The 72,089-nt window shown below is 39.1% G+C and overlaps 2 protein-coding genes across 2 annotated transcripts; both read left to right on the top strand.

Moving 5' to 3' along the window:
- The first annotated feature begins 31,697 nt into the window (after window positions 1-31,697).
- On the top strand, window positions 31,698-33,044 carry LOC124144125 (putative ankyrin repeat protein RF_0381). Its single transcript, XM_046513380.2, has one exon. It carries the CDS (start codon window positions 31,698-31,700, stop codon window positions 33,042-33,044), a length of 1,347 nt encoding a protein of 448 aa, XP_046369336.2.
- Window positions 33,045-51,233: 18,189 nt separating this feature from the next.
- LOC124144083 lies at window positions 51,234-71,762 on the top strand. Its single transcript, XM_046513329.2, has 12 exons — window positions 51,234-51,573; window positions 61,655-61,775; window positions 62,104-62,270; window positions 62,998-63,288; window positions 63,886-64,158; window positions 65,086-65,349; window positions 66,352-66,570; window positions 66,800-67,078; window positions 68,065-68,178; window positions 69,132-69,156; window positions 69,441-69,475; window positions 69,752-71,762. Exons 1-12 carry the CDS (start codon window positions 51,456-51,458, stop codon window positions 69,790-69,792), a joined length of 1,947 nt encoding a protein of 648 aa, XP_046369285.2. The 5' UTR covers window positions 51,234-51,455; the 3' UTR covers window positions 69,793-71,762.
- The last annotated feature ends 327 nt before the right edge of the window (window positions 71,763-72,089 follow it).

Raw genomic sequence — 72,089 nt, 5'->3', positions numbered from 1 at the left:
TTCACTTCGGCGTTCGTGTTTTCGTTTTTTCCAAAACATTCTAAACGATTCTAGGGTTATCGGAGACGTTTTGGAATGATCATTGGTGATTTCATAAAAGACAGATACCCGTGATCACTAATATGCTATTTTTGAAATTCATTTCTCCGAGTAAATATCCGAAATTTAGATTTCAAAACATGCTGTAAATAACGCCGTGAGTAGTGATTTAGTAATGTGTAAAAAATGGCGACATTTACGATGTACCTAATTTTCAGAGGTCATGTTCAGTACTTTTGCTTGGCCTAAAATGCCAGTGGATGACATCACAGAACAGGGAATTTCCCACCTTATTCAAAACTGTAAAGTGTATTTGTGTGGGTGATGTATTTTGAATTTTATTCGACTTCAAAGTGAGGGCTGTAGAGGAGGGACATATATGTCCCTCTGGCATCCAGGGGGTTAAAGCTAAAATGGATAGAATTATCATCAAACCGCCCGCACGTTATCAGAAATTATAGCTAAAATGGATAGAATTATCATTAAACCGCCCGCACGTTATCAGAAATGAGCGGGCCACTGTAACTTGATAATGCCCTCATATTGCTTGACGACGGGCCATTATCAAGCCCGTTGTTAGGTGACGTCATAGAGTAGAGAAAATGACGTCACGTATTATAGTGACGTCATCTGGTTTGTTCTATGACGTTTCCATATTTGTAAAATGTGGTCAGTGACATTCGTGTTGATTGCAGTAAGTGTTTCAAAACCGATGTTGTTTCTTTTTATTTGATAACAAATTCCATCCATTTTAGCTATAATAACGGTAACGCTCCTTTTCAGGGCATTATCATTTGCAAAAGCCCTCGGTCTTTTCAACTGCCCTCCTTCGTCGGGCAGTTAATAGAAAACCTCGGGCTTCTGCAAATGATATAGCCCTGAAAAATAGCGTTACCCTTCTATGAGCGGGCCACTGTAACTTGATAATGCCCTCATATTACTTGACGACGGGCCATTATCAAGCCCGTTGTTCGGTGACGTCATAGGGTAGAGAAAATGACGTCACGTATTATAGTGACGTCATGTGGTTTGATCTATGACGTTTCCATATTTGTAAAATGTGGTCAGTGACATTCGTGTTGATTGCAGTAAATGTTTCAAAACCGATGTTGTTGTTTCTTTTTATTTGATATCAAATTCCATCCATTTTAGCTATAATAACGGTAACGCTCTTTTTTTAGGGCATTATCATTTGCAGAAGCCCTCGGTCTTTTCAACAGCCCTCCATTGTCGGGCAGTTAATGGAAGACCTCGGGCTTCTGAAAATGATAATGCCCTGAAAAACAGGGTTACCCTTATAATGTCCGTTATTCAGTTATGGCCTGATGAGACTCGTACGTTGCACGAGTTCAATCTTACTCCACTTAAATATATATATATATATATATATATATATATATATATATATATATATATATATATATATACACAAAAAGATTGATAGATAAAATACAAAAGTCAGAAGATGAGCTGTATAATTTACTCAACCGGTTTTACGCATGCGATTTTCAAGAGTTCAGTTACACCGTTACGCTGTTTTGACGTCACAGTGCACTGTAACATAGTATGACGCCATAGTGCAATCTAACTTTGTGACGTCATAAGACAGGCGTAAGGCCATAGGGCAGGCTTATGTTACATACATAAATAAATACTGTAGTGGCAGTGAAATTAGGAGATAAACCTACTGTGTTTTGAAAATTGATGTCGTCCCACTGTAGAATAGATACCTCTTTAATATAATTTTATATATAGAGGTTTCTATTCTACAGTGGGACGACATCACATTTCAAAACACAGTATAGATTTATCTCCATTCTACCATGACGGCAACAACGCTCTGAAAACGGTGCTCTATTGCAACGCGCAATAACACAGGTGCACAGGACCGCGATCTAAGAACATTCCGAAAAGTGGTCACAGGTAGTTAGTTATATATGTAAAAAATATTACTAAAGTTCAAGATTTAAAAACACCAAAGTCGTGAGTAGTTCATAATAAGTGTTCAAAACACATAGTTTTTCAAACGAAGTTGACAAATAACACTCCTAACTTAATCCAAAGAGAGATGTTTTAATTTCTATCAAACTGTTGCGCACTGTTGAACACTATGGACTGGCTATCGTTTCTCGGAAATTTGTGAGAGAGGTCATTTCTTGGAAATCGAACATGCCATCATTTCTAGTGTAGGGGTGACGGGTAATAGAAAAAGGTTTTAAAATGCTAAACGAATATATTTCTACAGCAAACTTTATGAATTAACATTCTACTATACATTTAACATGTCTAAGAGTTATTAGTTAGATAGCAATTACCTCCAGTAAACAATAATAACATCAAAGTAAATGCCTCTCCACCCCGAACTTGGATGTGGCCTAAAACTTGACCTAAATCACGGTTACTCACACCTCACAGCTGTCAATGGCTGACAACCATGTGTTTACATTAACTTGGTCTAGTTAAAAGAAGCAAGATGACAACTCCGATCTATGATATGGTTCAACATTTACCTGTAGATTTACTGGGATTGATCGAGCCTGCTGGTACATCCATATGATTACCAATGGAACTGAGTATGACTGAACAGCCGCTGTTTAGGCTGCAGACGAGCCGGATATTTTGAAACGAGGAATCTGCATGGTGTGACCTGTCAATTTTAAGATTTCACGGATCCAAAGCCAGATAGTGACAGAACTTAGACATTTCTGGTCCAGAAATAGTAGGTCGTGATTAATTTTCATAATTGTGCGTGTTCTGAAATGAATGTCATCAGGTTTGCAGTGATTTTGACCAAAAAAAGCTGTATACAGGTCAATGACTTGGACCCAAGAAATGTAATAGTGAGTGAGTATGGTTTGACGCCGCTTTTAGCCATATTCCAGCAATATCACGGCGGGGGGCACCAGAAATGGGCTTCACACATTGTACCCATGTCGGGAATCGAACCCGGGTCTTCGGCGTGACAAGCGAACGCTTTAACCACTAGGCTACCCGACCGCCCCAGAAATGTAATAAGTCAGTGGCAAAAGTCAATAAGTCACTTAAACAAAGATTCCGGATGCAGTAAAATTTCGAAGTTAAATCAGTACTTTTAAAAAATCGGGAATATCTTCCGCACACCCGGCTACCCGCCGGGTCTGGGAGCCATACCGTCATCAACTTCACCCCCCATCCCCCAGACACAAGGACAACTGTCACAAGCATGCAATGTCTGACCTTTCCCCATGTTGAAATATATATTTTTTTAAAATAGCCTTGTACTTACTTACCTTTTGTTGAAAAAAACATTGCAAACATAAGACATTATTTCAACACATATCCAGGGTTATGGGTTTTCGGACACTGAAGAAACAGTCATAGTTTTCTCGCTGATCACATGAACAACTGTTAGTGTAAAACTTCTCATTCACTTATTCATAAAGGACAACTTTATCTTAGAATCAAGCCATCATCTGAGTATTTATAATTTCTGTGTGACACCTACCGTTATAGTGCAAGTATTCGTGATTGAAAACGTATGATGTCCGAAAACCTATGATACGACGATAATAGTTATTGTGTCATGAATAATAATAAAGGCATAATTGATGCTGAATGTTCTGATCGAAAACAGGACAATCCGCGACGGTTCTCCGGAAACACGATATTTTCGGAGTATTTTTTTAAATCTTTGATTGTATTTTTACGAGGAAGATGACTCTTTCCGAGGACCACTGTTTTAACAAACGCGGTTTTCAGCGTTTTTGCGGAGATTTCACATTGCTAGATCTCATTATTTACGTATTGAACAAATTGACCAGTCACCGAAGGGACTTCCCGCGCTACATGTATTTCGATTGCGAAAGTGTTGACATTTAATTGTCAAATTGCCTCAAATATGACTTTAAATGAGTCAAGGTATGGCATTTCTGATATGTGTATCCATTCTCTTGCAAATAAAGTTCATTTCAAGGCGTCAATAGCGGTAATCTGACCGTGGTTGCTGTAAATAACGGTGAGTTGTGCGATCTACCGATCACTTCGCATACGATTTCGCTAAAATTATTTTAATTATTGAATGAAATTTTTAATAAAATTTATAAGATATATTGCAAACATAAGTCCAGATAAACAATGAACACCTTTTTATAACCAAATATTATAATAATAGGATTAAATTGCGTACTTCAGTTCAGATTTGTTGACTGGTATTTCCGGTGTTACGTGATCGCGGTGATCAGTTGATTATTTTTTTTTGAGATGGGGAGAAAACATCGTGTCATTGGAAAACTTGAGTTTATTATAAACGTAAGTAAATTTTGGGACCATGCTTTACCGCCCGCTATAACCGAGTTAGCGCTATTATTGACGGGCGCAATAGCGAGAGAACACACACTGTATATGATGCTGAAAGCTCGGATCGAAAACAGGACAATATGTGTACTGTACATTCTCTCGATTGGCACTAAACTTTATGAGAGCATTTCATCGGGCATTAAAATCGATACCCTGAGTGGAATAATCCCTACTATTTAATCATGAAATTATGACACGTGTGGCGGCTTGCTTAGCATTTCTATCGGTCAAAAGTCCAACAACTTAAACAAACCATCGGTCAAATAGAAATTTTATCGGTCTATGACCGGTGACCGACGGCCATCTGAAACCCTGGTTTGATAAGCTGTCACTTCAGTTGGGACATTTCTTTCGTGGACTTTCGAAAGGGAGTGTTTTCTGATGCACTTTCAAATCCCCTGCCAAATTCTAACGGTGTTGGTTGACGGAGATGGTAATGGAAATCGATCAGAAAAAGGTTCGTAAACACCATGTTGTCATGAATAAAATGTCTTCAAACACATTTTATAATGTTATATTTCACTTTCATTGTCGGTTGTTTCGATAATGAAATAACCTGTTCGTGGGTTTCAGAAAAAGTTACCAAAAAAATGAACAATTATTATTTTCTCAACAAACTTTATTAGATATCACTCTTTCACTAATTTTGAATGTGTGAATCTTTGAATTATACCTCCCCACCCTGAACTGAGAACCGTCCTAACGTGTTCCGGTTGTCACTTTATCTGCACTGCACTCTCAGTTATGGCTGCCAAAGAAATTGTTAACAGTAACAGTGCTGTTAAAGAATTGCAGGAAACCAGAAGACAACCCGGCCAGTACTGATGCACAGTGTGATGCTGTTCAACATTAACACGTTGACTAGTTATGCCTGCTGATGTGATGTTGTTTTTTCATACAATTTTTATAATGTTATATTTTACTTTCATTGTCGGTTGTTTCAATGAGGAAATGGCTTAAATTGTTCCGATTCTGGTCACCATAGAACATTTCTCTAACAGTTTCATAAACATTTCATTTGTATGCAAAGATATGCCGTCGTTAAATCTTTTAATGTCATCATGGAAGCAGTCAGGGTTGCGGCCTAGAACGCCCCAAACATCCGATATAAAACTACCGTATTTCCTCTATTAGACGCTAGGCCGTCTGTTAATTTCGCGAGAGCCCTTGACTCGGCGTATTAGAGACCTGTCTGGTATTAGAGACCCAGCGTGTATTAGAGGAAATATAGATATGTTTTACAGTTCATATGGGGGTGATCGATCGGCAGCCATTTTCTGTGAATCGATATGTAGGCTATCTATGTATTCATACGCACGTTTTGTTTTGTGAAAAGGCTTAATATATTTGAAAGGGGTTTCCGTAGCAAAAAGGAAACCTCTTTTTAACAAATCAGAATCAAGCATTCATAAATGTCATGGTAGAATGTACAATACATTGTAATTGTATAAAATAATTCAATTATTTCAGGCCATTTAATTTTGGTTTGAAAGTATTAATAAAATAATTTTCTATTATCTTTCTCAATGCATCATTGTCACATTTGTAAAACAGGAATATCACAAAATTTGGTGTTTTATTCCCGGCACACTGAGCAATGTGTTGACTGAGTGGGACACGGACAAGAGGGGTCCCTTATTTGTTGTCGGTGGACCCTCACTCTCGCTCTTAGGGTGTCCCCTGTTTGTCCAATGTATTCGGCCTTGCATCCAGCACATTGTTTGACATAAATCAAGTTTTTTGAAGCACAGTTCATATTTTCAAGGACATAGAAAGTTTTTCCGTCTTTGAATGTAAAGAACAACATCGTAAAACATGATACCACAATTTGGTCTGTGACACTTTTGTACTGTTTTAGATTCTTGTTTTCCATTTGAGAAAGAAGCCCTGGTAAGAATCTGTTTCAGATTTTGGCTCTGTCTTTTACTTTTAATTAGTTTACTTTGTGATATTTTTTTGTTTTAGTTCTTACACTTATTTAATGGATACAGTGTTTCCCGAACTTTTCCAAATATTTCCGGGTTTGGGGGATTAAAAGTCTTCCACTATTTTTCTAGGGTAGTTTCTTTCTAATAGTGATTCCCTCAGTTCATCGAGTCTATATTGTGCACCATCTGAATTAGATACTATCGCGCAGATTCTACGTGCTGATGAGTAAGGGACACTGTTTTTAGTATGACGGTGCTGACAGGAATTGTAATTGAGGTATTGCTTGGAATCGGTTGGTTTGTAATATACACCTGTTTCAATGTTATTGTTTGAAATTGTAACCATAACATCTAGAAACGATAGATTGTTATCGCTCATCTCTAAAATAAAGATTAAACTTGGATGGAGTGTCTGTAAAATATCTATCAAACACTGTAGATCGTTTTCATTTCTATTCCACAGAACAAAACAATCATCTAAAAATATCTTTTCCATTTATCTTGAAATCCCTGTCCAAATTCAATGCCGAATCTCTCTATATCTGTGTGTGTGTGTGTGTGTGTGTATTTAGATGATGTATTTTTTATGAACCTATCTAGATCCATAATTCATATTAAAATTTGAAAGTGACACTTTCATTCTCACAGGGAGTTAATTTAGGAGTTGTCAAGTTGTGGTGTCTCATGGAACACGCCACTGGTTAAGGTAAACATACATATAATATAGTCCTTTTCTATCCTTTTAAATTAAGTAGAGCTAACAAATTGATTTGTCTGATTTGATTTTATTCTGGCTGAGTAGCGAAATATGTACATTGTCAATGTGTAAAACCTATTACAGAACATAGTTCGATGACGCTTGGCTCAATTAATAGTATTTGTCGGGTGGCCCTATCCTTTACAATGATATTATTGTTTGAATGGTCTCATGTATCTATATTTTGTGAATATAAAAGGGGTAAATGAACACTTAAATTTTAAAAAGACCAACATTAATTATTATTTTAAAATTGGTCCATTGAATGCAAAATTCAAAGATTATTGTGATGAAAATGTCTAATTTATATTGATCAGTAAATTTCATTCAATAAACATATTCTGCGAAAATATATTGGAAAGAGAATTTTGGACAATGTTCAAATTATGTTACTTCTTTACGACATTTTAAACCCAAATGAGCATGGGAACCAATTTTTTACATGATTTTTCAAATCGCCATTCTCGAAAATAAGATACGAAAATATGTGCTTAACTTTTGCTCACAAAATATCAATAAATTGCTATATTTAATGGAATACATCTATGTCGTTAATCACCTGTTTTTAAAGAATGCAATTATTAAATAGACAATATTTAATCACTTGTCCAATATTTGTCTTTTAGTTATATAAATAACCTACGTGTTGTTTTGAAAACGAAACCAAACACAATTACTTTTGCTAGAAAAACATTAAATATAGAATACTCTTTATACAAATTTACTATACACATATTTGATGACATGTATTTCCTTGTTAAATCAATAAGATTAGCTGCCCCTGAGTTATCAATAAGGTCACGGTCATTACTATAGAGCCTGTCGACACCTTCCGCTTTAATCCTTCCCAAATTATCGAAAAGGAATGTTGTTGCACACTTGGAATGGAATCGGATAGAAATATATTGTAAGCTATCGACTCCATAGTTATGTGGATCGCTGTCGCAATTAAGAACACATTACTATCATGATATCTTCGATGCGTTTTACGTGTTTTTTCGAAGTGTAAATTTGAATCACACAGTTTAACAAAATGAAATGTCAAACTTTGAACGTAAAGCAGATTTTTGTTTGAAAAATATCTGTGGCAAAGTATGCCGCCATCTTGGATAAGGATAACATAAACTTACGACAGGTATGGGGCTATCTTAGATTTATGATAAACCTACGATATCCTAGGGCTACGATAGTTTCGAAAATAGGCTACGATAACCTACGATTTCCGTCCGATAACTTTACGATAATTTTAGGGCTACGATTGTTTCGTAATAAAAATCTAGCTCATTATTATAGACGTAATGCGTCGTAGCTGGAGCTAAAAGAGATACACTCACCATAATAAAAAATGGGGCGCCTCAACTGATACTGACACGTTAAAAGACCAATTCCATTCAATAACCAAAAAAGTGAAAATGATAATGTCTGTATCTGCATCGTCTAAGAGATCTATATGGATCTCAACTTGAGCTAAAACATTAAAAGTATAACTCATTATAATAGGAAGTGGTGCGTCTTAAATGGAACTAATACATTAAAAGACTAACTCGTTATTGAAGGAAGTGGGATGTCACAACTGAAGCTAAAATATACGAGACGAACCAATCATGATAGGGTTTCACGCATCTGAGCTGGAGCCAAAACATTAAAAGACGCACTCATTGTGATTCATTCATTCACATTATTTCATGGTATAATCGGCAGGCAACATCCCGTCATCAACATCAGCATAACGTCCGACTCGCCAGAAGCTTTCCACCCCCGCCAACTCTAAAACTCTTAAACTTAGCAAGAAGATCAAAACATTAAAATAAGATAACATCTAATTTCAAAACTTCAAAATTTGTATTCCAAATCGTGAATCTATATGGACATAAATCTCTTCACACTAAGAGTATTACTAAATGGCATATTCTTTCTGACTCGACCCATTTAGACAAAAAAAGTTCAGGAATTAACAGAGCTAAACTCTGCAACTTAACACCACAGTGATCAATAAACAAACTGCAAAACAACTGATGACCTTGACATCTGATCTTTATATCACGATCAGTAACAAGCTTCTGTTCGAGTTCTACACATCAAAATATAAAAATAATCCAGCTATACTCTTCAGACCATTTAATGCACCGACAGTATTCTCGGCAATTTCAAATTTCATTATAATATACAGCAAATATTTTAGATTAATCTTTGACAAAACAAAATTCCGAACAAACCAATTGCCATATATATTGAATCTAAATTAGTTTCTTTTAAATCTTTGTATGCATGTAGATGTCGGTCAATGGGTGCAGTTGTTTGGCAAAGTCTCACCTTGTGAAGATTTGTTGATAAAAATTCCGAAGGAAAAAGTGACACCTAACCTCACACCTCCCTATTAAGACACTGGTACTAAGTTTGCGGTTGCTGGCAGCGAACAGAAAACTACCCTCGTCTAGTTTTATTGATATTAAACCAACAGTTTGTAGGTTTCACAAAGAAAACAGCATGTATTAATGTTACAAGATACAGCTGCAATGAATGGTTAAAACGGTCATTTCGCAGCAAATATGTATGCATATGTTGTTGGCCAATGTGTGGAGGCATGGGACAGAATTGTGAAAAATTTTTGAAAAAAATAATTCGGCGTGTGTCTAGTGTGCACGCGCGGGTTCGAATCTCGACAATGGGTACAATGTGTGAAGCCCATTTCTGGCGTAAAAACCGTATTCGTTTATTCATTCATTCATTCATTCATTCATTCATTCTCTAAAAATAACTAATGTATTAACACTGCATAATTGTGTTGAGGAAGCCGTTATGACGGCAACGAAACTGTTTTCTCTTGTTTACATCACTGGAAAAATCATGTTAAAACGTTCGCTCCTGTGTCGAAAATCCGGGTCTTGTACTCAAATTGGGTAAAATGTGTGAAACCCATCCTTAGTCGTCCCGTTGTAATGCGGTTTAAATATAATTATAATTGTGTAATTGGTCAAGTTGAAAACACCAACGACATAGGTGTAAGAACATAAACAGAATTTAGAATCAATGTTTTATGTACATGCTGTATTCTTACATTAAATAATATGCTTCATTCATTGACGACATGGGACAATCTCCCCCACCCCCTCCACACACACGCAAGCACGCGCGCACACACACAGAAAGACAGAGAAACGCTCTTACCAGCCTGGTGCACTGGTGCTGTTTTGTACCGAATATAACATCACATCATGTGCGAACCGTTACAGCCACAGCGATTATTCGTTTACATAATTATATATTCACCAACAGAATGTTTAATTATATATTACTGCACTTACCCGTTCAACGTCCTCTCCAGAGTGCAAACATGCGGCAGAAATGTTTCTTCGTCAAAAGTCTTCATAATGCACATGAAGTTTTAAACGCAGCGTTCAAAGTAGCGCGCGAATGATATAAACATGAGAAATAGAGGTCTAAGCCAATTGTAATCTCGATTTTAAATGAATTCTAAACAGCTTGTTGAAAATAATTTAACATGCCCCGGTGCATTTTATAAAGTAAGTGTCGTCTGCTTCGATTCAGTCCGGATCACGCGCAGGATAAACGGAAGTGTTTCCCGATTGGCTAAACTCGTAACCATGACATCACGTGACTATTCTGGTGAACACCTGCATGAAATATACAACACTTCTAACCTGATTTGACATTTGTTTATACAAATAATCTTAACCGACAAAGCCATTGGCGGTGGGGTTTGTCTAAGCGAAGTTAAAGCGTTGACTCGACATGTAGAGCCGATTTTGACGACCTCTCCGTAATATGGCTTGGATTTTGTTCCAAATTTCGCAAATGATTTTGTAATAATAAATGATAATTTTTAGCGGTATTCATCATAATAGAATGGAGATGTATACAGTGGATGGTCAACCATGAGTTGCCAAGCGCCTTAACATTTTAATGTATTATAATTATAATCATGATTATGAAAGATTATCAAAGAATTATGAACAATATGTATGAAGTACCACACGAGCAAAATACGTATTAACTGAGGGTCCTAGGAGAGTATACCGAGTTTGTATTTATGTAATGGAAAATTATTGAAGAACTGTTGTTAAATTTGATTATGTCTATTTAACCATCACTCAATCAATCAATCAATCTTTATTCATGGTACTTATGAGGCCAAAGGCCTATAGTACAATGTGTGGGGCGTGTTACAAATTCATACATTTTCTTAGTTTCATGGCATGATAAATGGACATTGATAAATTTCTGATAGTTTCTGTACAATCACAAGTCATGAATTTACAGAATTTGTTACCGTTTGGGTTGCGGTAGAAATAGTTATTTAGATATTTTGCTCTTAAAACTTTATACACTGGACATACACATAAAAAGTGATATTCATCTTCAGTACAATCAGTTTTACAAATCCTACAAAGTCTGTGTTCTCTTGCAATACCTTCATATCTGCCTGTTTCAATAAATAGATCATGTGAGCCACAACGGAATCGAGAAAGAGCTGTTCTAAACTTATGTAAATTTACACTTGTTAGATAAGGTTCTAGTATAATAGTAGTCTTAAATGTAGTGTAATAGTTTGCTTTTCTAGAACTAAACAAAGAACAATGCCATTTTTGAATGTACATATCTTTTAAAGTCTGTGTCAAACGGGAGAAGAAATGTTGTGGCATATCTACATGTTGCTGTAACCAAATATAACCATATCCACATTCGTATAACATGTTTTTAACTTTTGATGCCCAATTTTGTTTCCCATGGCTGTCGTAGAGAAGCATCATATTATAACATTTTTTCGGGTATCTTGAAGATGGCATATTTAATAGCTTGACCCAGTATTTAATAACCTTTAAATAACTATTGATATACATGGGAAACCGCCCGCATTCACCATATACCCTTGCGTTTTCTGTGCTAGATTTTACCCCCAAGAACCGTTTACATGCATATAAATGTATTTTCTCAATAACATCCAAATGTTCTAGGCCCCAAATTTCGGATCCATACAATAGCATCGGGCTTATTTTTGTATCAAATAGAAACTTGTATATATCATATGTAACATTGTCCAGAACTCTAAGACTTTTTAATATGCCTACACAAATTTTCTTGGCTTGCAATGAAATGTTATGTGCATTCCTTGACCAAGTTAATCTACTTGTAAAACACAAGCCTAAGTATTTATAAAATGGAACAACTTCTACAGGCTTCCTTCTGTAAAACCATTTTTCTTTTCTGGATATGTTACCAACATTTTTAAAAACTACAACTTTGGTTTTATCCATATTTACAGTAAGTTTTGACTCGTCACAATAACTCTCTAATACATGTATTTGCTTTTGCAGGCCAGGTATTGTGCTCGAGAACATGACTATATCGTCTGCGAAAAGAAGCTGAAATAATTTAATAGTTTCGGGGTGCAGTTGTATTCCATCAGTGCAATTTGTTTATAGCGCCATTATTCCGTACACATACCTTCACATTTTTATATAGAGAGCATAATAACTTTCCAATTTTGCTACTTAGCCCATGTCTCATTCCTGCAACAGTTTGTGAAAAGTAATCTGCGGCTGAATAATTTTTTGTAAAAATATGTTGGTTCGATGAAGACTAGGGTAGGAAATGAACTTGCAACCACCTAAACCCTAACATATTTGGGGGGGGGGGGGGGGGGCAGGGGGGGGGGGAATTGTCATCCTTTTGAATGATCGGGCGGTCAGGCTCACTGACTTAGTTGATGCATGTCATCGTATCCAAATTGAAGAACCGGGGTAGGTCTTCAGCAACCCATGCTAGCCGTAAAAGGTGACTATGCTTGTCGTAAGAGGCGACTAACGGGTTCGGGTAGTCAGGCTCGCTGACTTGGTTGATGCATGTCATCGATTCCATTTGCGTGGATCGATGCTCATGATGTCAATCACTGGATCGTCTGGTCCAGACTAGATTATTTACAGACCGCGGTCATATCGCTGGAATATTGTTGAGTGCGGAGTTAAACAAAAAACAATCAAACAAATCTTAGGCGCCGCAATTCGCTGTGCAGAGTTGCGTCCATTGGGCACGCCAGAAACCTATGATCGTGGGTTCGAATCCCGGTTCCCCCCGATTATGTTTCTTGGTTTGTCAGCTCCTTACTCGTGGGTTTCACCAAAGTGGTAAACGTCTGAGTCCTGCAACGCTGGCGTGCCAAAGGGACGCTATTTTCCCCAGCGAATTGCGGCGTCTTAGACGACTGGGTTACCCGTGCCCTCTCATGAAATAGAAGAAAATATATGATGTGAATGATATACAATAGATAGCAGCATATGGGAAGTTTTTAGTTTAACTATAAAGGTGTTACAAGATATTCTGGAAAACTTATACAAAATCCACGAGGTGGTGATATATGTCACCTCGATATCTCCAGCGCTCGCATTTCGGTATACATGTACCTACGCTCACTGACATGCGATCACTGGAGATATAGAGGATGTGATATGTGTAAATAATATTGAAACCTTTCTCTTAAAAATAGCAATCTTGGCCACTTCTGGATATAGTGGTATATGTAATAATATAGTAAATCTTCTTTAAGAAAGCAAGAAATAAAATATTTCTATTCTCGGATTAATATTTCTTTAAAATGTTTTGCCATTTTTGGACGAGGATATATTGTATTAATTCGTAAAGATTCGTATAGTGTATATAAAATCTTAGGATGTTTGTGTTATGCTTTTTGTGAGAGTTAATAAAAGTAAGATATATGTCACGTCGTATGCATGATTATACATTAAAATGTCTGATATTCAGGAGTAACTTACATAGAAGTATACAATCATGGTATTGTAAGATACTGGATGATTTGCACAATGTATGTGGGAGGGTATATATATATATATATATTATTCGTTTTCGACCATATATATATATATATATTTATATATACAACAATTAAACACTTATTTTGAATATTACTGATTTTTGCATTAACAAACAAACAAAGAATACGATACGTTAAAATGTGTACAATTATGAATTTATGAATATTCATATGCGTTCATGAATGCGATTTACCCCCGTATTTTACTTTTAAAATGTCCTAAGGGGGGTAGGGGGGTACCCGATTGGATCCGCTGTGTTGGCCGTCGTTTTAGAAACAGAACCAACTTGCAATTGTATTTTAAAATGAGGGTTTACCTCCCTTGAACCCTCCTGTGTTGTAAGAATATACTGATCTGCAGACAGCGTTCGGTAAAAAAATGGTGGCCTACAAATCCTCGCGTTTCGACCATAAACAAAGAACTGCACATGCGTGGAACGTTTTTCATTCGACAACTAATATAAGGGTAACGCTATTTTATAGGGCATTATCATTTGCAGAAGCCCGAGGTCTTCCATTAACTGCCCGACGAAGGAGGGCAGTTGAAAAGACCAAGGGCTTCTGCAAATGATAATGCCCTGAAAAAGAGCGTTACCGTTATTATAGCTAAAATGGATGGAATTTGTTATCAAATAAAAAGAAACAAAAATATCGGTTTTGAAACATTTACTGCAATCAACACGAATGTCACTGACCCACTTTTACAAAATTTACAATATTTAATATGGAAACGTCATAGAACAAACCAGATGACGTCACTATAATACGTGACGTCACTTTCTCTACCCTATGACGTCACCTAACAACGGGCTTGATAATGGCCCGTCGTCAAGCAATATGAGGGCATTGTCAAGTTACAGTGACCCGCTCATTTATGATAACGTGCGGGCGGTTTAATGATAATTCTATCCATTTTAGCTATAAATAAAAATAATAAAAATAATCCATTTTTATTGCGATGTACTCCGCGCATTAGCATATTCTAAGTGCTTAGACATTTATTACCCTGGTCAATTATTCTCAGCTCCCTGGGACTCTAGAAGGTTAACAACCACATTGCCATCTCTTCCTACTGGTCAAGTTCACTGCTGGGTGAACAGAGGCACAATTCGAACAAAGGAGACACCACATATGCTGCATGTGCTTCAGGAACGGAGCCTTAGGAAATTTCAGGAAGCGGTCACCCATCCAAGGACTCTCCGCGACCGACGTTGCATAAAGGGCATGTTCACACGAAAATAAACCTTTTTTTTCACTAAGAAAGTGTTATCCGAAATACAACATTTGTAACAATTGCCCACTTTCTAAATGGCATTGTGAATTCATAGCTTTCGGCCATGGGAGCCGTGCCAATTTACACTTGTCAGAGGGGTACACGAAGTACCTGATCTAGATCTAGACTACCAGTTGTCGGACTTTCATTTTGTGGAAGCCTCGTTGGCTGAGTGGGTTAGATCGCTGGCTTTGTGTGCTGGCGATTAGGTGCCTCACTCTGGCAATGTGGGTTCGAATCCGGACGGGACTCAACCCTAAAAAGAACGAGAATCTGTACTTCACTCAGAAAGTGTTATCCCAAATATAACATTTGTTATTTTTTTCTTGTGTTTTTTCATCATAAAAAGTATTTAACTCGTAGTTTCAGAGGCAAAGCAATACAAGTATCACAAGTATCTTATTTATTTTATTCATTATATCGGTTCCTTTTTTTTCACATTTTCCGAGAGATCTTTTTCCATAATAAACACATCATGACTTGTGCCCTTTGCAATATGACGTCATTAGTACCAACTCAAAGGCGGATACAGCTTTTTAAAAAAAAGGGGGGGGGGGGGGGGGGGGGGGGGGGGGTTGCACAATTAAGTTCTGTATCACCTCTGTATCCGCCAATGCAATTGATAAAGGAATGATGTCATAAGACTTTATTAGACCCGTTTCACGTGGTGTGTGATTCTATCTTCTCAGATGCGCAGCCTATTGTTCTGTTCGGTGCCGTGCTGTTCAAAACACAACGTTGAGCACAATTTACATTCGTGATCAACTCGTGTTATTCCCGGACAAGCCGAATAGCGTCTTCTTGCAGGTTACGGAAAGGGGCGAGTGGTGACGAATGGTTCTGAATCTGATCGGATGCCGATGGTGCCGATGGTGTACGATCCTTATATGGAAACGGGCTAAAGGGAGAACACTCTCATCAAGCCCCTGAATTGGTTGTTTCTGTAAACAAATACCGTAAAGTTGAAGAAACTCAGGTAAGTTTGCTGTTTAGTTATTACTAGTGGTATTTAAGAATTGTGGTTTAGCAGGAGTAAGATGATATTTGTTCATAGTTTTACTTGATAATCATAGTATCCGCGATGTTGTATTGTTCACATACACGATCACTTCCTGCATGGTTATGTCGATACTCCGTCATCAGCTGATCATTGCAGTGGAGTTAGTTGTGTTACGTATGTTGTGGACCCGTGAAGATCCGGGGTAGAATAGGTCTACAGGGGTAGAAACTAACAGTTTTAGTCCACTAGTCCTTATAATGATAACAAATAGCAAAACCCTTAAAAATGGCAAATTTCTACTAGTCCTTATGAACTATTCAGTATTGGGCAGTTTGGCAAGGACTACAGGACTAGTGCCAATTTCTACCGCTGGGTCTACAGCAGATTGCAAACTACGTGCTTTTCGGCCATGGCACACGTTCCGAGTAATATTTTTACACATTTGAGCTTAAGGAATATTTTGACAAATGTTTAATATTTGTGAAACTTTCCCTTGACATCGAGAGGATATACCAAGAATAAGAAAATGCCCTTTATAGTTCAAATATTTATCAAACCAGTCATCTTCATTTTCTTTTGCATATAAGAACTAGAATAATAATAGTGAATAAAACAGATTTATTATATCAAACCAGCTTCCTTCTAAAACTTCTTTGACCTGTGAAGATTCCGGGGTAGAATAGGTCTTCAGCAACCCATGCTTGCCGTAAAAGGTGACTATGCTTGTCGTAAGGGCGACTGACGGGATCGGGTGGTCAGACTCGCTGACTTGGTTGATGCATGTCATCGATCCAAATTGTGTGGATCGATGCTCATGATGTCAATCACTTGATTGTCTGGTCCAGACTCGATAATTTACAGACAGTCGTCATATATATACCTGGAATATTGCTGAGTGAGGCATTTAACAACAAACCAAACCAAACCGTATGTTGTGCCCTAAACATACAATGGTCCTAAGTCTACAATATTCATGAGTGGGCGTGGCTTGTGTATGCACGTGACACAATCTTCCACACAGCAAGTTGACGTCTAACGAACGCATCACTGTATCGGCTGTCATTGCTAACAACAAACCAAACCAAACCGTATGTTGTGCCCTAAACATACAATGGTCCTAAGTCTACAATATTCATGAGTGGGCGTGGCTTGTGTATGCACGTGACACAATCTTCCACACAGCAAGTTGACGTCTAACGAACGCATCACTGTATCGGCTGTCATTGCTAACAACAAACCAAACCAAACCGTATGTTGTGCCCTAAACATACAATGGTCCTAAGTCTACAATATTCATGAGTGGGCGTGGCTTGTGTATGCACGTGACACAATCTTCCACACAGCAAGTTGACGTCTAACGAACGCATCACTGTATCGGCTGTCATTGCGTGGTACGATGTTTCACTCACAATCTGCACATCAGGTATATAACATGTAGTTTACCGTATTCGACTTAATAATAGTTTAAAGTGTCAATACTGTACCTGACAGCTTCACCTGTTATTACAGTACCGTATTCGACGTAATAAGCGCCCCGCTCTAATAAGCGCCGAAGGCGATATTTGCTAATATATTGGCTAGTGAACAATCCCAATTAGCACCCCTTCTGATTGATCAGTGTACACAAGACCTATAAATTCGTGTACACTACACACTCGTGTGTTATATGCACGCTTAATTGTGGGCAATTAAATTCTGGAAAAATATATCTGTTGTATATAAACATTTCAGGTTGTCAGCATAAACCCCGAAATGTATCTTTCAACTCTGTTTTTTCCACCAAAATAATATTCTAAAATGAGCCCCCTATTTCTAATTTTGAGAACGCCCTGGGCGCTTGTTACGTGGAATATGGTATATTTTTAATTTCAGAAACCCTGATAAGATTCCAGGGAGTAAATTAACATGGTGTCCCAGAAAAAGGGTTATCATGCTTGTAATATGAATATGTAAAATAAAATCCAAATGGCGCCTAGAACAATGTTTATTAATCAGGTCCAGTGCTCAGGCAATTAGGACTTGCCAAATCATTCTAGACTTGAGTTGGCTCGCTTTCTCCATTTATTCATATGTGTCTGAGAGACAGGTTCAGGAATGTGCAATCCTCTTTCTGGATTAAAGAAAGTTTATGAACAGAGATTCTGAGACACTTCATTCATTCTGTACTGCTTAGCTATGGTCTTCATACATGTAGAATATATAACAAAAATAAAATAAAAAGTATTACATACAATTCCAGGTGTTAAAGTGACACAACTTTTATCTCCAAACATATGATATGATGCCCTATTTGTATAAAACCATTTTGGATATTTTTCTTCAAATTCAATTTACACTTATAAAATAACCATTTGGCAAATAATAAAATGAGATGAAATACATGATCAGTAATGATATTTTCCCTTATTCCAGATAATACAAACTGAGCATCTAATTGGATATGAACACATGTGAGCAGTTGTCTGTTACCCAAGAGGGAAGAACTGTCCAAAAGTATGAACAACATGATATTAAAAAAAACAGGTAAAATAGTTTCTTATCTAGCAAGACATAAACTGCATTGATCATGATCGGACATTTTCATCAGACATAAAATCAGATTTGTCGGTATTATTCATTGCAGAAGACTTCACTGGAACTTGGAAGTCTCAAGTAATTTGAAATGCTTTGACATAAATTTGGTCCCAGTCAAGATTACTATTTTTTGTAAAGGTGCAATTTTTCCATCCAAGTTGTGATTATGACATTCACTCTCTCTCCAATTTCAGCAACAATGGGTGGCCTCCTGGGCTTCCTGAAGGTCTTAAGTCTACAATGATGGGGTGGCCCCTTCCTGGTCCCCCCAGGCAGTCATGGGCTGGTGCATAGGCCCCTCCTGATTCCTTTGACCATGCACAACCCCATCTAGACTGAATAATTTCATTCACTCTCTCTCCCATTTCAGCAGAAATAGGCGGCTTCCTCGGAGCATCAAGGCGACAGTCAGTGTGCACCTCAGAGGTTCTGCCAGCTTGCCAGGTGAGCTTCAAACGGCCCAAGGCACCCTAGGGAACTGGTCAAAAATCAAATCAACCTTCTTTTTCTCTGTCTTTTTTTAAAGGACTTGTGTAGACTTAAGACCTTCAGCTGAGGTTTAAGGCCTGCTTTAGGAGCCCTTAAACCTGCTGAAGTTCTTAAGTCTACAATGATGGGGAGGCCCCATCCTGGACCCTCCCGGCAGTCATGGGCTGGTGCATAGGCCCCTCCTGATCCCGTTGACCATGCACAACCCCATCTAGACTGAATAATTTCATTCACTCTCTCTCCCATTTCAGCAGAAATAGGCGGCTTCCTCGGAGCATCAAGGCGACAGTCAGTGTGCACCTCAGAGGTTCTGCCAGCTTGCCAGGTGAGCTTCAAACGGCCCAAGGCACCCTAGGGAACTGGTCAAAAATCAAATCAACCTTCTTTTTCTCTGTCTTTTTTTAAAGGACTTGTGTAGACTTAAGACCTTCAGCTGAGGTTTAAGGCCTGCTTTAGGAGCCCTTAAACCTGCTGAAGTTCTTAAGTCTACAATGATGGGGAGGCCCCATCCTGGACCCTCCCGGCAGTCATGGGCTGGTGCATAGGCCCCTCCTGATCCCGTTGACCATGCACAACCCCATCTAGACTGAATAATTTCATTCACTCTCTCTCCCATTTCAGCAGAAATAGGCGGCTTCCTCGGCGCGTCAAGGTGGACAGTCAGTGTGCACCTCAGAGGTTCTGCCAGCTTGCCAGGTGAGCTTCAAACGGCCCAAGGCACCCTAGGGAACTGGTCAAAAATCAAATCAACCTTCTTTTTCTCTGTCTTTTTTTAAAGGACTTGTGTAGACTTCAGACCTTCAGCTGAGGTTTAAGGCCTGCTATAGGAGCCCTTAAACCTGCTGAAGTTCTTAAGTCTACTATGATGGGGTGGCCCCTTCCAGGCAGTCATGGGCTGGTGCATAGGCCCCTCCTGATTCTGTTGACCATGCACAGCCCCATCTAGACTGAAAAATTTCATTCACTCTCTCTCCCATTTCAGCAAAAATGGGTGGCTTCCTCGGCGCATCAGGGCGACCGTCAGTGTGCACCTCAGAGGCTCTGCCAGCTTGCCAGGTGAGCTTCAAACGGCCCAAGGCACCCTAGGGAACTGGTCAAAAATCAAATCCACCTTCTTTTTCTCTGTCTTTTTTTTAAAGGACTTATGTAGACTTAAGACTTTCGGCAGGTTTAAGGGCTCTATCGGAACCCTTTCAGCAAAAAATGGGAGGCCTCCTCAGCATCAAGCCGGACAGTCATTGTGCATGTCTGTGTTGAGTTTTCCATGTGATGTGATTAAATCGAAGGAAAACTATAAAAACTAAAAGTTCAATGCTATTTATTACTGTGTTTGATTATGTATTTACTGCAGACTGAATGGATATTAAACGCAACTGTCCTTGTGCCTTAAAATGGTTCAGGTTAAAACTATACTTTATTAAACTACATATGAGGATAGAGCAACCTTTATTTCTTAAAGACATGCTCCATTTGCTTTATCTGCGTGGTTGAACCTTGGCTCTATTAATATCAAAACTTTATGTTTATTTTGTGTCAACTTGATGGCTTGTAGCAGATGCTGACATCAACCACATATTTGAATGTATCCCCTACTCTTTTACAATCCATCCAGTGGTTTAAACAGAGTTATAAGTTCGTAAATTTCGTGGTTTATGCTGACAGCCTGAAATGATACAAAAGAAAAGTGTATTATACACGACAGATATATTTATCCAGAATTTATTTGCCCATAATTAAGGGTGAATATAACACAAGTGCGTATTATACACGAATAAATAAGTCTTGTGTACATTGATCAATCTGAAGGGGTGCTGATTGGGAGTGTTCACTAGCCAATATATTAGCAAATATCGCCATGGGCGCTTATTAGAGCGGGGCCCTCATTACGTCGAATATGGTATTGATATTTTCATTCTTTTGTACTTTATCATTAATTTTATTCTCCAGTCTGATCATAAACAAGTGAAGGTGTTCTGAAGAGTCATTATTTCTTCATAAGCACAAAAAACAAAAATATATGGTCATTCTCAAAAAGCTATTACAAATTGCAAAATTAAAGGTTAATATAAGAATTCTATTGCAGCCAAATGTTATTGTGGTATTATATCTTTTATACAACATAACTAGTTTGGGGACATCAATTCAATTCAATTCAGTTCAATTGTATCAGTTAATTTTTTTAAACAAACCGTAAAAATATATTCGGGTATCTCAATATCGTGTATACCGTATTCAACGTAATAAGCGCCCAGGGCGCTCTCAAAATTAGAAATAGGGGGCGCTTATTAGAATATTATACCGAGTTGAAAGATCGTAAATTTCGTGGTTTATGCTAACAGCCTGAAATGTTTACATACGACACATATTTAATAATTAATTTAATTGCCGATAAATAAGGGTGCATATAACAAACAAGTGCATATTATATACAAATAAATAAGTCTTGTGTACATTGATCAATCTGGAGGTGTGCTCATTGGGATTGTTCACTAGCCAATATTTTAGCAAATATCGCTGTGGGCGCTTATTACGATGAATATGGTATGTTATTTGGAATTGTTTTTGTGGTCATCAAAAAAAGACTTATCAGTCTTTTAATAGTGCATCCAGTGTAACATTTTTTTCACAAGAATGTATGTGCATTAACTTCTGTCAGACAGCTTTCTTCTTTTTATTAGGTATTTGCCTACTTGCTTTTATAGTGAATATGCAATAAATGCCTTGTTGAATCGTTACAGCCATTTTGCAAAAGAAAATTTGTAAAAATGTCTTATTTCATTATGTGATTGTGGAAGTTGTCTCCGGTCGGTTGATTGCCGATCGAAAATATTTTCTTGAATTTTTTGCTTGTTGCCTAATGTCACACAGCAGCTGCTAATGAGCTGCCTGTGAATAGTGTAGTTGGGGACAGATAAAGCAGTATTTGATGTTACAGAGAGTGAGTGAGTTGGGTTCAACGCCGCTTTTAACAGTATTCCAGTTATATCGTGGTGTGTCAGCTTAATGTTGGAGGAAAGCCCGAAGTGATGCAGGTCTCGGACGTTTATCACTTCGGTCAAACCCACGAGCACGGGTATGGTGCTGACAAACCTAGAAACATAATCAGGGTGAACCGGGATTCGAAGCCACTATCATAGGATTCTGGTGTGCCCAAGGGACGCAACTCTGCACAGCGAATAGTGGCGCCTTAGACGACCGGGCCACCCGTGCCCCCTCAGATTAGTAATGTGATTGCTTTAGGCATATACATTTCAGCATACCTTTTTTAAGATAGACATATCTCAGGTAATTAGCAGTGATTATTGCCATGTATGTACTTTCTCCTATCAAATAATTCTTGTTTTGGGCATAATATATATTTTAAAAGTCTCGAAGAAAAGACCAGCAAACCTGAGTATTTCCAGCACCATGTTCATAGGATAGAAATATAATTCTGTTTCTCAATTTGGACCTGTATTCTTCATTTGTTAAAAAAATATGAAAGTATCATATTTGCCAATATTTAAAAAAATTTCTCTTTGAAGGATTTGTAGCACTACTTAGGGGGTCACATTATGTAGAGAAATAATTGTCTTTTATTGTAAAAAATTAGTTTAAAAAATGAAACTGTTCAAATACTAGCCCAAGTTTCTTTTGGTATGATCTGTGGATGAAGGGTTCTTTACTTCTGCTGTTGTTGGTCACATACATAGTGTTCAACTGGACACCTTTGGAATTTTCTTGACATACTTGCAAATCATGCGAAGTCAGATTCCCTCTTAAGCTTAGAACTAATGACTCTCATGTTCTTTGTGTAATGGACCTACCAGCTTTGATGCAGGAGATGTTTCTTGTGTGGCAAGTGCTTGCAAAGACTCTAGTTCACTTGCATTTAAATAGTCATAATGGCTTGTTGAGTAGGTAGGTAGGTAGGTAGGTAGGTAGGTAGGTAGGTAGGTAGGTAGGTAGGTAGGTAGGTAGGTACAGCCCAGACTTAGCCCCCAGAGACTATTTCCTGTTCCGGCAAATGAACTGCGCCCTATGTGGAGACGCTTCCAGGATGACGAGGACATAAAGGCTGCCACAGAGGCGTGGTTAGAGGGCCAATCTGCGGATTTCTGTAAAAGTGGTATTAAAAGCTTGAAGGACAAATGGAATAAGTGTATTTAGCTGAATGGAGATTATATTGAAAAATAAAAGTGCAAAAGATATTCCGCGACTTGGTCTTATATTGAAGTTGCAAAACTTATTGAACGCCCCTCATATCTTGGTACATCAAGATTGTATTAAGTTTACAGTACAGATTGGTTTTTTTATAAACGATTATTTATGTAAAGACGGAAAAGAGTAATATTACAAATCGTCACTGCTCACAGAAAATGCCTATTTCTACATGATGTATGCTGGTTGTACCCTTCAGCTTCTCTTGGAATAACCATGCATGAATACATGCATAAAGATGCAAGTCAGCATTATTATAAACAGATCCTGGAATACTACAATGAACATTCTTCATAGAAAAGGTATTACTTCTACAGTACATTAAAATTTCTGATTACCGTATTCGACGTAATAAGCGCCCATGGCGATATTTGCAAATATATTGGCAAGTGAAAAATCCCAATTAGCCCTCCTACCGATTTATCAATGTACACAAGACTTATTTATTCGTGTATAATACGCACTCGTGTGTTACATGCATCCTTAATTATGGGCAATTAAATCCTGGAAAAATGTATCTGTCGTATATAAACAGTTCAGACTGTCAGCATAAACCACGAAATTTATCTTTCAACTTGTTTTTTTAACCAAAGTGATATTCTAATAAGAGCCCCCTATTTGTAATTTTGAGAGCGCCCTGGGCGCTTATTACGTCGAATACGGTATACCAGATTTATATCTGAGGAAATAAATATATATATAATTAAATGAATATTGGTAAGTCAGCATAATTATGAACAGTGTCTCAAAATATCATTTCGGATTACGACGGAACATTTGTCATCGCAAATGCCACTTCCACACTACATTTGCTACTTAAACCACTTCTATTGGGTTTGGGGCGGTCGGGTAGCCTAGTGGTTAAAGCGTTCGCTCATTACGCTGAAGACCCGGGTTCGATTCCCGACATGGGTACAATGTGTGAAGCCCATTTCTGGTGTCCCCCGCCGTGATATTGCTGGAATATTGCTAAAAGCGGCGTAAAACCAAACTCACTCACTCTTTTGGTTTAAATATGCATGAACATGAATGTCTCTTTCATAACTCGAAAATACAAGTTCCAAGACCCAGTTTGTTTTGTGAGAGTTACTAAAAGGAAGTTTGGTGGTGTTTTGCTAACATTTATCACAAACCATAAGATGAAATTGGAAATAAATATAGACTGCCATGCAAAACCAGATTTTCCTCACATAAGTCTATGAACCTGAGTATTCTTAAAATAAACAACATCTTATAACAATATATTCAATATATTGTTTGTGGCAGACTAACACCCCATTTTTAAATCCCAAGACTACATCTGATGGAGGGTCCACATTGCCTCTAATAATAAACTGTTACCTTTTGTATCCCTTTGTATCAATAATCAGTATCATTGGGCAACTGTTAAAACCACGAACCCTAATGATATCATGTCAACATGGTGACACCAAATTGTTCTGATTACAATCCATTTACATACAGACATGATAAACACATGTGTGCACTTTTTACCTTTAGATTGTCTAATAAGGCATTTTTATGTGAAACTACCTAATCTGTTTATTATTTAGGTGTTAATTTGTTTCAGACTTAACGATCACACCGGTATTGGAAAAGCCATCTGGAATTTGATCACAGCAAACATGGTGAAGGAGAAAGCTTTATCTGGGTGGAAAAGTTGCCAGCATATGCTAGGATACACAACGGAAGCATTCATTCTGCTCTTGGTAAAGTTTGAACATATAGGTAGCTTTAATTTAATGTGGACATATGTCACACAGAGTGAAGCACACGATGTAAGCACACAGTGTGAAGCACACAATGTAAGCATATACTTTTCAGACTGTAAGCATCGTAATGTAGATGTGTGACATTGAAATTTTTTTAAGCAATGACCAACAAATAACCATCATGACACAGTGAAATGATAACAGCTCATTACAGAAGGTACAAATGTTTGATAGGATTTATGTCATTACGCATAACAATAGGACGAACTCATCTATATACCCCGCCCATTGTCTAGTCTTAAATACAATGATTTGGGCAATAAAATGTGATGTAAATTATCAGTTCGTCTCACCTCCTTGTGGAAGAAATTGAATACCGTATTTTCTTGAGTATAGTGCGCACCCATGTATAATGCGCACCCCCCTCTAGCGGGTTCAATATTTTGGAAAAAAAGAAATTTGAATATTATGCGCAGAAAATTTTTACACCGTAGCCTTTCAGCGAAGTCCGGCAAACGAACGGGTGCTGAGAAACTTCGTCAGTACAAATTCGAAATTTGAGATAAAAAATCACCAGACATGTTTATTTACCGTTTAAATAGTATTTATTGTTCTGCTAGGCATTGTTTTATATTTAGGGATTAAGATTACCTTGCGTATTTTCTCGTAAACTAAGCTGGAAACAGCAATCAGCTGTACACACGTTTTCTTGGAATCGACCGGTGATTCAGTCAAGACACACCCAATGATATAACTTTATAAGATTTTTAATGCAAGGATCGGCGACAATTGTATCTGAAACTATTTTATTTATCAGGAATAATATATTCCATTATTTTCTTAATTATATGCAACCTTTACTAAACATATATAACATCTCCCTAAATTTTGTACAAATATTTGCTTTTGTAAGTTATAAACACAGGTTATAATCATCTTCCATTTTGTGAAAGACCTGTGAAGATTCCGGGGTAGAATAGGTCTTCAGCAACCCATGCTTGCCGTCAAAGGTGACTATGCTTGTCAAAAAGGCGACTAACGGGATCTGGTGGTCAGGCTCGCTGACTTGGTTGATGCGTGGATGGATGCTCATGATGTTAATCACTGGATTGTCTGGTCCAGACTCGATAATTTACAGACAGCCGTCATATAGCTGGAATATTGCTGAGTGCGGCGTTAAACAACAAACCAACCAACCAACCAACCAAATGGACAAAATCTTAAATTTCTGTTCATATTGTACTGTCGACCTATTTCTATCATTAAAGTATGGCTAGAGCATCTAAATTTAGCTAAAGCTTTAAGAAAGGTCATATTGTGAATACAAAAAATATAATCTTCCAAACCATACTCTATTTTAACATGTCTGTAAAAGTCTAACTTTGGAGAAGATGTGATAGTATCATTCCATATCTGAACATCAATATCTTTACAACATTTTACAAATTGGTCAATAAATAAATCAACATAGCCAACCCCTTGATGAAACCAAACTTCTCCAAAACCATACTTATATAACAAGTTTTTAACATCATAAGCCCAGCATTTTCCCCTCATTTCGGCCCTACTGAACTCGAAGTAACTGCTGTGACTTCTACCATGGAATTTGATTTGGAAAATTTTAACCCCTTTTCAAGGGACCATTTATGAATTTTATTGAGACAGATTTGTAACTGCTTCTCTATTGTATGCATATTTTTTCCACGTCAAGAAACATTAAAATCATCCACGAAAAGTGATCTATCTATTGAATCACTTAAAACCTTTGAAAGAATTTTTTTTAACACTAGAGTTACAGACAAAATACTGCCTTGTGGGACACCCTGATCCTGAAGATAATGATCAGACAGGGTAGAAATTGTCTGTAAATTAAGAACTTGGATATAAATTGAGGCAAATGGCCTCGCAATCCAGAATCATGTTAATCCTTTAAAATCCCATGTTTCCACATAGTGTCATACGCTTTTTCTAAATCTAAAAAGATAGACACTGTATGCTGGTTATTGATGATTGCATTTTTCACAAATGATTCGAGCCGAACCAAATAGTCAACAGTACTTCGATTCTTACGAAAGTCACACTGAATATTTGCAATTGAATTATTTGATTCCAAATGCCATGTTAATCCATTGTTGACCATGCGTTCCATTGTTTTGCAAACGCAACTGGTCAATGAAATGGGTCTATAATTTGAAGGATCACTGTGATCCCATCCAGGTTTCGGTATGGGTACATCTATGGCATCACGCCAGGAAGACGGAAACTTACCTGATGTCTATATATCAGCAAGAATTAACAAAAGGGTATTCTAAACAGGGTTCTGGTAAGTGCTTCAGGAGTTGATAGTATATTATCAGCTCCTGTAGCATTATACTGAGCTTGTCCAAGCGCAGTATGAAGTTCATGGATAGAAAAAAATTGATTATAATCTTTCCTATTATCTGGGTTAAACTTTATAGTTTTCTTTTCCTGCTGTTTTTGAAATTTTCGGAATTGAGGGACATAATTCGAGGAAGAAGAATGTTTTGCTACTGTTTCGCCTACTTTATTTGTGATATCCAATTTATTAGTTTACAGGTCATTCCTATTCTTAAGATGGTGGATGCTTCATTTAGAACCCTTACCTTTAATTTTCTGTATCATGTTCCATACCTTGGACATGGGCGTTTGTAAGTTTTTTTTCTTGAAAGATGATGTTGCCAAGATTGGCGTAAATTTTGTTTAAACGTATGGGATGGCGTCGGAAAGAGTGTTCAGCCTTTTCCCGTGCCTTCCTAGCTTGTTTGCAGTCATTGTTGAACCATGGTTTATGGATTTGTGGATTTGTAGAGGACTTAGGAATACATTCATCTGCTATTTTGTTTAATTCATGCGAAAATAATTGTACAGGATCAGTCGCGTCAATAAACAGATCAAGTTTCAATGTATTGAATGCAAGCATGGATTGTGCCCATTCAGATCACCCATAATAATACAGGGCTTGGGGAGTTGATCATACAGAGCGTGAAGTTCAGACTTGGAGAGAAGAAGATGGTGGAATATACAGCGAGCATAATGTAAAAACAATGTGCAAAGTTATACGGATTGCAACAGCCTGAAGGGGAGTAGTAAGGGGCTATGGATGACGCCGTCTTTCATTAGAATTGAAGAACCTCCAGTGGCTTTAGCACCAGGAGGTGAAAAGACATTGTAGGAGGCATAACCTCTAATATCTAATATGTCAGTTTCCTTATAATATGTTTCCTGTAAACATATGGCAGAGGGCTTTAAATCCTGTAGTAAGAGTAGTAACTCATTGTAATTATTCTTAAGTCCTCTACAGTTCCATTGAATTAAATTTTCATGGTGGCTCAATTGGTGATCTCTCACGTGAATGTGAGGAAGATAAACTCCTACCGCTACTGTCTGACGATGGAGTCACTTCCATGTCTAAAGCACTAAAGGAGTTGTTGAGAGACACTTCTGAAGAAGAAGGGGTGCTGGGTGAAAGATTTTTATTTAACTTATTAATTTTTTTTTTTTTTATAATATTCGGTCCAGAACATCTGGTTCTTTAGGAGAAGTCTGTGACGTAGTCTGTGTCTCTGCCTGAACACTAACGGGTGGAGATGCGGATTGACTGACAGATATATTAATGTTAGCGAAAACGCAGTTTCAACTGGTTAAGAGAAGTGACCCATGTCAAATTGGTCTGACATTGAACAGATGATGAGGTCGTATAGGCTTTGCCACAGCAGCAGAGTAATGCAGAGTTGAAGAAGATCTTGACTGAGTGACAAGCTTCCTGGCGTCTGCAAAAGATATGTTTTTTCACAGTTCATTTTCAGAATTTTGATTTTGGTCTGATGAATAGGGCAGGATTTGGAAGAGGCCATGTGTTGTCCATCACAGTTGGAGCACTTCCGGTCTAGACTACAGTCCGTATTCTTATGGTTGCCACCACAACGATGACAAACGATGGGGCGAGTACAAGTTTTTGAACCATGTCCAAACTCTTGACACTTGTAGCATTGGAGCGGATTGGGGACATACACCTCCACTCCGATGTTGACATATCCAGCTTTAATCAAATTTGGAATCGATGGCCGGTCAAAAGTGAACAGATATGTGTTCGTTTGAACAATATTTGATTTTTCATCCTTTCGGGTGAAACGTTTGACTGATTGGACGCCTTGATTTTGAAGTTCTGAAACAATGTCAGCTTCTGAAATATCCGACAGTGAACGTGTCCTGTCACGGACAATGCCACTGTAAGAGTTCAGAGTCCGGTGAGCAGAAACAACAACCATCACATTAGCAAACTGGGTAATTGATAATATCACATTCTACCAAAAGAGATCCACTGCGCAAACGTGTCACGTTTTTTACATCCCCCGCAATAGCCATGAACAGCTTTAGATATAGCGAAAGGGTTCAGTTTGATTGGTTCATGATCTGCAGCTTCCAACACAAGGAATCGAGCCGAGGAATCAATATGCGTATAAGTCTCAGACGAACTTGTATCTAGATGTCTTCATTATGAAAAACAAGAATAATTTTGAGCCATGGTAAGAAAATGACCCAGCAGCCCAGCTCCCCACCCACCATGGAGTGTCAACAAGAACAGTGTTAAATTGCATCGGATCTCCAGGATGCAAACACCAAGAAATTGGGTACATATTGCATTTGGAGGTCAACAACACCAGACTGGCCCGTGAGCCACCGCCTTCTGGCATAGGACTCTAGGCAAAAAATATATTATAACATTTTCATCAATAACATTCAATTACAGCATTCAAATAATTCAAAACAATTTTGACATGAATGTTTTACATACACAGGGCATGGCGTGACCAGCCGATTGATAGAACCGGGCCCATCTACCACCCGTCTAGGTGAAGTTAGGGTCAAAGTGGTGTGTTAGGCAAAAGGAACACTGGTTCCTGGCTCCAGTGTACCCAACCACCAGACTCCCTTCCTCCACCGACACAGGGGCACAACCCACGGCAAACAGGTTGCCCAATTCGGTCGCCTTTTACGACCAGCAATGGGGTGCTGTGGAAACATTCTGCCCTGGTTCCACACTGGGAAGAGCTATTAGCGCTACTCAGCACTCACCACGAGGAGGTTGCTTTTCGCAAGTGCCGCGAAATATATTTTACGCACAAGGCATGACATGATCAGCCGATTGTTAGAATTGGGCCAATTCTACCGCGTGGACTAAGGAGCACTATTGCCCTTCCTCTGCCGACCCAGGGCCGCAGCCCACGGCAAACAGACTGAACAATTTGGTCGCCTTTTACGAGCAGCAATGGGGTGCTGAGGAGACATTCTTGTTTATCTCCCCCGGGTCACCGTGGGGATCATTATCTAAGAAAGAACTCAGACTGCAAAGTATCTTTGTATGTAATATGGAAGCCTTCGAGCAATGTAAATACTGACATGATAGCTCCGTGTACTTTTCTCAAAACAAACTGGAAGGTACCAGGATAATCTGGATTAAGCCTACACAGTTTGTCTATTATCGTTTGAGCAGTATCTTTTCAAAGAGCTCACTGAGACATAATGTTAAAGTAATAATTCTATAATTTCGAGGATTAGCTTTCTCATTCTTCCCCTTATGGGATGGCATGACCATGCCAAGTCTATAATCATAAGGTACGCATTGCAGTATTATATGCTAAGTATACATAAGGATTCAATATTCTCCTGCATTAATCATATGTTCTTTTGCAATGTTATCACAACCTTGAGATTTATTACTGCTGAAAATTTGACGGCCTCTCTTGTCTTGAAATATTTTGCCAATTCCCCGTCAGGTTTCTCCCGTATCTGTTTAGATATCAGTACTTATATACATAATAATACAATAATAAATACCTCATCAAATCTTTCCGAATGGGGGGTCACGGGTGGCCCAGTCGTCTAAGGCACCACGATCCGCTGTGCAGAGTTGCGTCCCTTGGGCACCCCAGAAACCTATGATTGTGGGTTCGAATCCCGGTTCGCTCCAATAACGATTCTAGGTTTGTCAGCACCATACCCGTGCTCGTGGGTTTCAGCGAAGTGGTAAACGTCTGAGACCTGCATCACTTCGGGCTTTCCTCCCACATTAAGCTGACACGCAGCAATATAACTGGAATAGTGTTAAAAGCGGCGTTAAACCCAACTCACTACTTTCCGAATGGCAGTGTTTGGCTTAATCCGAAAAATATTGACCCCCATAAGCTGAAAATATCCGAGGTAGTCAAGTCACTTTCATCCTTAAGGGTGAGTATTTGTATATCGGTCGGTCGGTCGGTCGGCCGGCCACCCTCGTTGAAAAGAATTTATATCAAGTTCAGTTGACTCCTGCTTTGCATTTAATGACCAATGCATTGACTTTGTATAATAATAACAGACAAATGTTTATATTCCCTTACAGCAAAACAGGATCATACACAATACCAAACTCAGTCAAACACTAATCTGCTCGAAGCCTGCAAGACTGGAGACTTATGCCTAGTCAAATACTTACTATCCGAGGGTCGTGCATACATCAACACAAGAGGACAGAACGGAATGGCACCAGTGATGCTGGCAGCACAGAATGCTCATAGACAAGTGTTTGACTTTCTTGTGGGGCAAGGAGCCAATACGTCAATCTTGAGTAGAGCTGATATGAACATCCTTCATATGGCATGTGAAGGGGGAAATGATCCAATAGTGAAGCATGTCCTCCAACAGACCGTGACAGACATTAACAGTAGAAGACGGGATGGATCGACTGCTGTCATGCAAGCAGTGTTAAATGGTCACATAAATGTACTTAACTTGCTCGTGAGTAAAGGTGTTGATCTAACAATGTTTGATGATAAGGGTTCTACTCTTCTCGAAAAGGCCATTCAGGGAGGAAATACTGAGATAGTGAAATATGTATTCAATCAGACCAGGGTGGATATAAACAGGAAACACTGTGGGCTGACACCTGTAATGCATGCGGCATATTGTGGGAAGCTAGACGTTTTTATGTTCTTTGTGCAAAAAGGCGCTGATCTGTCAATAACAGATGAAAATCATGGAACAATCCTTCTCAAGGCATGTGATGGAGGAAATATTGACATAGTGAAGTATGTTCTCGAACAGAACATTGTTGAAATAAACAGCAAAGGAAAGGAAGACCTAACACCAGCAATGAAAGCAGCAAGAAGGGGTCATAGAGATATATTTGAGTTACTTGTGAAAAAAGGAGCTAATCTGGCCCTAAAGGATGAGTGGGACTTCAACATCCTTCACCATGCATGTGATGGAGGAAATGCGGATATAGTAAAGTATGTCTTCAAACAAAACAGCATAGACATCAATACCAAAAAAGAAGATGGAAGGACACCAGCAATGATGGCAGCATACAAGGGACACAAAGAAGTATTTGACTTACTCATCAGAAACGGAGCAGATATAACTGTGGACGTGGACATATTCGACAGCAACATCCTTCATTTGGCGTGTCAAGGCGGAAATGTGAATATAGTGAAGTATGTCCTCAAACAAAACAGCATAGACATCAATACCAAAGAAGAAGATGGAAGGACACCAGCAATGATGGCAGCAAAGAGTGGACATGGAGAAGTGCTTGACTTACTTATGAGGAAAGGAGCTAATCTAAGACTAGAAGATACGTACGACAACAACTTCCTATATTTTACCGTCAAAGGTCAACTTACTGAATTAGTGGAGTATGTCATCACCAAAAATATTGTGGACATCAACAGTAAAAATTATAAGGGCAATGCACCTGTGATGCTGGCAACAGAAAAGGGATTTGGAAAGGTGTTTGACTTGTTAGTTAGTAAAGATGCTAATCTAGGTATTGTAAATGCTGAACAGGAGAACATTCTTCATCTAGTCTTGGATCAAACGTGGAGATAGTGAAGTATATTCTTTCACAGAATATTGTGGATGACATAAACACAAGAACAAAGAATGGGAAGACTCCACTGATGATTGCAGCAGAAAGTCAAAACAGAAAATCATTTGATTTACTTCTGCTGAAAGGAGCAAGTCTGGCACTTGTGGATAACAATGACAACAACGTTCTTCATTTTGCCTCGGAAGGTGGAAAGTTGGAGATAGTGGAGTATATTGTCGCACAGAATATTGTAGATATTAACAGCAAAGGAGAGGAAGGACAGACGGCAGTAATGAAGGCGGCCTTGTCGGGAAATAGAGAAGTGTTTCACTTACTTGTGAAAAAAGGAGCAAATCTATCACTTGTGGATAATCACGGCAAAGGCATCCTTTTTGGGGCCTGTGATGGTGGTAATATAAACATTGTGAAATATGTCCTTTCACATGTGAAGGTAGATACTGCCGAAGAAAGAAGTGAAATGTGTAGGAAGCTTTCCTGCAGTATTGAATAATCTTTGTACAAAACAAAATATGGATATTAATGTACAGTTCTATGTACCCATCTAACTAAACTATCTTATAATAAACCTATCACAGCCTGTGAGTCAATAAAAATGTCCATGATGTTATATACGTTATATATGTTAAACATGTTGTAATTTTATTACACTGTTTCTGTTTAGAACAATGTGTTTAATCAAGAATTAGTTGGCAGGATGAGTCCGGTGAAATCTGTATGTTTGTTTATTTGTTGTTTAACGTAGCACTCAGCAATATCCGAGCTATATGACGGCAGTCTATACCAGACATATCAGTGATTGACATCACGAGCATCGAACCACGCAATTGGGACACGATGGCATGCATCAACCAATGTATCAGCGAGCCTGACCACCAGATCCCATTAGTCGCCTCTTCGGACAAGCATGGGTTGCTGAAGACCTATTCTAACCTGGACCTTAGACTATATAACTGGGTAAGGCATGCCTCTGCCATCTCACATTAAATCAAGACCTGCGGGGTTGTGTTTTTCACATTGGATATCCCAGCCTAGGCCTACTTTGTAAGCTTTACCACTGTCACTGCTAGGTGAATATTATTATCACTGACATTTTTGCTATTACCACTACTTTCTTTTGTACTGCCATTGTAATTGTACGCTATTGTGAACTGTCATTGTTTTTACCTTGCAGTAATTTGTATCAATTGTAAATCTAGTTAATTTTAAGATACAATTGTTAATTGTATACAATTTGTTGTTTGTTTGTTGTTTTCACACTGTATGCTTTTGCATATAGATTTCTGGGTTGGCTTATTGTTTCAATTTGGAAGTCTAGCTGTTACAAATATTGGGAGCTCGTTTGGAATCGAAATATGATATATCACATAATTATTGGCCAAAACAATTGGATTAACATTTTATTGTGTTTAGTTTTGATGGGTTTGTTAGACAACCTTCTTGGGAACAAGGGCCGGCAACAGTGCTCCTTAGTCCAACACACCACTTCGACCCTAACTTTGCCTAGATGGGCGGTAGAATGGGCCCGATTCTATAAATCAGCTGGTCATGTCATGCACTGTGCATAAACTATTTCGCACAAACTTTCTAAAAATGAATTTATTCTACATGTAAATTCTATATGTATGAATCTATTAACTTGCTTCATAGCCCTATGCCCAGAAGACGGTGGCTCATGGGCCAATCTGGTGATGCTGACCTCAGAATTCGGTACGTCTACAATTGATTGTCATTGGCCGAACCAGCCTGACCTTTAATTTGGTAGGTTGTTATAGCTTTTATTGTCCAATGTGCTCGCACGTTGCAGCTTAGAGATCCGCTGCAGCATAAGACACTCCAACGAACACACATAGATTCTGACCTCGTCTGTCGAGAATACATCCATTCGATCTGACTATTGGCCACGTTTTTTAGTAATTGAAGCATGTGACAAAGAACCAATCAAGCTAAATCATTTTGCAATCTCCAAAGGTATCGCTGGTATCTGCAGAAAGGTTTCAAATGTCACTAAACCTCGTTCCGGTTCTCTCCTTGTAGAGTGTGCAAAGAAACAGCAATCTGTCAAACTACTCAGCTTAAAAGAGTTTCGCAACAAGGTAGCTGTTTCCTAGCACAAGACACTGAACTCATGTAAGGGCATTGTCCGTGACAGAGCAAGCTGTCTGTCTGACATGACCGAAGATCAAATTGTCAAAGAACTTGTCTAACAGTCAGTCACAGCTGCGAAGCAGTTTGCTGTCAAGAAGAATCGTGTTGGTGAACCGACCAACACCCACCTCTTCACTCTCGCTCGTTCAATGATTCCACATTCGAGTAAAGCTGGTTTTCTAGCATTGGAGGGGACGTGTATATCCCCAATCCACTCCGGTGCTACACCTGCTAAGCGTTTGGACATGGATCCAAGTCCTGCCATGGCTCTGCTGTTTGTTACCACTGCAGTGACAAGCACGAGGCCACCGACCGGAGACAGGATGTGAAGTTTGCAAACTGTGGTGTGAACCATATGGCATCTTCCAAATCCTGCCCTGTGTGGCAACATGAATCACAGATCTTGAAAACAAAGACTGAACAAAACCTCTCATACTATGATGCTAAGAAGAGGGTTGTAGGTTCTACTGCAACTACTTCTTCTATCTCTTACTCTACTGCTGTCTCTCGTCCTCCTGTCAACAATGCTTCTATCCACTGCCAGACTGATTTGACATGGGTCAAGTCTGTCCAGCCACTTCCAACCGCTTCACTCCAAAACCCAGCTGTGACACCCCAAAACCAAAAACCGTAAAAAAGGGGAGTCAGCTTTTTGTCTCCAAGAAACATATCCAGAAAACACAGATCTATCTGATATCCGTCAGTACAGTTCTTACCACTCGTTTTCCCCTCCTGGTGATAAAGCTACAGGAGGTTCTTCTATCCTGGTGAAGCACGGCATAATCAACAGCCCTGTTCCAGTCAACACTACTCTACCACTCTTGCTGTCCGTGTTTACACATCCTCAACTATCCGTCAGGCAGACCTTCAGACTTTGTACGATCAGCTTCCGAAACCCTGTATCATCATGGGCGATGTAAACGGTCACAATCCCCAATGGGGGAGTACTGATGCAAATAATAAGGGAGTAAGCGAGTTAGTATGATTTTAGGCCGCTTTTAGCAATATCCCAGCAATATCACAGTGGGGGACACCAGAAATGGGTTTCACACATTGTACCCATGTCGGGAATCGAACCCTGGTCTGCGGCCTGACAAGTGAACGCTTTAACCACTAGGCTGCCCTGACATAATAAGGGAAAAGTCCTTGAAGATTTTTATCTCAAATAATGTTACCCTGTCTGGGGCTTGGCATTAGGGCTAAAACAAGGACTGATCGGCTCGGAGTCAGTATAGTGTGTCTGAGTGGGGTATTCATCTGGTATGGTATCTTAGTGGGCTAGCACTATCAATCAGCATCAGTCAGGACTAGTACAAGCAGCAACGCACACACACGTGCATGCACGTCCCTATATAAGTGCAATAATCTTTGACGCGATGTTTCACCTCACCTCACCTCTCACATAATTATTTATGCATCTACAGTGATGGCTCTGATACCTATCCTCATCCTGCCACTGGCACATATTCTGCCCTTGATCTTTCACTGACAGGTTTAAATATTTTAAACGAATTTGAATGGTCGGTCCATGATGACCTTTGTGGAAGTGACCATTTTCCAACAATACTTTTAACAAACTATTAATCCGACTGATGAACCACCTTCAACAAAGTGGAAGATACAAAGGCCAATTGGTCTTTATTCAAAACACTACGTACAGAAAAACTAAAACCTGACAGTTTCAGGAATTTTCCTGATCCCATACAACATTTTTCAGATCAATTAACTGATATCGGAGACGAAAGCATTCCTAAATCCTCTGCAAACCCGCATATACGTAAACCATGGTTTGATAATTATTGTTAACAAGCTAGGAAAAATAGGAAGAATGCCGAAAAATATTTCTGCCAACATCCAACTGTCCATGACTTGAATAATGATAAAATCACGAGCGCCAAAGCGAGACGTACCTTTAAATAGAATAAACGTAAATCCTGGAGGAACTATGTATCAATAATCAATTCCCACACACCCATGTCCAATTTCAGAGGTTTCAAAAACAGCAGGAAGATAAAAAAGGTAAATTGTAACTCTGATAATGGTGGGGTCTATAATGAAATATCTTCACTCCATGAATTACATACTGACACTGCAGCAGGAGCCGACAACATATACTCACACGCAAAAGAAACGCAAGTGGTTCTAAGCAAATAGGTGACAAACACGGAAACATAAATTGATACGAGTTTTAGCATGTAGTGAAGCCTGATGGTATTACAGCCTGATGTATCAATATTTTTGGTTGCATTTTGGAAGCCCCGAGTAAAAACGCAACATAAAAAACGAATCGCCAAAACGCACCATTTCAATGAATATGTGGGTATCATGCACCCATTTCTCGCGAAATCGAAATTGCACGAACTGTCACGAATTGTAGTGGGTGTAAAACTGTGGCCGATTCTTGGACCTACCACTCCTTAGTCAACAATGCCACGCCTAACTCAAATTTAGAGAAACCAGACCATCGGACGTTTGGAAGCTGGAGAGTCTTCCAAGATGTTGCCCATCATTTCAACGTTAACATAACCACAATTTACCGTCTCCTGCATCGACAGAATGCTACACAGGCCACAGTTGACCGTCCTAGGGTCACCACACCTCGACAAGATCGGCAGATTATCCGTCAACACCAGCGACATCCGTTCCTAACTGCAAGTGAAAGTGCTCGACAGACCATAGGAACACATAATCGACACATTAGCCGGGGCACTGTGATCCGACGTCTCCAGTCCAACAACCTCAGATGTCGCCGGCCAGCACGTCATCCTGTTCTCGAACCACGGCATCGACAAGCACGACATCAGTGGGCACACGGTCATCACAATTGGCGTCATCGTGAGTGGAGGCGTGTTATCTTCTCTGATGAAAGGCGTCTGCACAATGTGCGCCCAGTCCCTACAATTGCCGATGAACTACGCACAGCTGCTCTGGATGTGTGCAGGAGGATCCCTAGGGCCTTCACAAATCGTCTAATCCACTCAATGTACAGGAGATGTGTGGCAGTGATCAATGCTAATGGTGGTCACACCAGGTATTGGCTGACATTTTGGGTATTGACCCGAAACTGTGTAAGCCCTTAACATTTGAAAAAACAATTATGTCATCTGCCTTTTAATGCATTAAACTGTCTTCAGTCAAATGTTTGTCAATCTTGCCCTATAAGAATTTCTTGTCTTTACTGTTGAAAATAAATAACATGTATACTGCATACTCGACTTGCGTTTCTTATGCTTGTGAGTATAGATCTCTCATACGTTCAAAACTGGATTTTGGCTCCATCGTTTATTGGGGAGCATGCAAAAGCAATCTAAAAATTCTGGATTCTATACATCACCAAGGACCACGGCTCTGCCTTGGATCCTTCAGAACGTCTCCCATTAACAGTTTATTTATAGAGGCTGATGAACAATCATTAAAACTCAGACGTCTAAAATTATCTTTACAGTATGTTACCAAATTATCTTCAAATCAGTCAAACCCTGCTTATGATTGCGTTTTTCATCCCCTATATGGGGAGCTCTACCAAAAGAAATCTTCTCTTATTCCCCCTCTTGGAATAAGGTTGAAAACTTGAATTTCTGATGCGAATTTACACGTTGAAAATATTTCTTCCTACCGCCTTCTGTCTTCACCCCCTAGGCAATTGATAAAGCCAGAGGTAGACCTGACACTAACAAAACTAAAGAAATCACAAACTAAATCACTAATTTATCAACAAGAATACCATCAACTGAGAACTAAATATGATACATACAAATCTATGTTTACAGATGGATCCAAGGATGGTGACGCAGTTGCTAGCGCTACTATCATTGGATCCAGAACAATATCGTTCAGGTTGCCACATGACAGTTCAATTTTCACGGCAGAATCACACGCCATCTTAACAGCTCTTAAATACATTCAAAATCAATCTAAACATAAGCAGTTCATAATATTTTCAGACTCTCTTTCGTGTCTTCAGGCTATTCACAATATGTCCAGTAAACATACACTTTTACTCGAAATTGTCGAATTATATCATGATCTAGCTACTGGCCAATACGACATCGCTTTCTGTTGGTTACCCATCCATGTTGGAATCGTTGGTAACACAATGTCTGATGCTGCCGCAAAAGCAGCACTCAACAAATCTGTGACACCACTTCTAATCTCCTACAGTGATATTAAACCCTTGATTAGATCGTACATGAGAGATCTAATGCAAAAGAAGTGGGACACCCAAGTAGGTAATAATAAATTACATAACATTAAACCAAATATCGGTTACACCTACTTGTGTTGTCAGTCCAGATTTGAAGAGGTCATTTTACTACGATGTCGTATTGGCCATACGCGCTACACCAATGAATATTTATTGAAAGGCGAGGATCCTCCGTTCTGCATCTCTTGTGATGAAAGAATCACGGTCAAGCATGTCCTGCTTGACTGTGTTGATTTTTCCATCACAAGGGATAAATATTTCAAAGTTAAAATTATGAAAGATCTTTTTAATAATACCAGTTCTCATTTAATTATTGGCTTTTTATAAGAAATAGAGTTGTATATTAAATTTTGTTTACTTGTTTTGGATAAAATATTTTTTTAACATTTGTAGAATAAATAAATATATGTGGTTGTTTGAGGCCGTATCCTCGAAGGGTGTTAAAGTACTGTAAAATTATTGTCCCCCTGAGAGGATATCATAAGTCCCTGTCATTCAAAGAATATTCATATCTTCTACGTTTTTAACCGTAGAATTTTTGTGGCTAATCTAACATACAATCGCCAGCGACAGATAGGATGGTGTAAATCCTGCTGGGGTCCATGCAGGTAGCAAAGGTACCGTAAGTCCCCATGGACTCTAGTGTGGTGATCTACCTTCAGTTGCTGGCGATCTATAGCTCATTTTTATCTTGTAATGTTACGTATGGAGTTACATTTTAATGATTATCTGCTAGTTTTAAATAAAATCTGTGATAAATCTAGTTGTTTTACTGTCCTTCGACAACAGGTTTTTATGGTCTAAATATATGTATTTTGAATAAAGTACTTTTTCTCGTCACGATATGGCTGAAATAATGCTGATGTGACGTTAAATTTTAACTCACTCACTCACTCACTATTTGACCAGCTCCCTAAGCCCTGTATCATCATGGGTGATCTTAATGGACATAACCCTCTATGGGGAAGATCCAATACTAACAATAAAGGGAAAATCCTTGAAGATTTTATTTCTAATAATAATCTATGCATATTCAACGACTCCTCGAACACATATTTGCATCCTGCAACTGGTACAATATATTATGAATTTGAATGGTCAGTCCATGATGACCTTTGTGGAAGTGATCATTTTCCGACTGTAATTTCAACTGTAAATCTCACTGATGCTCGACCTTCAACAGGATGGAATTTTTCCAAGGCCAATTAGCCATTATTTCAGACCATATGTACTGACAAATTGAAACCAAACCTTTTCATGGAAGTTCCTGATCCAATTCAGTCTCTGACAAACTGAAGAACATAGCTGATGAAACTATTCCTAAGTCCTCTGTGAACCCACATATTCGGAAACCATGGTTTGATGACGAATGTAAACAAGCTAGGAAGCGTAGGAGGAAGGCAGAGAAATATGTTCGACGCCATCCTACTGTACATAAATTAAACAATCTGAAAATCAATTCTGCCAAGGCTCGACGAACATTTACACACAATAAATGTCAGTCTTGGGAAAAATTATGTTTCTAAAATAAATTCACGCTCGCCTATGTCAAAGGTATGGAACATGATCCAAAGGCAAAGGTTCCAAAACTGGTATTCGTCATCCATAAGATGACAATAATTTATTGACTGAAAAATCAGATATTACAAATAAATTGGGCGAAACTTTAGCTAAAGATTCTTCTTCGTCAAATTATAATCCAAAGTTTCAGAAGTATAAACAACAACAAGAGAAGGAAAACGTTAATTTTAATTCTGACAATGGCGAAGATTATAATGAAGTCTTTTCACTTCATGAACTCCACACTGCTTTAGCAGAAGCTCATGATAATGCAACTGGTGCTGATGATATTCATTATTAGCTCTTAAAACACTTGCCTGAATCTTGTCTAACAACACTACTGAATATTTTTGATGATATTTGGACAACGGACATTTTCCTCCTTTATGGAGAAATGCGATAGTTGTACCCATACCAAAACCTGGCAGAGATCATACAGATCCATCAAACTATCGACTTATTTCATTAACTAGCTTTGTTTGTAAAACCATGGAGCGCATGGTAAATAATTGATAAGTTTGGTTTCCGTAAAAGCCGAAGTACAATTGACCATTTGATTCGTTTAGAATCATTTATTAAAAATGCTTTATAAATAAACAGCATGCTGTATCTATCTTTTTCGATCTTGAAAAAGCTTATGACACCACTTGGAAGCATGGTATTTTAAAAGATTTACATGACTTTGGTTTAAGAGGCCGCTTGCCTAAATTTGTATCACAGTTTTTAACAGACAGACAATTTCAAGTTCGTGTTGGATCAACCCTGTCTGATCATTATAATCAGGATCAGGGGGTTCCACATGGCAGTAATTTGTCTGTCACATTGTTTAGCATCAAAATAAATAGTTTATCTAAAGTATTAAATGACGCAATAGATGGGTCATTGTTTGTGGATGATTTTAATATTTCATGTCGTGGTAAAAATATGCATACCATTGAAAGACAGTTACAGTTGTGTCTTAATCAAATTCATAAATGTTGTCTTGAAAATGGATTTAAGTTTTCACAGACCAAGACAAATTGTATACATTTCTGTCGGAAATATAAACCCAATAAAGACCCATTGCTCTCTTTAGATGGCACTCCTATTAAGGTTGTAAAAGAAGCCAAATTTTGGGGATTGATTTTCGATCACCATTTGACGTTTTTGCCACATATCAATTATTTAAAAACTAAATGCCTGAAGGCCCTAGAATTATTGAAAGTTGTGTCAAATTCAAAGTGGGGAGGGGATCAGACAACCTTTCTTCACTTATATAGATCTCTAATTCGCTCTAACCTGGAATATGGCTCCATTGTGTATGATGGTGCTTGCAAGAGTAATTTAAAAAAGCTAGATTCCATCCACCATCAAGGACTAAGACTATGGCTTGGTGCATTTAGAACTTCTGTTGACAGCCTCTATGTCGAGGTTGATGAACCCTCTTTGAAACAACGCCGTATTAAATTGTCTCTCCAGTATATTACTCAATTACGTTCCAATCCTTCCAATCCTGCTCATGACTCCGTTTTTCATCCCCTATATGAAGAGCTGTTTCAGAAAAAAACAAAGCTGGTTCCACCACTTCGGATCAAATCTCATATTAATGCTGCAAATTTAGATCTGGATATTATCTCTCCTTACCGACTTTTGTCTTCTCCTCTCTGGCAGTTGTTGAGGCCGGAAGTAGACATTTCCCTTACACGTTTTATAAAATCTGACACTTATCAACAAGTATATCAACAGGAATATTTACAATTAAGAACTAAACACGACACACGCCGTTCAATCTTTACTGGTGGGTCCAAGGACGGTGGCAAAGTAGCATGTGCCACTGTCGTTGGATCAAAACATTTATCATCTAGAATACCAGACAATAGCTCTATTTTCACTGCTGAGGTCAATGCTATCCTTACGTCCTTGGTATACATTCAAAAACAGTCTGCATAGTCTCTTCTAATCATCCAATTATTTTAAACATTTTAGAACTTTACAATGATCTTTCAACTGGCCAATACGACATCGTCTTTTGTTGGTTGCCCAGTCATGTGGGCAAAAAAGGCAACACAATGGCTTATGCTGCTGCTAAAGCAGCACTCAACAAATCTGTGACACCACTTCTAATTCCATACAGTGATTATAAACCTGTGATAAGAGATCTTATGCAAAAGAAGTGGGACACCCAAGTGGGTATCAATAAATTAAATCAAATTAAGACAACTATCGGTTACACCTACTTGGGTTGTCAGTCCGGATTTAAAGAGGTTATTTTACGACGATGTCGTATTGACCATTTAAGATATACAAATGCATATTTATCAAAAGGTGAGGATCCTCCGTTTTGTATACCTTGTAATGAGAGAATCACAGTCAAGCACGTACTGTTTGATTGTATTGATTTTGCCATTACAAGGGATCAATATTTCAAAGTTTCATCCATAAAGGATCTTTTTAATCTAAGTTCTCATTTTATAATAAGTTTTTTAAAAGAAGTAGAATTAATTGATAAATTTTGATGTACATAGTTATATTTTTTACGAAATGGTAGTGTATAATTATTAACCTTGATAGTTTGTGGCTGTGACTTCGAAGGGGGTTGAAGTAGCGTAAAATCATGAGACCAAATCATTCAGTTTGTTATTCCTACCGTAATTTTTAATCGCAGAATATTTGTTAATTTTAAATAGTGGCTAACATTGACTGCAATCACCAGCAGCTGAAGCGATGGTGTAAATCCTGCTGGGGAACCGTGTAGGTAGCAGAAGTATCATAAGTATGGTGGCCTAACTTTGGTTGCTGGCGATCTATAGCCCGTTTTTATAATGTATTGTCGAATTATAAATTATTCTTATAATTGTTCGCAACTACTTTTACTTCTAAACTGTGATAGTATAGTTCTTATACTGTCCATCGTTGACAGGTTTTAATTAATCTAAGTTTAAATTTTATGAACGTTCTCGTCACAATATGGCTGAAATATTGCGAATATGTGACGTAAAATTTTAACTCACTCTCTCACCCTGTAGCGAGACACTTTTATGTTGTATTTACCAATATAATGTATCCCAGTAGCGAGCCACTGCTGTGTTGTATTTATCCATATAATGTATCCCTGTAGCGAGACACTGTTGTGTTGTATTCACCCATATAATGTATCCCTGTAGCGAGACACTGTTGTGTTGTATTTACCCATATAGTGTATCCCTGTAGCGAGACACTGCTGTGTTGTATTTACCACTATAATGTATCCCTGTAGCGAGACACTGCTGTGTTGTATTTACCAATATAATATATCCCAGTAGCGAGACACTGTTGTGTTGTATTTACCCATATTATGTATCCCTGTAGCGAGACACTGTTGTGTTGTATTTACCCATATAATGTATCCCTGTAGCGAGACACTGCTGTGTTGTATTCACCCATATAATGTATCCCTGTAGCGAGACACTGTTGTGTTGTATTCACCCATATAATGTACCCCACTAGCGAGACAATGCTGTGTTGTATTTACCCATATAATGTATCCCTGTAGCGAGACACTGTTGTGTGTATTTACCCATATAATGTATCCCTGTAGCGAGACACTGTTGTGTTGTATTCACCCATATAATGTATCCAAGTAGCGAGACACTTTTGTGTTGTATTCACCCATATAATGTATCCCTGTAGCGAGACACTGTTGTGTTGCATTCACCCATATAATGTATCCCAGTAGCGAGTCACTGTTGTGTTGCATTTACCCATATAATGTATCCCTGTAGCGAGACACTGCTGTGTTGTATTTACCCATATAATGTATCCCAGTAGCGAGACACTACTGTGTTGTATTTACGTATATAATGTATCCCTGTAGCGAGACACTGCTGTGTTGTATATGCCCATATTATGTATCCCTGTAGCGAGACACTGTTGTGTTGTATCCACCAATATAATATATCCCAGTAGCGAGACACTGCTGTGTTGTATTTACGTATATAATGTATCCCTGTAGCGAGACACTTCTGTGTTGTATATGCCCATATTATGTATCCCTGTAGCGAGACACTGTTGTGTTGTATATGCCCATATTATGTATCCCTGTAGCGAGACACTGCTGTGTTGTATATGCCCATATTATGTATCCCTGTAGCGAGACACTGCTGTGTTGTATATGCCCATATTATGTATCCCAGTAGCGAGACACTGTTGTGTTGTATCCACCAATATAATGTATCCCTGTAGCGAGACACTGCTGTGTTGTATATGCCCATATTATGTATCCCAGTAGCGAGACACTGTTGTGTTGTATCCACCAATATAATGTATCCCTGTAGCGAGACACTGCTGTGTTGTATATGCCCATATTATGTATCCCAGTAGCGAGACACTGTTGTGTTGTATCCACCAATATAATGTATCCCAGTAGCGAGACACTGCTGTGTTGTATTTACGTATATAATGTATCCCTGTAGCGAGACACTGCTGTGTTGTATATGCCCATATTATGTATCCCAGTAGCGAGACACTGTTGTGTTGTATCCACCAATATAATGTATCCCAGTAGCGAGACACTGCTGTGTTGTATTTACCCATATTATGTATCCCAGTAGCGAGACACTGTTGTGTTGTATTCACCCATATTATGTATCCCAGTAGCGAGACACTGTTGTGTTGTATTTACCCATATTATGTATCCCAGTAGCGAGACACTGTTGTGTTGTATTTACCCATATTATGTATCCCAGTAGCGAGACAATGCTGTGTTGTATTTACCCATATAATGTATCCCTGTAGCGAGACACTGTTGTGTTGTATTCACCCATATAATGTATCCCACTAGCGAGACACTGTTGTGTTGTATTTACCCATATAATGTATCCCTGTAGCGAGACACTGTTGTGTTGTATTCACCCATATAATGTATCCAAGTAGCGAGACACTTTTTGTGTTGTATTCACCCATATAATGTATCCCTGTAGCGAGACACTGTTGTGTTGCATTCACCCATATAATGTATCCCAGTAGCGAGTCACTGTTGTGTTGCATTTACCCATATAATGTATCCCTGTAGCGAGACACTGCTGTGTTGTATTTACCCATATAATGTATCCCAGTAGCGAGACACTACTGTGTTGTATTTACGTATATAATGTATCCCTGTAGCGAGACACTGCTGTGTTGTATATGCCCATATTATGTATCCCTGTAGCGAGACACTGTTGTGTTGTATCCACCAATATAATGTATCCCAGTAGCGAGACACTGCTGTGTTGTATTTACGTATATAATGTATCCCTGTAGCGAGACACTTCTGTGTTGTATATGCCCATATTATGTATCCCTGTAGCGAGACACTGTTGTGTTGTATATGCCCATATTATGTATCCCTGTAGCGAGACACTGCTGTGTTGTATATGCCCATATTATGTATCCCTGTAGCGAGACACTGTTGTGTTGTATATGCCCATATTATGTATCCCAGTAGCGAGACACTGTTGTGTTGTATCCACCAATATAATGTATCCCTGTAGCGAGACACTGCTGTGTTGTATATGCCCATATTATGTATCCCAGTAGCGAGACACTGTTGTGTTGTATCCACCAATATAATGTATCCCTGTAGCGAGACACTGCTGTGTTGTATATGCCCATATTATGTATCCCAGTAGCGAGACACTGTTGTGTTGTATCCACCAATATAATGTATCCCAGTAGCGAGACACTGCTGTGTTGTATTTACGTATATAATGTATCCCTGTAGCGAGACACTGCTGTGTTGTATATGCCCATATTATGTATCCCAGTAGCGAGACACTGTTGTGTTGTATCCACCAATATAATGTATCCCTGTAGCGAGACACTGCTGTGTTGTATATGCCCATATTATGTATCCCAGTAGCGAGACACTGTTGTGTTGTATCCACCAATATAATGTATCCCAGTAGCGAGACACTGCTGTGTTGTATTTACCCATATTATGTATCCCAGTAGCGAGACACTGTTGTGTTGTATTCACCCATATTATGTATCCCAGTAGCGAGACACTGTTGTGTTGTATTTACCCATATTATGTATCCCAGTAGCGAGACACTGTTGTGTTGTATTTACCCATATTATGTATCCCAGTAGCGAGACACTGTTGTGTTGTATTCACCCATACAATGTATCACAGTAGCGAGACACTGTTGTGTTGTATTGACCCATGTAATGTAAACCATCTGAAATCTATTTTCACAAGACATGGTATTCCGGACTTTGTGATTTCCACAGTACTCGTCCTATGTCTTTCAGAATTTTTTCGAGATCTATTTCGTCACTCATATCACAAGTAGCCCAAAGTACCCCAAAAGTAATTGTGAGGCAGAGAGAGCAGTTCAAACTGTGAAGCAACTTTTGAAGAAATCATCTGATTCTTACATGGCACTCACCTATAGTACACCGTCACAGAATGGTTTCGGCCCTTCTCAGCTCTTGATGGGACGCAACTTGCGGACAACACTCCAAGTTCATACATCTCAACTTCAGTCTAATCAGCCTTCTTCACAGGAAGTGAAGTCATCGTTTACCAAAATCCAACAGCGTCAAAAATCGAACTATCACTCTCGTCACAGATCACACATTTCATCAGAGAAGGTCAAATTCACAGGGAGGCTGAAACTCAGGATCATTCTACGTCAAGGCAGGTGACAGCATTCTGCGCAGGAATCGTAGACACCAGTCCTCACTCCTGTGCCAGAAAAACAGCCAATAAACACAGACGCCAGGTCACAGCCCATGAATATTTTGCCTGGTGTGCCATCAAGTGTGCAGCTTGACATTCCACCTGATGTGACTCTGACCAGATCCGGAAGGGTTTCAGTTAAACCTGACAGACTTGATATGTAGAAAAATGAACAGTAGTCAGTTAAGAAACATTATTGCTTCATGTTAGTAGTTAACAGTTCAGTAGATTGAAATTGACATTGTGTCAGACAGAAAAGACACTGAGTATCAAATGTATGTTTACTCTAAAAAAGTGGAAAGCACTGTCACTTTATTAAATTGGCCTCATCCAGGAGGTCAGGCGCACTCTTGTACACAGCTACACTTACAGTAATTAAACACAGTTAACAAACGAAGGCAATTGTGTCATATCGCCACAGACATACTCAGGCGAAGTCGCGTTGGCCACTCTCGCTGTACACATGAATATTTATTGAAATTTTTGTATCCTTCATGTTGTCATGAAAGAATTACAGGCAAGCATGTCTTGCTTGACTATTGATTTTGCCATCACAAGGGATAATTAATTCACGGTTTCATCCGTAAAGGATCTTTGTAATCTAAGTTTTCATTTAATTCATGGCTGAAATACAGCCGATGTGACGTAAATTTTAACTCACTCACTCACTCACTCACTGTTCATAAACAAACATGGCGCAGCCCTTGTCATTCGGCGATCGAGTCAGAATTAACCATCGGGATTCTGGAGAAACTACTGGGATAATTGCTATCATCATGAAAATAATAGTCTAATATACCAAAAATCAGTGTCTAACTGTGACGTAGCTGAGGCACATTTTACAAGTTTTTGCAACTTTGATAAAGGGCAGTTACTCTATCGGAGACCGCCTCCGTGGTCTAGTGGTGGAGCGTCCGCCCGGAGAGGAAGGTCCGGGGTTCAATCCCCGGCCGCGTCATACCAAAAGACGTTAAAAGATGGTACTTGTTGTTACCCTGTCTGCCACTCGGCATTAAGGAGCTTAAACAAGGACTGGTCGGCTCGGAGTCAGTATACTGTGTCTGAGTGGGGTATTCATGTTAAACTGCGGCATGGTATCTCAGTGAGCTAGAACTTTAAACCAGCATCAGTCCGGACTAGCACAAGCAGCCACACACACACAGACACCCCCGCGCGCACGTGCATGCACGCCGCTTTATAAGTGCAATAATCTTGGACGCGACGTTAAACCCGAGTTCATCTCACCGAACCGAAGCCAATGTGGACTCATTTCAACACAGGCATATGTATCATGCAAGGAAGCCATATAAGCCTCTGTAGTTCTTTTAGTTGTAAGGCTTATGTAACACATGTCCATGTGCTCAAAGTGTATACAGGGAAACTTGAGCCATGAAAGAGATCTATTCATGCCCAACACTCAGGAGTCATCAATATTACCAATCAAGCCAATCAAATAATGCAAATAATAAAGAGTCCGGACCAGACAATGCAGTGATTGACATCATTAGCATTTGTCCCCGCCGTCGGGAATGACACGCAATCAACCAAGTCGCTTGATTCGTTTGATTGCCAAGCACGACCTATTCTAAACCGAAATTTCAGAGCCATGAGTGAGTTAGCGTTTGTTTAACGCCGCTTTGAGCAGTACTTTTGGTATACCACGGCGTGTCAGCTTGATGTTGGGGGAAAGCCTGAAGGGCACGGGTATAGTGCTGACAATGATAGAAATAATGAAGGCGAACTGGGATTCGAACCCATCAGTGTATGAGGGGGGCACTTGATGCTTCACAGTGTATGTCTGCTGGCGATCTATAGCCTGTTTTTATCTTGTATCGTTATGTATAGTGCTATTCTCTTTTATAATTCCGTACTAGTTTTATATCTTTTTTTTGTGATGAATCTAGTAATTTAACTGTCCTTCGTTGGCAGGTTGTTATACAAGTTTTAATATATGTATAATGTTTAACTATTGATAGTCACGATATGGCTGAAATATTGCCGATGTGACTTAAAATTTTAACTCACTCACTCACTCACTATGTTTGCAAACACAACAGCAGGAACATGTTGTTAATGCATATGCACAGAAATGTCAACAATGCCCATATTTGGGCATATATCAATATTCATGCGCAGTAAAAAATTTGCAACCGGTTTCAGTTTGGTCTGATGCATGTCATCGATCCCAATTGTGTGGATCGATGCTCATGATGTCAACCACTGGATTGTCTGGTCCAGACTCGATTTCTTACAGACCGTCGTCATATAGCTTGAATATTGCCGAGTGCGGCGTTAAACAACAAACAAACAAATCTTAGTGTGATACTGCCCAGACTGGGTGGGACCTATGAGGGAAAGACTGGGGAGCATGACGAGCTTGTGAACAGCGGACATATTTGTGGTCTTAAGATTATGAAAATAGGTTTGTCACACAGTTTAATTGCCTACTTAGCCAGTCATTGTACGATTCATATGAGCTTTTGCACATTAATATCGATGAAGCTATGCATAAGAGATGATTGTAGGGCTCATTACGCCACTATCGATAACATTGTCGTATTACAGGCGATAGTTAAAAACACATTGGTAGGAAAAGAGGCAGATTTTACCGCCTCTTCATTGACACTTGACAATCATGAATTTTTGAATAACACCACTTAACTTGTCTCTTGACAATATACACTTAAACCCACACTCGTGTGTAGTCGGGCCTTACTGTATCTATAGTTACTGCTCACATCGTTGACATTTCGTTAAAGGGGAAGTGTACACGCAAAAATTACTTTCTTTCTTTTTCTAAACAAAACGCAATTTTAGAATTAGTTAGTATCTGTGTTTGAAAATATACACTCATTTTTTTCACAGTGAAAGTAGGAAGCTCACAATAGTGTGAAAATGATATGCCGTTATGAGGCCTTCGTTTTTCGAGCTAAACAGGCCTGAGTTATCCCCCTTAGATTATGACGTAATTGGTGCCAATTCAACTGGGTCCCTGTCTATTCTCAACGCAAAAGATATCAAGTACCAGTTTGCGGTAAAACAACATGGCCTACGACACACTCCGGCGCAGTGGTGACTCAGCATAACACTTTGCTGGCTGGCATCTGAGACGCTAGAATCACACACCTAGGCCTACACCACGTGAAGCGGCTCTAACAAAGCATGATGACGTCATAATGTTTATCAATTGGCGCCAATGACGTCATATTGCAAGGGGCATAAGCCATGGTGTTTTTGTTGTGGAAATAGAACACTTGGTAAATGTGAAAAATATAAATCGTTTTAATGCGAAAAATATGTTAATTAATTGTGATATTTTTATATTTTTGTCTATGACACTTCTAGGTTAACACTTTTAATGTGGAAAATGTACAAGAAAAATAGGTTAATTTCCGAGTGAACTTGCCCTTTAAGTCAAACGAAATCTCTCTGACGCATTTTTTTCAAATATATATTGTGAACAGGGCCCGATGTACTTGCACTTATGGCAGACATTAGATACCACATGTATGTGATGTTATCAATTTCAGGATATCATAGCATCTCCATACACAACTACACTATATTGGCATACAATCAGTTGGTGTGTGGATGCATGTATTGCATGGATATAATGTGCATGTACATCATAGCTTGTAAAGAGGAAGTTAGGACGAACATGACTCCCATCCAGCTCATGACACGAAGGACATATGATAGTAAAAGGCGTGTCCCTGGAGGATTGGGTCTAGTAGCTGTCATTTTGACTCCAGACTGAAACAACTCCTGCTGACAATCTCTCTGGAGGTCTGTGAAGCATCAAGTGTGGAAGCACACTCTCCAATGAAGGAGAAAACAAGTCTTCAAATGGGGCTGATTCCTGGAGTACTGCTGCTGTACCTGTTCCTCGCCACAAATGTTCTCCTTCCCATATGTGCACATGACCGCCACTACTATGAAGGTAAGTCAGCTTACACATGCAGTAGTGGTGTTCCTACAATTACACTCCTTTCAGTGGCTGACGATTTCTAGCCCATTTTTATATTGTGGTGTTCATTAATGCTTACTGTTTTTTAATGTTCACAACTAGTTTTAAATCAAGCCTGTGATATTCTAGTTATTCTACTGTCCATCGTTGACAGCTTTTTATTTAGTCTAAATATATGTATCATAAATGTAACCTCACTTCGATGTCAGATATTTATTCCATTCGAATATATGTATTTTATGTCAGTTCTCGTCACGATATGGCTGACATATTGCCCATGTGACGTTAAACAATAACTCACTCACTCACTCACTCCTACAATTACAAGAGCTTCCACAAGGAGAGCTGAATGTCCGCGTCATACCGGCATACGTCAACAAATGGAACTTGTTGTAACCTTGCCTGGCGCTCGGCATTAGGGGGCGAACACGAGAACTGGTCAGCTTGGTGTCAGTGTACTGTGTCTGAGTTGGGTATTCAGTATTAAAGTCCGGCAATGTATATCAGTGGGCTAGCACCATAAACTCGGCATTAACCCGACTAGTACAAGCAGACACACACACACGCACGCACCGGACACACACACGCACCGGACACACACCGAACCGGACACACACACACACACACACACACACACACACACACACACATAGAGGGTGTACGCACGTCGCTATTAATGTGCTTAAGGATTCACTGTATTTATTTCTGTTCATTGGGGATTGAACCGAAAACCGATGTGCAAACTGTATGAATCCGCGTACCTCTATGAACAGAAGTAGAAAATACACAGTTAATCCTTATAATTGAATTCGACAACGAAAATTTGTGTTATCTACAATAGTTTAACCAAAACAGTTGCTTATATCAAAGTTGCTTATTGTACATCAAGAGTATTCTGGCTGATTGTGGTTTTAGTTATATATGTCATAGCCAATCCGCCCCTGGTAAACAATGGCTGGTCGCCTTAGTGAGTGAAAGACTGAAAGACCAGTTTCTACAGAGATGGCACAATACACTTTCCACGAAAGGGCTGCTTTATTCGTTTTTAAATCCATAACCTGGAATAGAAACCTATATATATGATTTTTGTCAACCTGCCAAAATTTCGTACTTGTAATCACTCATTACCAGAGGAAATAGTGAGGGAGTGAGTATGGTTTTACGCCGCTTTTAGCAATATTCCAGCAGTATCACGGCGGGGGACACCAGAAATGGGCTTTACACATTGTACCCATGTCGGGAATCGAACCCGGGTCTTCAGCGTGACGAGCGAACGCTTTAACCACTAGGCTACCCGACCGCCCCCTGTACATTGTGCCACCTCGTAGTTGGTGATGAATTCCATCACATACTTGAATGTCCTTACCCTCTGACAGAAAGACACTGCTACATGTATCTTAACCGTTATTATTATGTAAAACCTATTTGTTATGATTTACAGCAGTTATTCTTAATTGAAAATATATCTGTACTAAGGAAGCTATGTAAATAAAGACAATATATTTATTCACACTTCTCATGTATTCTAGTATTTACTGCCTACTTATACATTATGAACATATTGGCGTATTCCATGTACCACTGTATGGTGTGTTATAGCGATAAAGAATTTGGTTGCCTTGAGGTTGAGGGCAGCTGTTCATAGGCTGGATACTGGAACTAAAACGCGCGGACGTCGTAGAAGACAAACCGGGCTAAGAATTTCGCTCCCGATCCGAAATGGGAAACGTTGTTTTATAGTGAGCTTATTCGGCAGTTGAATTTGTTTGGGAGGGTCTAAAATTTGTTCAGTAGGATGGTTTGTTTCATGATAGTGATGATGGGAAATTGGGGAGTTATGAAAGTAAGGAAAGATAATCTTTTTAAGTTTAGTGGGTTTTTGACTAATGTTGTGGTCTCGCTCTCACTTGTGTGGAACTTTAGTTTCGGGGCTGTTTCTTTTGTATGGCTTATTTGACCGCCAGGTCTGCTGTTTGGTTTATAGGGATGTGTGAGTGGCTGGTTACTGTTACGTGTTGATTCCTAAATTGAAACAAGATGCTAACCAATTTAGTGTGAAACCAACAAACAAACGACAAATGGTATACAATCAACAACTGCAAAACACAATTAACTAGGTAAACAAATCAATACAAAGTACTGCACATCAATTAAAATAGCAATACACAAAAGAGTGGAAGTACAATGTTCAATGGCAAAATATGATATGATAGCAGTGGTCAGTATAAAATGCACAATATGTTGGCAGTGTTTGAAGTTAAAAGTTCAGCAATAATAATATTCATCAGCAACAGTGGTCAAGCTTCCGCGATATGCCTAGGCTTGGAATTTGGGGTGGTAAGTAATCTTCACACAAAAGTTGGTCGTGAGATAATGTCATATGAAATACGAGATTAAATGTGAGATAAAAGGGGCACGCACTTGTCTCCTTATATAGCCCAAACACCTCACAAAACATTTTACACATAAATCGGGGAGCTAAATATAATGACTTCCTCACCACTGCTGACATTAAATAGCACTACATGCCTGACAACTAATTTTCTCCAAATACAATAATAATAAGTCCATTTATACTGCGCCAGATTCCATTCACCAAGTTAATGCTCACTGCGCTACATAGTTTTAGCAAGTAATGCTAATGAAAGGGGGAGTAGAGTTGATAGTGTTGTGTGAAAAGGTGTGTTTTCAGATGAGCCTTAAAGGATGAAAGCGATTGCGATAGCTTAAGATCAGATAGTAGTTTGTTCAATAGCGAGGAAGCGCAGAACTGGAAAGATCTCTGATCAAAGGTTTTGAGAGGGGTTTTCAGGACTTGTAACAGGTGGTTATTCTGAGAATGGAGATATCTGGAAGGCTTGTATTTAGGCAGTAGTTCGGTGAGATATAATGGGGCTGTTTCCATGTAGCATTTGTAGGCTAGGGTTAGAATTTTGATTTCAATTCTTGCTTTGAGTGGTAACCAGTGCAGGGACATGAGAGCAGGTATTACTGGAGTCCATTTTGATGTCTTTGTGACGATACGTGCTGCTGAATTTTGTACACGTTGGAGGCTGTGGAGTTGATCATTTGTGATGTTACTCATGAGACTGTTGCAATGGTCAAGCCGTGATACAACTAAAGATCTCGCCAAAGTGTGTGCAGCTTCTTTTGTGAGTAGATGTCAAACACTTCCAATGTTGCGGAAGGCGATAGCTTAAGATCAGATGGTAGTTTGTTCCATAGCGAGTAAGCGCAGAACTGGAAAGATCTCTGACCAAAGGTTTTGAGACGGGTTTCCGGGACTTGTAACAGGTGGTTATTCTGAGAATGGAGAGATCTGGAAGGCTTGTATTTAGGCAGTAGTTCGGTGAGATATAATTTGTCTGTTACCATGTAGCATTTGTAGGCCAGGGTTAGAATTTTGAATTCAGTTCTTGCTTTGAGTGGTAACCAGTGCAGGGACATGAGAGCAGGTATTTCTGGAGTCCATTTTGATGTCTTTGTGGCGATAAGTGCTGCTGAATTTTGTACACGTTGGAGCCTGTGGAGTTGATCATTTGTGATGTTACTCATGAGACTGTTGCAATAGACAAGCTGTGATATAACTAAAGATCTCGCCAAAGTGTGTGCAGCTTCTTTTGTGAGTAGATTTCTAACACTTCCAATTTCGCGGAGATGAAAGAAGCAGGATTTTGAGACATGGCTTACATTTTGTTCGATAGTTAGTCAACTGTCCAGATAAACGCCAAGATTTGTCAATGATTTTGAGAATTCGATATTGGAATCACCAACAAGAATCTTGTTAAGTCTCATTTTCTCAAGATTTGTTCGGGTACCAATCAATAAAGCCTCTGTCTTGTTGTCGTTTAATTTTAGTGGGTTCTCAGTCGTCCACGACTTGATGGCTCTGGTGCAATCTTCGATTTTTTGAAGCCCTGTTTCAGTTTCAGATGGCATGAAATTCTTCATCAGTTGCGTATCATCGGCGTAGCAATGGTAGCTCAGTAGTCGCTTAGAGATGATATGACCCAAACTTTTAGTGTACAGTGTGAAAAGAATGGGGCCCAGAACTGACCCTTGGGGAACCCCACAAGAGAGAACAAAACTACCTGATGTTGCCTCATTGACCGTGACTGACTGACACCGTCCATCTAAGGATGATGTAAACCATTTGAGAGCATTTCCTTCTTGTCCTATCTGATGGTGTAAACAGTCCAAAAGTTTGATGTGGTCTATGGTATCAAATGCTGCAGACGGATCAAGTAGAACAAGCACGCTTACGTTACCTCTGTCTGCAGATGAAAGGAGTTCATTTAAGACTCTAAGTTATTCAGTCTCTGTGCTGTGATTAGCTCTGTATGCGGACTAGAATTTGTCCACTAGGTTATGGGCATCGAGGTGTTCGGAAAGTAGAATTTTAACCGCCTTCTCAAGCACTTTCGAGATGAAAGGTAGGTTTGATACGAGACGGTAGTTTTTAAGCAAATTGGGATTCAGACCAGGATTCTTGAGGAGACGTTTAACTCTTCACCTGATGAAAGACTAAGGTTGATCATCTTTTTTTTATGGCAGGAAGTAGAGTGTCAAGGTGATCAAAGACGATCTTTGTTGGAATTGGATCTAGTTGACTGGACGTAGGTTTTGAATCAATGATAATTTTCCGGATTTCTAGTTCTGAGAACGGTTTCAAATCCTTCAGAGGTTCACCATTGAAACTGTTTTGCATGTCATGTAGTAGCAGGGGACTGTCACGTAACAATCTGGAATGACGTTTGTGTAACTGTCATGGATGGACTTCTCATTTGGGCTTTGTCGAATCTTTTGTATCTTGTTGACAAAGTACTTGCTAAAATCACTGGCTAATTTTTTGCTGCCTTTTCTGTCTTCTTGCCTATCAAAGGGAAAGTAAACTTTTAGAGATCGCCTGGACGACCCACACTGTCCTTGATTTTCTGAGGGCAGTAGGCTGTTTTAAAGATTCTTATCTGCTGAGTAACGGCATTTCATGCTGCTTTATAGATCTGTCTATGAACTTCCAATTTTGATTTACGCCACTGGCGTTCAGCAATGCGTCTATGTGCCTTTGCACGTGAAACAATATCACAATATGAAGGAGCTGCAGGCCTGCTGGGACTTGGCTTGTCTAAATCTGGTGCATGTAGATCAAGGAGCTGCAGGCCTACTGGGACTTGGCTTGTCTAAATCTGGTGCACGTAGATCAAGGAGCTGCAGGTCTACTGGGACTTGGCTTGTCTACACCTGGTGCATGTAGATGAAGGAGCTGCAGGTCTACTGGGACTTAGCTTGTCTACACCTGGTGCATGTAGATCAAGGAGCTGCAGGCCTACTGGGACTTGGCTTGTCTACACCTGGTGCATGTAGATCAAGGAGCTGCAGGCCTACTGGGACTTGGCTTGCCTACACCTGGTGCATGTAGATCAAGGAGCTGCAGGCCTACTGGGACTTAGCTTGTCTACACCTGGTGCATGTAGATCAAGGAGCTGCAGGTCTACTGGGACTTGGCTTGTCTACACCTGGTGCATGTAGATCAAGGAGCTGCAGGTCTACTGGGACTTAGCTTGTCTACACCTGGTGCATGTAGATCAAGGAGCTGCAGGCCTACTGGGACTTGGCTTGTCTACACCTGGTGCATGTAGATCAAGAAGCTGTAGGCCTGCTGGGGCTTGGCTTGTCTACACCTGGTGCATGTAGATCAAGGAGCTGCAGGCCTACTGGGACTTGGCTTGTCTACACCTGGTGCACGTAGATCAAGGAGCTGCAGGCCTCCTGGGACTTGGCTTGTCTACACCTGGTGCATGTAGATCAAGGAGCTGCAGGCCTACTGGGACTTGGCTTGTCTACACCTGGTGCATGTAGATCAAGGAGCTGCAGGCCTACTGGGACTTGGCTTGTCTACACCTGGTGCATGTAGATCAAGGAGCTGCAGGTCTACTGGGACTTGGCTTGCCTACACCTGGTGCATGTAGATCAAGGAGCTGCAGGTCTACTGGGACTTGGCTTGTCTACACCTGGTGCATGTAGATCAAGGAGCTGCAGGCCTACTGGGACTTGGCTTGCCTACACCTGGTGCATGTAGATCAAGGAGCTGCAGGTCTACTGGGACTTGGCTTGTCTACACCTGGTGAATGTAGATCAAGGAGCTGCATGGCCTACTGGGACTTGGCTTGTCTACACCTGGTGCACGTAGATCAAGGAGCTGCAGGCCTTCTGGGACTTGGCTTGCCTACACCTGGTGCATGTAGATCAAGGAGCTGCAATCCGCGTAGTGGATTCTTACAAAAGTTTGCACATCGTTTTTTCGATTCATACCTAAATGAACCGAAAACCGAACACAGTCAATGCTTATTATTAAATTCGACAACGTGAAACATATTTTATCTACAATAGTTTAACCAAAAACAATTGTATATATCAAAACAGACTAACATGACGAGATTGATAAACATTCCAGGTGTTGGAATACATACTGTGGCGTGACATGAATCAGGTGATTGTTTAATTTATGCACATAACTTGACAGGCCTACACAGTCAGTAGCCAATCAACGGAGAATATGATCAAAACAATGTTCATAGGACCCGTCAATTAAGGCAAGAGGCGAAAAGAAATGCAAAAGTCAGACTGTAAGATATATGGCCGGGAGAAGGCGGCTGTTTGAAAGAACATGCCTAGTTAGCGCCAGATTCAAACATTACTTCCCTGATTACGGTAAAACACATTTAGAAAAATGGTAGTTAGAAATGAAACCCAAAGACATGAAAGTTGAAACAAGGCGAGCGGGAAAAAAACAGGCGAGTGAGCCTGTACGCTTGCTGTTTCACTCATTCTCGGCCGTCGGTTTCAAAGGGTTGTTTGGACAACGAATATGCATGAATGTCGCTAAATGTCCTGTGCATGACGATACACGTGAGCAGAAAAAGAATTCCCTCGGCTGTAATATTGGGATTCCCCGACATCCCGCAATAATAAAATTAGTGCGCCTCGGTGGGCGTGGCTTAATTTTTTATATTCATTGGAAAATGAATGCAAGAACACGTGACGAATTCAGCAAATGAGAATGCAGGCATTTCAATGAACACACATGAAAATTTAATTATTAAATATTGACTCCATGATTTTGCATATGTGAGACGTTAATGAGTCAGGCTCATCAGAGTGCATCCCTTGTTTTAGGACTGCAACCATAATAGCTGGTTTCCAGGATTGAGAGATGGTGTCCGAAATCCTGATTTGGTTTGTCTATGCTTGTTGAGGCTCTGTTTTGGCATTGTATAACTGTTTGAAGTTCATGTATGATTTGTGTTCGGTTGTATGTTAAGTGGGCTTGTGCTGGTTTGGGTGGGTGGTTTGGTTGGTTTTAGATTTTGTTTCGAAATTCCAGATGGTGATTGGTGAAGCTATTAATTTCAACCTGTTAATTAGTATCAAGTAAGCTTGTTTAAGTTAATAATCCGTTTATAATCAGCTTGTTAAAGTTTTAAATCCTAAATGTATATCTGCCTTTATTATCAGTGTACTACATGTTATTTCTATTTTTCTTTTCTTTTTTTTTTTTTCTTTTTTCTTTTTTTAAAAATATATTTTTTTTACACAACCAATTTGTAAGGATTTAGCTCCACGCTTAGTTAATAAATATTACAAATATCTGCCCGTTTTCACCATGTGTAAACTTTGATGGACACCTGTAGCGAACTTAAACTTGCTGACCTGCTGTCTGCTGTATAGGTAACCTATACCTAAAGGGGCCGTCACACCATGACGTTCTGGTCAACGTTCTCTGAACATTTCAATCGTTCAATTTTTGAGCGTTCAAGAATGAGGATGACACATCTGGCGTGTGATTAACGTGTGCCTAATGCATGACTAGCGTGTGTCTAACGCACGAGAAGCGTGTAACAGCGACCAAGTAAGATACCCCTGAAAACCATTAGCGTGTGCTAACGTGCCACTGGCGCGCGACGAACGATTTGTCAACGTTAGACGAGCGTGTTGAGCGTGTGACTAACGTGTGAATAACGACAGAATAGCGTCTTGCTGGCGTGTTTGACTTTGGTCACACGCTGCGTGCGCTAGGGGACCGTTCAGCGGTCGTTGACAGGTCGCCAGTGAGTCGTTCAATGCAAAGCAAACGATTAGTAACAACCAAGTAACGACTGACTAACGATAGCCGAACGCGTGCAACGCTCGGCGAACGTTAGTAAAACGTTCCACGAACGTTCTTAAACGTTCTTCAGCGTTTAAAATTAAACGTTGAAGAACGCTGGTCTCAGTGAGAACTTTTGTGCATGTTCAAAACCTTTTTCCGGACCAGCGTTCTCCGACGATTCCCGGCGATCACCGACGTTCACTAGCGTTCACACAACGCTCTTCTGGCGCTATCCCAGCGACCATGGGCGACTACCAACGTTTCCTCAAACGTCATAGAACGCTGACCAGAACGTCATGGTGTGACGGCCCCATTAACAAGTATGCTACAAGACGTGCTACTCAATGTATAACTCTGTAATGTTATATACTGAATTGGATAAAATATATTTAAAATGTTATTTCTTATAGTACATCTGGCTTATATTATATTTATTTACCGCTCATTACTTGGTTGTAGTCACTCCTTCTCAATAACGGTGTAAGAAACTACATTAAAAAGTCGCTACATGTAATACACCAGAACTTTTATCCATAAAGTTTTACGTTTTCTATTGTCAAATGGTTTTCATGGGAGTAGAGCAGGTTCAGGCGTGAAACATGACCTATGAAGTAATAGGTCGACACGACTATTTTGATCTGAGCGTCGTACCTAGTTTCGTGTTTTAAATAAATTTTAGACTAATTGATAAAAAAACATAAGACTTTCAGGGAAGCATTTTCACGACATGGACCTGGTACAGTACGGGGTGGTGCGGTGCCCCTATTTATAATACTACTCTAAACATGGAGAGGGTGATGTCATCCCTGAACATTTTATTGAATCTGGAGAGGGTGATATCGCCTGGGAACAGTAATATCATCTCTTAACAGTCTTCTGGAGCAGCCACAACATGTTCACATTTCATTAGTTTTGTCAAATAATTATCATGTTATCCACTCAAACTGAGAGAGCCTAAATCACACGATTCCTTTCAGTCGTTTGTGTTACTATTTGCATAATTGCATAATGATACTTGTATTGCACTTTCAGCAAAGCGCAATATTTGCAAGTGTCTGGAAATAGGATCTATTAAAAACATACTAAGATGCCCTTGATTTGTATGTGCTAAGCGACAGATTTGAAGGCGAATGAAACTTTCGGCGCAAACACGCTCCCGTCGCTTGTAACAAAGGCCTATTGTCACAGATTGAATAGCGCAGATAAGAGGATTTATTTAAGCATTGTTATCGTTCACCAAACTTTCTACATGCTATCTACTAATCTTGAATGTTTATCTTGTTTTTCATTAATGTAGAGAAATACGGCTTTCTAATGTCAAATGAAAAATTGTATTTCAACGTTGCCCCAACCCTCCATGACGTGCTATGCCGCCTTCGCGGATAAATGTTTGAACCTGCTCATACTATTACTGTGAGAATGTTTCTGGCAGCAGGCACTCCGCAAAGAGGGTTTTCAGTTTCTTAAACATATTTTGCCAGACTCTTCATTGAACACAATCCTCTCAACCTTAACTACAATGTCACACATTTCTCTTCCTGTGAAACCAACAAGATCGTAATATTTGGGTTTTAATTACTAGCATTAATTTTCATGTTGGCATTTAATACTGATCTGTGTCCCTCATGTTGTAAGAAATGTTGGCCATGTTGGGTAGCCTTAAAAAACTATAAACACATGCATTTCCCTGATTGCAATATTTTCTCTCACACAACTCTTCACTGCATTCTTCACAACAATATATTATTATGTATTGGGCTAGACTCGATACACAAGGTGCATGTTCCTTAAATGTATATAGAACACTTCACCAGTACAGTATCTTGAAACATATTACAGGTGTCTGCCTATGAAGTGTAACGTTACATGGACATATGTATCTAATCTGTGTTTCCTTGTGAGCAGACTATCTTGGAAAGATCAGCCTCAGTGACGGCTTCTTAAATATCAATGGCAAGCTAGTGTGCAACGAAGGATTTTCTTTGCACGATGCTGCTGTTGTGTGTCGGCAATTAGGTAAACCCACGTGAGTATCGTACTGTGTGCTTGCTAAAGTTCAGCCTAGTATAACTATTGTTGTGTGTTAAATAGTTTTAGAATTAAGATTGACACTCTCGCACTTTTTTATTTGCAAAAATTCAGGATTGTTGTATTTTCTTTGCAAATGCTGACACCATCAAGATAACAGCTTAAACTATGGGCAAAAAGTTACAAATCAATTTATACTGCTTTATTCAATTCCAATTACCGATCACATTTAAAACTATTCCATGATCACCAACAACAACTTTTCCTGCTGTCACACGCGAAACAAAATTAATGCCTGCCGACTTCGTCACTCTCGTGTGTTTCAGTGCCCATGTTTACATCATCTATAATGAGAAGGTGAAGGCGAATGAGACCCTGAGATCCCTCAGGGGACATGGGTGCAGAGGAAACGAGACAAGACTGCAACAATGCTACGTTGGCATCAAAGCTGGATGCAGACAGAAAGTACCTATTTCTATCACCTGTAAAAAAGGTACACTTCTAAAATTCCACTTCATACCAATGTCTACCTTTTAGATTAACTTACTTTTGTACATTTATGTCCAGCTGCTGTGATATATGATACTCTACCAATAGCTTCTTGATTAATTGTTATCCCTTAACTGGCTCCACAATTTTCTGTTCAGATTTTGATATGACCCCGAATTAGTTCTATATGATTACGATCTTTAGCGCTCTCTTTCCACATGAAGCTGTTACACAGATACACGAGGGGCCACGGTTGGCCCAGTCATCTGAGGGGTCGCGATGTCCTGTGCAGAGTTGCGTCCCTTGGTTACGCCAGAAACCTATGATTGGGGGTTCGAATCCCGGTTCACCCCGATTATGTTTCTAGGTTTGTCAGCACCATACCCGTGCTCTCGAGTGGTAAACGTCCAAGACCTGCATCCCTCTGGGCTTTCCTCCCACATTAAGCTGACACGCCGCGATATAACTGGAATAATGTTAAAAAAGCGGCGTTAAACCCAACTCACTTACTCACGGATACATGAATAAAAACACTCACTCACTCACTCGACTACCTCACCTCCACCACTTAGAACTATAATATGTATAGGTTTTCTCCACCAATCTGTAGTTACCTGTCTCTCGGTTAGGGTGCACGTGTGGCCCTAAAATCTGTATCTGTGCAAGGATTCACTGATCGTGGTGTAATTGCTATCATGTTTGGAGTCAGTACTTGTTTTTCTTTGTTTTAGAGCAGGCGAAAATGTGTCAAAACACGAATTTAACTCTGCTGCAAGGGAAAAGCATTCGTGTGTACAGTGGGACGAGGGTGACTGCAACGTGTTTAGCACGCGGCTTGTACATGCCCTCACAATACTGGTATAAATGGACCCTGTCAACTAATAATTCCATCGTGGGATCGTCACCTTCCATATCGCTCCAAATGAATAATACGTCCCCGGCCAATATGACGCTTACGTGTTCAGTGAATATCGGTCGTCAAGAATGCCACGTGAATAACTCTATTGACATACAGGTCTTCAGTATGTATTTCCAATTGTGTATTTCATAAATATATTATATGTAACTCTCATATTAACTGGATATCCATCGTACACGTAGATAACTTGGAAGTGAATATGAAACCTGTTTCCCTGTCTACTTTGAAGCATTTTCTCATTTATTCACTGTTAATCAATGTGCTCCAGTTTATTTTGGTATATATTCATAACTAGATCTGATTCACCACAACCTTCGAAAATGCATAAAAATAATAACCAAACGTTATAATTTCCATCACACATTAGCTTTCCTTGCACAACCTTTCGAAATTTGTGAAAGGGCTTTTAGGATGTCCTGATACTGAGAAGTATCAAGTATCACAGTATCAAGGCCTGAACCTTGCGTATTCAGGAGAATGAGTTTTCACCAAACAAAAGCTGTTCTTTAAACATACTTCAAAGTAAATATTCTAGTCGTCAGTAATGATACGAATTTATGGATGAACAACTTCTTTATTACAATTAAGAGCGGCGTTTCGGTGCCTATCAAAGAAGTTCTTCAAAGAAGACGTCAGACATTATTTTGCATATTTACAAAGTCCTACTGGTTGTATTCTTCCTTTTTTTCACTTCTTTCAGGTGACCCAAAACCATTGACAAAAGCCTTTAACTTGACAATTGGCCAAAGTCTAAATTTTAGCAAACTATACTCCTGTAATCCCAGTTGTAATTGTACCTGGAGAAAGATAGAAGGCGATAGAGAGCTCGGGCCCGAGGCTTGTGATGAAATGAAGATCCAGAACATATCGCAAAGTGGGTTGTACATCGTCACTTGCACAAACTACCTAAATGTAACGATTGGTAAACCTCGAAAAGGGGTTTCAGTCGACGTAATAAAAGTAAAAGTATCAGGTGAGTTCATTCATGTGATAGAAATATGTCAAACCTCAAAAGAAAGTGATTATGCCTCAAAACCTTTTGTAGTCCAGCACAGATGTTACTATATAGCTACCGCGGGACATCACCTATAAAGATACTGGCTGCACCGATGCTGATGTGGGTTAGCTCAAAATGATATCTAATCAGTTCACTTGGGATAATAGTATTCAATTAAGTGCTGAGAGCTTTTGTATACTTATGCTGTTGTTAAGTATACCCCATGTCCAGGTTGACATCTTTGTATTATGTATTTAGATTCCCGGAATGTCAGTGTGTCTAGTGTATCGCATATTAGTATGACTTGCGGCTATTGGAAGTTTAAATAGGCTCTCAGTTTGTCTAGCGTTTATTGGGTCTTGTGCCACACTATCAGTTTCTTGTGCAGTATCCCAATTAAACGCTCATTTTCCCTGTCTCTTTTGGTACGCCAATGTATAAGTATCTCAAATTATTCATTGCTTAAATTACTTGTAACGCTAACATCCCATCGAGTTTTAAAATTGTTTTTGAGAGGTATCAAAGCTATCAAGATATCATGTAAATGTTATGGTTCGTGGTTTATTAAGAGTCTTTTCTTAAATGTATCTTAGCTGTATTTTCAGTGGATTTCACTGGTGCAATGTCTGTATCGCATGACATAAGCCTTTGTATTTTGATATCAGTCAGAAACTCAGTGACGTATGATAAAATATATTGTTACGTCGAAACGCACAGATGACTGTGGAAACTCAATTAGGTAAACTATGTCCAGTATACTTTATTTTTATGTTATCATATGTTTTACATGCACAGTTGTAACTCATAAACAAACTGAGTAAAATATATATGCGTTATTTCCTCGATACTGAGGCACGTGTTTTCCTCAATGGATGTCCACCATCTTATTGTATATTTTTTTAGATAAACCAACAATGAAGTGTCCAGAGGAACAATATGTCATCTTAACATCACAACCATATAAGAAACATCACAACTTGTGCCATTTCAATGGCCAATGGGAAAACAAAACCTGCACTTGGGACGGTTCGCAGTCATGCGCAAATTGCAGTATCAAGATTGATGAACTCTACAACAGCGGTAACTATACATGTACAGCAGGCTACAAAGACCAGCCTATGTCCACCCTCAACATGACCACCCACAACATGACAGTTCATATCCTGTGTAAGATCCTTTGTTATTTTATTTTCGAAACACGATTTATGTTTTCTGCACAGTAATTTCATTAAGCCTTACACTCCACACATATATATTTTTCAGGGGTGTCGGATACTTGATAAGTGAATTAACTTTCTACCGCTTCTGATCTGGATCTCTGATCTTCGTAACAATATTACAGACCTCCTCTCTCCCTGTGATTTTCTTCTCCTGAATGCCTAACCCTTCTTAAAGCATTTAAAACTGGTTCCTGTCCGATTGTGCTCGCAATTGTCACTCGCAATGTTCGTCAGTAAGAAATGTGTTTCATGTAAATATAAAACGACAGAGAGTAACGACAGAGAGTAACCAGTCTCGTTTATATACCGAATAACTTTCCATTGGGCGTAAAAGGCAAAAGAGTGGTGAAAACCTGTATTAGGTTCACTGGAAGTCGGTTCGCGAAAAGAACGTCCAGCTCTGATTTTTTAAAATTGTGTAATGTTCGTGTATTTCACGAAAATAACAACAGCCCGGGTGTAAGGACATCCCTGTGCCTCGTTTTCGTTAAATGGGTTTAAGATTATATATGGCAAACACATGAAAACGGTGACATGAAATCATGTTATCTTTTATACTTTGGCAAATGACAATTTCACAGCGCACTTTCCTGTTGCAACTTTTGTGCTGGATACATACTGTATAATATTTGTTTGTTTTTCGTATTTCAAATTTCTGTTCCTTGTTTTTCTTTCTTTTTCTTTCTTCTAGTATCATTATTGAGATTGTAGTAAGAATGATAAGAGACTCTGGTGCTTTTTTGTACTCGGTCTGTTTGACTCTCTTAGAGTCATATTTGTGATATATTCTCAACTATGTTACATCTGATTGGTGACCTTTACAGTACATAGGTACATAGACTCTTACTTGACTGAACTGAATAAATGACCTTACATGTGTAACTATTGTGACACATGCATTTGAACTGCAAATATTGAAAATATTTCAATCATTCTCTTGTGATTTCAGCTGGAAACTCGACGGTTAGTGTGATGGAAGGATCGAGTATCAACCTAAACCTCCCCAAATGTTCTGATACTAACTTCGCTTTCAATAACTACACTTGGAAAATCCTCAAAGAAGACGGGGAGGTGGAGGGAAATTACTCGCAGCTGAACAGAGTTAACACGTCTGCTTACTACGTGGGTTTTTCGAGTGACAAGGCTTTGATGCGGCTTGAAGTTTTATGTATGTATAATCGATATCAATACAGTATAACATACTCACATCACGTATTGTTGTCTATCTACTTTTACAAACGTCATTGTCAACTCTTAATAAATCATAACAAATAACTACATTGCACTCTTTCCGTTCACCTTTAGCCTGAAGAGCTGAGGAGTTCAAATCTTTTATACCTATTCAATGAGATTACAGAAAAGCTCATGTCACTAAACTTCGAAGGATATATTTACAGATGGACCTAAGGTTACTTGCGACGAGAAAGTTTTTGTTCCACTCGGCACCAGAGCAAGCCTGAAGTGTTCAGTTAAAGCCAATCCCATTAGTTCTTACATCACCTGGAAACGAGGAAGTGAACTACTTCAAAACACATCATCCGAAACCTACGTCCTGAGTAAGACTGGAATGCTGGACAGTGGAAGCTATATCTGCACTGCCTACAACACAATGGTCGACTGCTACAATGAAACACACGAGGGCAACGATTCCTGCACAACAACTGTGGACGTGTATGGTAAGTCGGGATGCAGACGTTTTTATCTGGTGATGCGAATTGTAATGGTTTGGTTGTCACCTTTATCTTTTTGTCGGGTAAGCATAGACACACTATAGGATATCGTAATCATATGACACGAAGTAATACTTTTATATTTAGGATACATTTGTTGTCATTCTTATTCGAGGTAAAACACCACAAGAGCACTAAATGTTATGCACTAAATGTTATGCACTAAATGTTATGCACTAAATGTATATGCACTAAATGTTTTGCACTCAATGAACATAAAACAACGTTATAGTTTTTACATTTTATGCGTCATTTATATGCCTATCTTATTCCACTAGCATTCTACATAAATCGATTCAAAACGTAAGTTGATTCGTGTAGATTGCTGGTGGAATAAGATAGGCATGTATTTGATGAATAAAATGTCAAAACTATAACATTCAAAACTTCAAGACCCATGAAGATCCGTGGTAGAATAGGTATTCAGCAACCCATACTTGCCGTAAAAGGCGACTAACGGGATTGGGTGGTCAGGCTTGCTGACTTGGTTGTTGCATGTCATCGTATCCCAAATGCGTGGATTGATGCTCATGATGTCAATCACTGGATTGTCTATTCCAGACTTGATTATTTACATTGTAGACCGCCGACATAACGTTGTAATATTGCTGTGTGCGGCGTTTAACAACAAACAATTAAACAATGATAACTTCACCTTGCACAGCTCAACATGTTGGATTTTCTTTCTTCTCCATAATATGTTAACAAAAGCGTCCATTTGTCAAAATGTCTATATCCATATTGCGTGGATCGATGGTCATGATGTCAATCACTGTATTGTCTGGTCCAGACTCGATTATTTAGAGAGCGCTGTTATACAGCTGGAATATTGCTGAGTGCGGCGTTAAACAAACAAACTGACAAAATGTCTATATATGACATTTGTAGTGTCCAGATTAAGAAAATTCATTGAGCCTTTGTACTGTTTGCAGTTGAGGGGGACGAGCAAAAGGTTACAGTCGTTGCTAGCGTTTTGTCTCTTCTCTTGGTGTGCTTGATGGGTGTTGTTGGTGTCCTCAGTGGTCTACTCTACAGGGCTCGCAGAGGTACAGTATACACGAGGCTTACCGTGTTTATGAAAGATTTCTCACCAAACGAAACATTACTTTGTGGCAGATATTCCGCACACTGTATTTAGATGTATATCACTTTTAACGTACTTTTTTAGATCTTTAGTTAAAAATGTTTTTTTTTCGTATGCATCGTCATACATCGTCCGTCATCCATCGTAAACCTTTTCGTCTCCGATACCACAGCACTGATGGATTATAAGTTGCCATACATGTCCCCACCCATGACTTGCACATGTGTTGAAAATGCTTAATGAACAGCTGATTCTCCAATGATACCACGTGTGTAAAAGTAGACATGTTCCGGTTTGTGCAATATCTAAATTTTAACATTCAATGAGTGTTTGGTTACCTTTTCTAACATAATGTGAAAACCAATATCACCAAACCTATAGCTTAGACGGTGTATTCCAGGTTTTAATGAAAGGACACGTTTATTAGAAAAAAATGCTATGAGGTTGCTTTTGTTTTATATGTAAGCCAAAACGAAATTCTGAAACTTTTCTCAGTTCTCAGACTGTTTAATATAATGGTTATTTCTTTAATAAAAGGCATCACAACCGAAATTGTATCTTTTGTAAGCCAATCGTATGGCATTAGGAGGCATATATACTGAAAGCTGAGAGTTGATTATACACTTTTGCATATCAAGAAACATTCTTGAAATATGGATAATTGTATAGGATCTTTATTTGATTTTCAAATGTGGCAAACTTTGGTATGACGTGTATGGCACTTATGCTGTTAGCTACATCACTTTGCGACTAACAGTGCTGTGACAAAAGTTGGTGTATTGTTGTATCCTTCAATAAGTTCCTTGAAGTCTGTCCGTTATTATATCAGGGGTAAAACTGATCCAAAGATAGAGACCTATCCTTTTGTTGCAAGAACAGATTCAATCTACACGTAACATTTGTTTCTCGTTTCAGGAGAGCGGCGTAGAAACAATCCGACGTAAGCATGTTCAAAACCTTCTGTAGAACTTTCCTTTAATATGTATTCCTTTAATAATACAATTAATGTTTGTCACATTTCTTTATATGATTGCTTAAATGATGCGATGCCATGGGTCAGAGTATTCGAGTATAAATTCAAATATTTGATTTTATAAATGTAAGGAATCCCGATTTGGGGATGTGCGTTTACTTATATTTTTCTGCTAAAATTACCAAAGCATCTTAAATTATCTTGCTATTTTATCGCCATTTGACAACTAGATGATATGTTCTTTTGTTCAGGAAAATGCTCCCACTGCTCACGAAACCAGAATCAGGTACGTGGTGTTTTTATAAATGAACCAGAAGCATTTATATTTTGAGATATTTGTCATCAATCAAACGCGTTGTATTATTTGTAGAAGAAGTTTCCACTAAGTTTTATATTTTACATAATAACCAGATTCTTTCTAATATTATCTGGTGGTACTATTGCATGGTCTGCCAAAAGTCCATGATTTAGGTTGAATAACGATAATACGGTTTACCATTGCCAAAACGTGACTGCGATATATCCAAGAGTAATAATGTGTGATGCTTTTATTCTTTTTCAGTAAAAGATGGTCCAGCAGCTGACATCTACGAAAATGCCTGAGGACCAAATGGACAAATAAGAGCCTTTAAACCTACTGTATGTCTGACACATACATTGCCATAGAGTCTAAATAAGGGAGCAGGATGCTTCTTTGCGACAAATAAGCAGTTGAAGAGAGCACACTTGACTGTCTTTGGCGTGTGTGTGTGATGGTTGCTATCGGTGGGGCAGGCTACGGTCACCTTTTTGCGAACACATGGTATCATCCCTATTTGGTACTGTTTCATTAACACATGATACAGTTGAAATAGTTCGGCGGAACTTTAGTGGAGATCTCTTCTCTTCCTCTTCTTCTTCTTATTATTATTACGATTTTGTCAATTTTTATTTCTTGGAATGCACGCATTTCAAAAGGACAATTGTATTTACAAAGGGTACCCAATTTGACTGTACTCCCATGGTGACTCCACGTCAGTCATACAACTTAGAGCACACATAGCAAAGGTTTCCTTATTTTTTGTCAGATATTAAAAGAAAATTAGATGCTTTGATTTTCCTGTGTTACCTGTCTGTCGATTTGAGTATAAATGTTGGGATTTTCTTATTTAGTTGTATCACAATCATGCCAAACGTAATGGCATGTTGCACCGTTTCCCCCTTCTCAATGTACGTGTACTATTTTTATTGATAATGCATGTTTATTGTTCATTTTAAGTGCCTTTTCCAATATGTATGCATATTGTACATCTGCAGCACCTTTTATCTAATTATTTGGCTCTTACACATACAGATCGGTTGGTGGATGGTGGAAGTCCTCATATGTTTTTTTTCTGTTAACTACGAAAGACATTAATTCTTGTTTCCTTAATCACAGAGGTGTAGTACTACCATCCTTTTCACTACTTTCTGTTGTCTTGTTTTTCAATAATGATGGTCCGTTTGCTATTTGTATAATGTCACGTTGATCAATAACATGTGTCAATGCATGTATTCGCAGTGAAGGTGAATGTCCCATCCCATAGCTGTACCTGTCGGTTATACCAGGAAATATAAAGTTTAAAGGTATTCTGACATTCTGACAACGTTTTACTTCACAAAAGACGAAGACAATATACGGAATAATATCAATGCAAACATTGGAATATACCAGAACGAGTTCAAGATCACGTCTAGTTTTTTTTTAAGTTGCAGGATCACATGACGTTGGTTTTGATATCTGTCCGATTTAAGGTTGTACTGGATCTCTTCCATCAAAGATGGGAGAGTAATGCATTATTATTTTGAATACACAAGTAAACGTCTAAGTGGGCACACCAGAAACCTATGATTGTGGGTTCGAATCCCGGTTCGCCCCAAGTATGTTCCTAGGTTTGTCAGCACCATACCCGTGCTCGTGGGTTCCACCGATTTGGTAAACGTCTGAGACCTGCATCATTTTGGTCTTTCCTTCTACATTAAGATGACACGCCGCGATATAACTGGAATACTGTTACAAGCGGCGTTAAACTCACTCTCCTGTGTAGGGAGAATTGAAAATAGTTCCCATTCGGTGTCCTATATTTCGAGAGAATATTGTTTACTCGGTGAATTTAGTTCATCAATACCATATCTTAAATAAATGAAAGTAACTATGCATTCATATAAGTATAAGGACAGAGTATACTTGAAACATGACATTCAAACGTTGACATGTGATCTTTCCTCATATGATCAAGGGGCTGTCGGGTAGCCTAGTGGTTAAAGCGTTCGCTCGTCACGCCGAAGACCCGGGTTCGATTCCCGACATGGGTACAATGTGTGAAGCCCATTTCTGGTGTCCCCCGCCGTGATATTGCTGGAATATTGCTAAAAGCGGCGTAAAACCATACTCACTCACTCACTCACTCACTCACTCACTCATATGATCAAGATGAGATAATAATTTAGCTTTGCTTTTTGTAAATTGTATTCCTTTCCATACAATTCTTTACGTATTTTTATATGAATTCAATTTGTCACCATTATTGTACTTTCATTAAAATTAGCAACAACTTGAATCTTCATGTTCTTATTGTCTCACTCGGCAAGTCGTATAAAATTGCTGTTAATGGACACCTATATGTAGGCCTCGCACGTCCTCCGCGCACGATGGGTAGAGGGTCAGTCGTGATTTTGACGCTTCAGTGAAAGGTCGTTAAATCGATCGTGGTTTCAGATGAGTCCAGATTCAAGCTGGTCTTTCTCGATAGGCGTAGGGAATGTCATACGAACTTAGGTGTGGGTTTGTAATGATATGGTGCGGGATTACTATGACCGCCAGAACGCCACTGAAAAATGTCCATGGAAGGGTCACCGGATAGTACTACCGAGAAGACATA

This window comes from Haliotis rufescens, unplaced genomic scaffold (genome assembly GCF_023055435.1).
Source record: "Haliotis rufescens isolate VD_foot unplaced genomic scaffold, xgHalRufe1.0.p SCAF_87, whole genome shotgun sequence".
Taxonomy (NCBI): Eukaryota; Metazoa; Mollusca; class Gastropoda; order Lepetellida; family Haliotidae; genus Haliotis; species Haliotis rufescens.
Note: the sequence above shows the minus strand (reverse complement) of the source record. Positions and strands in the feature narration are given on the sequence as shown.

Bases quoted from the DNA above. Each gene is read 5' to 3' on its own strand.
- LOC124144125 (XM_046513380.2), top strand. From the start codon at position 31,698: ATGGCACCAGTGATGCTGGCAGCACAGAATGCTCATAGACAAGTGTTT.
- LOC124144083 (XM_046513329.2), top strand. From the start codon at position 51,456: ATGAAGGAGAAAACAAGTCTTCAAATGGGGCTGATTCCTGGAGTACTG. The intron at 63,289-63,885 runs GTATGTATTTCC...CACTTCTTTCAG, and splicing joins TATTGACATACAGGTCTTCA to GTGACCCAAAACCATTGACA. The intron at 68,179-69,131 runs GTACAGTATACA...TTCTCGTTTCAG, and splicing joins ACTCTACAGGGCTCGCAGAG to GAGAGCGGCGTAGAAACAAT.